Source organism: Hemitrygon akajei, unplaced genomic scaffold (assembly GCF_048418815.1).
Source record: "Hemitrygon akajei unplaced genomic scaffold, sHemAka1.3 Scf000092, whole genome shotgun sequence".
NCBI classification, from domain to species: Eukaryota; Metazoa; Chordata; class Chondrichthyes; order Myliobatiformes; family Dasyatidae; genus Hemitrygon; species Hemitrygon akajei.
In genome coordinates, this window is record NW_027331978.1 from 337,292 (window position 1) to 409,380 (window position 72,089).

A 72,089-nucleotide genomic window follows, 5' to 3' on the forward strand; every position below is an offset into this window, starting at 1 on the left:
TCTCATTTGATCCAACTTGCCATTCTCTGCCATGCACTTCCTTTCTTCTTTTAACCGGCGCCTCAATAATTCTTGCATATCAAGGTTCCTACGCTTGTTATCCTTGCCTTTCATTCTGCCAGGCACTTGCATAATGGTAGTCTCAAAATTTCGTTTTTGAAGGCATCACACCTTCCAAGTACACTTTCGCCACAAAGCAGCAGCCTGTCTCAATCCACACTTGCCAAATCCATTCTGACACCATCAAAATTGTGCTTTCTCCAATTCAGAATCCCAACCCACGGGTCAGGCCGAACCTTCTGTATATTTAGGTGCATATTACTGGCATCGTGGTCACCGGATGCAAAGTGTTGCTATGCACAAATTTCTGTCCCCTGCCCTACCTCATTCCTTCATAGCAGATTCCGTATTGCAAGCTTACTGTTGGGCTTCTGCGTACTGATGAAAGAAAAGTTCTTCGACACACTTGACAAACTCCATCCCACCTGGTCCATTTACAGTATGAGATTCCCAGTCATTATGTGGAAAGTTAAAATCACCAAGTGTAACAACCTTAAGTTTCTTGCAACAATATACGATCTCACAAATGTGTTCCTCTAAATCCCCGGGACTGTCGGGTTGTCTTTAATATCGCCCCATTACCGTGGCCATAACTTACTTATTTCTCATTTCCACACGGAATGCCTCATTAGTCGGGTTCTACAATTTGTCCTGACGGAGCACTGCCGTGACATTTTCTCTGACTGGTAACGCCACCCCTCCTTCATTAATCCTCCCCGCTCTGAAACGCCTTAAATAATTTGATCTCGAAATAGCTGTGCTGGGTGTGGAGTGTTTGAGCTGAAATTCGCCCTGCAGCGGACAGCCGCGTTGACAAAGAGGGTGGAGCCTGAACCTGGCTGGATCAATTCACAGCCTGGGATTGGCTGAATAAACCAGAGAAGCTCCGCCCAGCCAATTGGAAAAGGGAGATTTGCACGGAAATCCAGACAGAAACTTGCGACCGTGAGGGAACGTTCACACAGCCTCTGTAATTCTGTCTGTTTTTGCTGCATTTGTCCTAGTCCCCTCTCCTCCCGCTGACCGACCTGTACTAGGCTGGTGAGGAGGTGTGGGATCAGAACTGCGGACGGCTTCATTTACCCCGGATCATCTGGACCTGCCTATCTGTAACGAGCGACTAACGCATTCTAACCGAATCGCCCCGGGAGCAGCAGCACCGACTGAATTCTCGGTGCATGATCGGGTATCCAGGACCGCGCTAAACTCCGTCCGGTATCAACGTCAGAGGTAAATGTTGTCTCCGATTTTGCAGATCAGTGAGCGTTTACAGCGGGGCTCGGCTACTGTCGGGACTGTGAGGGAAAACAAGGGGAGACGGGAGTTCTGACAAGTTCAATGAACTAGTTATTGACCAAATGCATTAAAAGAAACGACGTCGTCACCTTCAGTCATACACATTTTCTAGGGCGGTTTGTACTGAGTCGGTGCGGATGAACCTTGCTCACGGATAATGACATCCAAAATGTCCCACAGGGCAGGGCCGGGTCCCTTCTTCGATTTCTCTCTCTCTCTCTCTCTCTCTCCTCACCCCCCCCCTCCCCCGCCTCTCTCTCTCTCTCTCTCTCTCTCTCTCTCTCTCTCTCTCTCTCTCTCTCTCTCTCTCTCTCTCTCTCTCTCTCACACACACACACACACACACACACACACACACACACACACACACACACACACACACACACACACTTTATTTTCTGTAACAGAATTAAATACAATATCAAGCCAACTTGGTGCAGTTTACGTGGAGTGTCGAACTGGCCTGTGTGGTTTCAGCAGAGAATCCGCCCTGCGGTCAGGCAGCAGCTTGACACAGAAAACCGCGCTGTGAGTCTCACTGAACAGCAACTCGGCCCCTCCCCCGCAGCTACTAACTGAAGTTCGTCTGATTGTCTGATATGAAATTGGAAGAAAACGACTTGAAAATATATCCTCACGGAGACTGAACATTCTTGGTGAATTAGGTGGGAATAATTCAGCTTCCGATATTTATTTCGATCTTTATTTCAAATTATTCTGTGTTTTGGATTAGTGATCAATAGCTCATTCGCTCCATTTTAACCCCCTTCTGTCGGCGATTGTATTTGTGATCCTGCAGTTTCCTGTCAGCGCCATTGAGATTTTCCACAGTTTATGACAAGATTAAAAACAGATCTCTAACCAGGGTTTACGTTTTCAAAGTAAGCATGTGAAAAACCTATTCGGACAACACGGTTTCCATTTCCAATACTTGTCATTTCAGATGTTTGAGACTGTTTGTTGTGGGTGTTTCGAAATGATCACGCTGACATCCTGTAGCAGCAAAGATTTTGATTCCTTTCAAGGCCACGGCAGACAGTAAACAGCGGGTGCGGGCCGGTGGTGGGAAAAGGTCGTGTGACCGGTTACAGAAAGAGGCAGGCGGCAGGCGGGATTGCGGAGCGAAAACCATGATTTTATTGCACGGGGTAGAAGGCTGGATGGGATGAGTGGCCGATTTCTGCCTGGTATATTTACAGTAAAGGTCTGACTCCAGAGTTATTGTAAAACAATTTAAAAAGTACGGACTATCACTCATGCAAATTACCTGTCTCTGAACCAAAAACAAACATTGCAGTAATTAAATCAACCAGAGTGCTAACAGAGCTTATAAGCAATAATGGACCCAGCACCGATCCCCGAGGAACCCCACTAGTCACTGGTCTCCAGTCAGAGGACCAAAACATTTTCTACCGCTTACTGGCTTTTCCCAGGAAGCCGATGCCGAAGTTATGTTACCAACGCTTCCTTAACGTTAAGCTACTGAACCTTCTTGACCAACCTCCGATGTGGGAATCTGCCGAATGACCTGGTATTTTTTCTAAATTATACTAATTATTTTTCATTCGGTGAATTACCTCTTCCTTTTCCCCCCGGAACAGGAAGTGTCACGTTGTTCCAGTCTAATAATTTATGAACAACATTTGTGATTATTCGCTCACAGTTGCACTCAGACCCCATTCTCTGGCTTACAGTGTGTTTGCAGAATTCACGTTTATATACCCTACTACTGCAGCCCTTTCGCCAGGAGAATTTTGATATAAAGGTAGAAATGATGCAAAGTGGGTGTGATTGTAAATCAGTGTCAGCAGGGAAATGATGCTACGAAAGGAGTGAACACCAGAGAGTCTGCAAGAGATGTTTGAGATTTGGAACAGTTCTCTAACCGGGTGTTACAACTGCAAAGCAAGCGTGCGAAGAGATGTTCAGGCAACATGATTTCCCTTTTATCAGAACTTGCCGTTTCCGATAAATGTTCGTTGTTCTCTCTTTGAGAGTGTGTTTATTGTGGGTGTTTCGAGCTGATCTCCTGAAAGTCCTGTAGAAGCAAAGACTCTGATTCTGTTCAAAGGCTCTATACACAGCAAACAGTTGGTGGGGGAGGGGGGTAGTGTGACCAGTTACAGAAAGCAGCCGGCGGCATTGCGGAACGAAAGCCATGAGTTCACTGCTTGGGGCAGAAGACTCGATGGGGTAGTGGCCAATTTACTCCTGCTATGTTTACAAGAAATGTTCTGACTACAGACTGATTGTAAACCAATTTAATGAGGTCGACCAAGCCTCAATAGTTTTCTTTACAATTCAAAAAGGGGAAAATAACTGTTTCGAGGATGATTGCACTGGCGTGGATGTTATGTAGCCTCTTCCCTGATGGACTGATGTGAGTGGGACAAACAGTCCCTGACCAGGGTGTGTGGGACCTTTAATGATATTATGGTACTTTTCCACCATCTTTCTGTGAATATGTGCTTGATGGCAGGTCGGTCTTGTTCGGGAGTCTGGATTTGCAATCGTGTGAGCAGAGTGGACAGCAATGGTCTCAGCACAAGGGTGAGGGTCACAGAGGTTGATGACGATGGGGAGACAGAACCAGCTGTGCACCCTGACTGTCTGTCGTCTGTTGGTTAGAAAGTCCAATACCCAGTTGCACAGAGGTGTCTTTGGACGGAGGCGTGGGAATTTGTTCACCAAGGTTTGTGTGACAACAGCGTTGAATGCCGAAATGAAATCCAGAAACAACATTTTGACCTAATTGTCTTTTTTTAGGTAAGTCAGGCCAAGGAGAATGAGAGATGCAATGCCATCTGCCACTTAGCGATTCAGTCGGTAAGCATACTGGTGAGTGACCAGTGAACAAGGATTGGAATTTTTGATATGTGCCACTATCAGCCGTTCAAAGCACTTAATGCTGATTGGCGACAACTCCACTGGGCAGTAGGTCACTTTGTCCCGAATATGTAGGGTTCCTTGGTACAGGGATAATGGTGGTTGATTTGAAGCACATGGGAACAGCAGCCTGGATGAGTGAAGTGTTGACGAAAGCTGTGAAGACATGAATGTGCATATGTACACTCTTTCTGCAAGCTCAGCCTGGATACTTTCTGGCCAGCGTCCTCATTAACTTTGCTGTTACCGACATTGGATGTTCAGCTCTGAGGGGAGTAGCTTTCCTGGCTGGCTTGTGTTGTGTGCTTCAAAGCATTGTTTGGAGTGCCAGGGAGGGGGGCGTCATTGGTACAGTCAAGCCTTACGTAGTCTATAAACCCTTGATGCCCAGCCACATACACCAGGATTCGTTTCTCAGGGTTAGCGAGTCCGAACCGAAGGGCACAGATACAATAGAGCAGACAGATCGAATAGACCTGCGAGTTAATCTCAATACACAGAGGCAGTGAGTACCTGGAGTGAGCTGTTCAGTGTTTGCATCATTGGTTATCTACCGCGGGTTCAGTATCCTCACCGTGTTTGGAAATTCACACTCACTGTCGCCTGTCTGTGAGCAGCTGTATGTTAAAAAAGAAACACTCAAGATGCTGGAGACCTGAAATCAAATCTAAAAAATGTTCAAAGCCATTTTGATACAGGGTGTTGGACCTGAAAAATCATCTTTCCACAGATGATCTTTATCCGTTGAATGTTCATTTCGTTTTCAGCTTTGTAGTACATTGCTTTGGAAGGGGTTAAGTCTCTTGGGCAGCGCAGTTGAGCGGAACTGGGAAAATTGGTTGAAAACTATTAGGTTGAATCTGTGTTGATGCCACCCAATGTGGAAAATGGGAAAGATGTGCTAAACTCTCGGTGTGGGCTGTGACCCAGTGTGGTTGGATCCCGGGATAGATAACGCTAATTTTTTAACCAGATAAAATTAATTCGGGGATCAAGTTTCCCAGGTTTATGAAATGATCAGTTAGTATTTCTGTTCTGTGCTCAGATATTTGATTCTATAGTTCCTTTGGAAGAAAAGCAGGGAATTGAATTTCCAATTCTGTCCCTCACAGGGTGAGCCTGTGATTAAACATGTTGTTTTGTGATTGCACCAGTAGAAATAGACCGGGGTTTCAGAATTCAATTCACATTTGGAAATTCCCCCTCACTGTCACCTGTCTATCTGCCAGTGGGAGTCAAAGAGAAACTCAAGATGCTGGAGATAGAACAGAACATGGAACAGTACATCGCAGGAACAGGCCCTTTGGCCACAATGGTGTGCCAAACCAGCTAAAAAAGAAATCAAGCCTCCACCCAAAAAATAACTAATCCATCCGATTTACACAATATCCATATCCTCTCGATCTTCCTCACACCCATGTGCCTATCTAAACGTGTCTTCAAAGACTCCGATGTATTGTCTTCCACCACCATAACAGCAGATCATTCCAGGCATTCACCACTCCCTCCCTGAGTAAAACAACTTACCCTCACATTCCCTTTGCATCTACTTCCTCACACCTTCAATGCATGTCCTCTGGTATTGGACATTTCTAACCAGCGAAGAGATACTCCCTGACTACTCTGTCAATGTCTTTCATAATCTTACAAACCTCTAACAGATTTCTCCTCAGTCTCTCCTGCTCCAAGGTAAACAACGCAGGATTTCCAGTAAAAACTGGGTAATATTTGCATCCATTCTGACGAAAGGTTAGGAAACCGAATTGTTAACTTGGTCCTCTCCTCACGGCAGTTCCTTACCTGCTGAGCATTTCCAGTGATTCCAGTTTCTCTTTATTACATTCACTCTGGAACATGTTAAATTTCCTGTGAATGGGGCAGTGCAGCTGCGCTCGCTTTGTGATTGTAGAACAGTAAAGAAATCGGAGCTTTTCCCTGTGAATTATCCTGGTACCAGTTGTCCTTTTAATCCTCGACATGTTTTCACTACAATTGTTGATAACAAGTTTCACAAAATAAGCCGGGGAATGAGATTTAGATAGATAGATAGATAGATAGATAGATACTTTATTCATCCCCATGGGGAAATTCAACATTTTTTCCAATGTCCCATACACTTGTTGTAGCAAAACTAATTACATACAATACTTAACTCAGTAAAAATATGATATGCATCTAAATCACTCTCTCAAAAAGCATTAATAATAGCTTTTAAAAAGTTCTTAAGTAGTTTACTTAAATACATTAAATACAATCAACCCCGGCACTTTAACATATCTTACTCCTGGCGGTTGAATTGTAAAGCCGAATGGCATTGGGGAGTATTGACCTCTTCATCCTGTCTGAGGAGCATTGCATCGATAGCAACCTGTCGCTGAAACGGCTTCTCTGTCTCTGGATGGTGCTATGTAGAGGATGTTCAGGGTTTTCCATAATCGACCGTAGCCTACTCAGCGCCCTTCGCTCAGCTACCGATGTTATACTCTCTAGTACTTTGCCCACGACAGAGCCCGCCTTCCTTACCAGCTTATTAAGACGTGAGGCGTCCCTCTTCTTAATGCTGCCTCCCCAACACGCCACCACAAAGAAGTGGGCGCTCTCCACAACTGACCTATAGAACATCTTCAGCATCTCACTACAGACATTGAATGACGCCAACCTTCTAAGGAAGTACGGTCGACTCTGTGCCTTCCTGCACAAGGCATCTGTGTTGGCAGTCCAGTCTAGCTTCTCGTCTAACTGTACTCCCAGATACTTGTAGGTCTTAACCTGCTCCACACATTCTCCATTAATGATCACTGGATCCATATGAGGCCTAGATCTCCTAAAGTCCACCACCATCTCCTTGGTCTTGGTGATATTGAGACGCAGGTAGTTTGAGTTGCACCATATCACAAAGTCCTGTATCAGTTTCCTATACTCCTCCTCCTGTCCATTCCTGACACACCCCACTATGGCCGTGTCGTCAGCGAACTTCTGCACATGGCAGGACTCCGAGTTATATTGGAAGTCTGATGTGTACTGGGTGAACAGGACCGGAGAGAGCACGGTCCCCTGTGGCGCTCCTGTGCTGCTGACCACCGTGTCAGACCTACAGTCTCCCAACTGCACATACTGAGGTCTATCTGTCAAGTAGTCCACTATCCAATCCACCATGTGAGAGTCTACTCCCATCTCCGTTAGTTTGTGCCTTAAGATCTTGGGCTGGATGGTGTTAAAGGCACTAGAGAAGTCCAGGAATGTAATCCTCACAGCACCACTGACCCCATCTAGGTGAGAGAGGGATTTGTGCAGCAAATACGTGATAGCATCCTCCACTCCCACCTTCTCCTTATACGCAAACTGAAGAGGATCCTGGGTGTGCCTGGTTTGTGGCCTCAGATTCTGCCTGTGGAGCATGTGATAGCCCTGGGCCTGAGTTCAGTAGAGTTCAGAGGGATGGTTGTTGTGGGGGAGGGTGTGGGAGTGATTATTTACACCAACTAAATAACAACAAGCCTGAATACAGTGGGAATGGAGAGGTGTATTGATTAGACGGAGTGTCTGGGATCTGAGAGTGCTGCCTCAGAATAAAGAAGCTTCAATTTAGATCTGAGATGAGAGCAATTACATTAGCCAAATGTCGGTTGATCTGTGGAATTTGATGCCACAGAGGGTGGTGGAGGCTATCGTTGGGTACATTCATGTTCTGAATCACTAAATAGGTTGAGTATTATAGCAGGGAAGCAAGAATACAGGGTTGGAAAAATAATCCTCCACGACTGATTATGGAACAGACTAGAATGACCGAATCACCGAATTCTGCTCCTATGTATTATGACTTGTATCTTATACCTAGACTGAGCCCCCGGTATGTGTATCCCATCACAAACAAGAGAAAATTGTCAGAAGCTGCGAAGCAACACACACAAAATGCTGGAGGAACTCAGCAGGCCAGGCAGCATCTGTGGAAGAGAGTCGAGTTGACGTACAGATGCTGCCTGGCCTGATGAGTTCCACCAGCATTTTGTGTGTGTTCCTTTGTATCCCTTGTTAGGTTTTGTAAAGTGTGAGGGACAGTTCCAGATTTCTTCACTCGGATCATTATTTATGTGTTCAAGATTTAAATTTCAGTTTAATGCTTGGTTCTCCTTTGTCTTGTTAACGTGCTTCATCATCTCTCTGGTTAAAGTTAGATCTGCAGTGAGAGATTTACTGGAAGAAAAGCCCACAACTGGAAGCAAACCACAACTGAAGATGAGGGAACATCAACAAGTGAACCAGCCCGAATGCTGAGAGCATCAACTTGAGAGAACCCTTAGTTTCCATTGATTCAGTCAGGAGAAAGTTTGGTGAGTCTCATTTACTCTAACACTGGTCCTTCAGACATTACATATCTGTACCAAGGAAGGTAGGAAATAGCTGGAGTGGGACTGAATAAATGTGGAAGTGCCAGTTATGTCAGTTGCAATCACTCCAGATTTGCTCATTGCTGTCAGCATCCCAGCTGTGTGAAGCCACACACATTCCCTCACATTGCTTGCTCATTTCAAACTCTTATTGGTTCTGCTGTTTCCTTGCTTGGCTGTGTTAGGTGGTAATCATCTCAAAATGCGTTGAGAATTTTCTCCCTTTATGAGACACTGCAGCACTTCCTGCTGTAGTGATTGCAGAAATGTGGAATCACTATGAACTACAGCAACATGTCATTGACTCCTCTGTCTATTGCAAGCTGCAATGATATACTTGCCCTCAGGTAATATCGCCGTGCAAGCCTCTGCTAAGAGCAAACCGTCTTGAAGCCAAATGTCCCAGCACCACATTTCATTCAGTCTAACTAGCAAATGCCAACCAATAATTTACATTTACATACCTGGCGCCATCAAGTAGTCTTCTTCCAATAAATTGTCTGAACCTGTGAACCTGTGATTAAACAGAACTAGATTTTGCAATGTTCCCTTTTGACCCGGTACCAAATCACGGGTGATACCTGTACTCGACATGAACGAATGCCCTTGCAGCCAGGACTGCTGGAGCTGCCGGAATCGGTTTAAATTCAGTCATTTTTGGATGGGAAGCAGCGTGTTGGGTCAGATGATGAAGGAGATGATATTAAGGTAGATGCAATGTTCAGAAAGACTGCGGAAGGATTGACTGTGGAAAGGGCATCGTGCAGTGAAAAGCAGCAACAGTTTACCCTCTCTTTCACCCATTTTTTTTTGCTGGAGTTAATCGGGGGAGTTGGGAACTCGTTCTACTCACTGACCAGTGAAAGTAAAGCCTTTGTTTCCATTCGAAGCCCAGTTTCTTCATAAAGAGTGGGTTTGAAGTGTTATTGAGATGAACATGGGGCAATGTGTAACGAAAGTTTAAATCAGATCAGCAGCAATTTTGGAGGGCCGAGTGGTCCACTTATGCATTTTGTGTGTTGATTGGAAAAGTTCTGACAGCTTAATTAGTGTAACACAATATAACATCAGCAAATTAATTATATTGTGGAACTGACAAGAAACATTACATTGATTAAGTATATACATGGAGATTTGTGTGTTAATGTTGTACCCCAACGGGTTGCGGATCGACCATGACTCATTCGGTGATCTGGCCAGCGTGGTACGGGACCGAGGGACGTGCTCCCCGTTCCCTGTTACTGACTCTACAGTCTCCCCATCTACCGCGCGCACCAGCCCACTGCTCATGCGTCTCGCGGAGCGCCGTCACGCTTGCGCTCCCGGGCTGACATTTAGACGATTTAAGCATGCTGTGCGTGCCCGGTATCTCGCGTGAAGTGATGTGAGATTTACTTATCCCTCACTGGTGACAGCAAATGCCAATTTAGCATACCAACCAACGGGAATATGGGTTTCGTCATTAAGGAGTTTCCTCCCTAGACCCCACCACACGTTTCCTAACCTGACTCCTGGGAAAGATACAAAAAGCTCGTTTTTTTAATGCTGCTCTTCCTCTCCAAGGAGTTGGCGGAGCTGCAATGGTGACAGTGGGAGTACAGTGGGTTTATCTCCTCTGAAGTGGCGAGGATGAAGAAGGCTTCAGTATATTTGTAGCGGACACCGGTAAAGTGTTAACCTGCAAGTGCGGTGTTGAGAGATTTTGAGAACAAGTCACGATCTTACTATCTGACACGGTGGGCTGGAGGGACCCAGTGGCTGCCTTTTGTTTGAGGTGTCTGGGTTTAAACAACGGAGTAAACAGACCCACCTTGGGCCAGCAGGCTGTCCCACTGGGTGTTGTGGGGGCGAAGGCTTGGAGCATGGTTGCTCCCTGTCTGCATTAGCGATTTATCTGAGGGACAAAATGCAACACTTACAAGTCTGTTATTGACTGAAAACATTTATATTTATTGTTACATTTTGTTTATGATACAATCATTGTCCAATTTATGTTCAAACTCAATAGTCAGTCATCCATACATGAAAGCCGATGAATACAGTGAAATAAAAGAGCGTTACTGCACAACATGGTGCCTTTTTGCAAACTGCCTATCCAAGATTCCACAAGGTCAGGTTCATTGTCTGAGTAGTATTATCTAGCCATCGTCATCTCTGTTGTCCTCTCCTTCCTTAACCTTCTGTTTTACCCAACATGGAATACTGTCTTCTCTTTATGTGGCCAATTCATCTGAGTTTCTCATAAGGCACAGCAGATGTCCAGGTATCCCCATTTCCTTAAGGATTTGCTGTAGTTTATTATGGTCCACACTGTTGAAGGCTTTAGAGTAGTCAATAAAACACAGATAAATACTTTTCTGGAAGTCTCTCGATTTCTCCATTATCCAGCGTGGGTTAGCAATTTGCTCACTGGTGCCTCTGCCTCGTCTAAAACCAGCTTGTACATCTGGCAGTTCGGGTTCCATATATTGCTGGAGTATTGCTTGCACGATCTTTAGAATTACCTTTCTAGCTTGTGAAAATGTTCGGTAATTTGAACAATCCTTTACATTTCCCTTCTTGGGTATGGGGATAAAAACGGATCTTAATCCAGTTTAAAGGTCATTGTTGTTTCTATTTTTTCCCCAGATCTGCTGGAAAATTGCATGCAACACATTTATAGCATCACCTTTTAGAGTTTTAAACCATTCAGCTGGACTCCTGTCACATCCTGCAGCCTTATTATTGGCTTCACTTTCCAGAATGTCTGGCTCTGTATCGATGAGGGAGTCATTGCAGGTGTCTTCGCTGTTGGATCTTTCTGCAATTCCTCTGTGTGTTCCTGGCAACTCCCTTTGATGTCCTTTGCTTCTGTAAGGTCCTTCCCTTCTTTGTCTTTTCCTACGCTCATTTTACATGAAATGTTCCTTTGATTTCCCTAACATTCAGCAAAAGATCTCTTGTGTTTCTTTTTCCAATTCTGTTGGCTTCTTCAGCTTCAGTGCATCGCTCCTTTAAGAAAGTTTCCTTATATTTCCTTGCTATCTTCTTGAACTTTGTGTTCAGTTGGAGGTCTTTGTTCCAATCTCCATTTACTCCCTGGAATGTAGGAGAGTGAGCAGTGACCTTACAAACATGGTTTAAATTATGAAGGGCAGAGTAACTGACTCACTCCTTTATTTGTGTAATTCAGGTCATTGCCAGCAGGTGGAGCTTTCTGCCACCCAGACGGTAGACAAGAAGACGACAATCAACCAACCTCAGTCAGACTCAGAATGGACACAGGTATGTTCACTGAGCTCTTTCTCATTAAAACTCTGTCCTTATGGTGCACGTGTAGTCAAATTATCAATAGTTCAGAGGGACAAACATGGGCGATAACGGGGCAGAGAGAAAGTACCATCAAACGGGGTCATTGTTCCAACTGGTAAAGTGAATTTGAGCACTGGAACAATTCACCAGCTCCAGTGCAGGGACCTAACAACGGGAATGGTCGAATCACTCCGCTCACCAGGCAAATCTTCACCTGAGTGAAAAGAGAAGCAGCTTCTGAATAAGGTGGGTGTGGGTGAAACTCAGAGGAATAAAACAGCAGGCAATGTAACAGTCCAGGGAACAGATAGAATTTCTGTGCACAATGAATGCTGGGACCGTTAATAAGACTGATGTACAGATGGGTTTTGCGATGGATGTGCATAGCTCCCTGAAAGTGGCAACACAATTGGTAGTGTGCTAACGGCGAGTTGAGGTGTGAGTATGTATTTTTTTAAAGTTGTGCTGTAACTGGATGAACGGTGCTTAAGAGACAATTTTAGTATTGTGCACAGATCTGGTAACCACATTACGAGAATGATGTGGAGGGTCTGGAGAGAGTGCGGACGAGTTTCAACACAAATACCAGAGGGAATAGGTTTAGGGTCAGAGGGTAAAGTTTTTAAAGGGGATTTAGGATGCATGTTTTCCACAGAGAGTGATTGGTGTCTGGAATGTGCTGCCGAGGGAGGGACTGGAAACAGATACTCAGCAGCGTCTGAGAGGCGTTTGAACTCATGAGTCAGCCGGGAATGGAGGGATATTCACCAGGTTCCTGAAGATGGGATTGGTTTAAATTGGCATCCTGTCCGCAGACGCAGAGTACACTCTACCATTTTATGTTCAATGACCAACTATAGATCTGAACTCCGCAATCTCCGCCTTCCTGGCAAAATGTGACGATCACCAGCTGTTCCAGTTGACGAGATTCTACATGGAGCGACTGGAACAGGCGATTGAGGAGGGTGTGGAGGGAGTCAGCTTCATGTTAATGGGCGAGGATCACTTCACTGGGCCAGAGTATCACGTAAGTGGAAGGAACATAGACTGAGTGTAGATTCTACTGAATCAATCACAGACCGACAGAACCGGTGTAACAACACCTCTGGGCTGTGAAAATCCTGTAATGTTTGTGGTCAACATCAAGAAAAGAGATTTCACCTGAGGAATCCCTGAACCTACATTCACTAATACCAGCCTCTCTCCAGTTTTCTGACCACGTTCATTTTTAGACAGGTTAGGATACAGACAATGATTGAGAGGTGAATTTAGTGATATGACACTTGACCGACATTGCAAGTGGACAGGGAACCTCTTTACACAACTCTGTTTGATAACACATCATGTTCCCAATGCTCGACCTTAATGGCTATTCACCAGTCTGTGTTCTTCTCATGACCCATGGGATTCCCACAAATCAAATATATAGTGACGTATTTCTCAGCTCATTTCTCGAGTCTACCTTCAACCCCACCGTCAGTTGAACAGGCAGTACTGAATATTGTCTCTCTTTTCAATTGCTGGCCCTCTTGCAATTGATCAATATCCCAGCATGCCTCATGGTTCTGTTACCTTCTGTTCCTTGTGACTGTTCCACTTGGAGTTTGTAATTACCACAGCATATACTGTTAACACTGGGAAATGCAACATTTGTATAACTGAAAATATTCCAAGAATCTACAGCTAACACAGAATTAGAAAGAAACTGCTTTCCAATGGTCCTTGTGCTCCGGGAGTGCATTCACCTAACGCCACCCAGATTGAATTTTAATGAAGAGCCACACACTATACCGAACACTACGTTCCACATGAGGCAGCTGACAATTTCAGTCCAAATTTCTTACTCAACATTCCCACCAGCTGGTTTTGGTCTGTCACACATGCACAATAGTCCTGAATTTGCTGTCTGCTCCTCACTGCCAGTTTCCAGGTGTCAGCTGACACTGGACCCCACATGAAGCCTGGCAGTGAAGTGTGAACCTGTTGTGGTTTACCAGGGATTACCCCAGGGAAAATCAACAGTAACCCTGTCATAGCTTGATCTACCCATAGTCATCAAACTCTACAGTACAGCAACAAGCTCTTCTGCCCATCTAGTCCACAACGACCTATTATCTGCTTAGTCCCATTGATCTGCACCCGGACTGGAGACGTCCATACCTCTCCCATTGAATGAACTTGTCCAAATTGATCTTGAATGTTCAAATCTAATGTACATCGACTAATTCCGATGGCAGCACGTTGCACTCTCAGCAAGCTCTGAGTGAACAAGTTCACCCTCATATTGCCTTTCACCTGTCATCGTTACCCCATGATCTCTAATTCCAGTCCCACCCAACCTCAGTAGTAAACGCCTTTTCACACTTACTCTATCTATACCTTACATAAGCTTGTATACCTCTGTCACATCTCTATTGGTCCTCCTACACTCTATTGAAATAACATCCTAGCCTATTCACACTTTCTCTATATCTCAGGTCCTCAAGTCCTGGCAACAATCTGTATTTTTTTCTGCACTCGTTCAATCTTATTGATATCCTTCTGAGAGGTAGGTGCACACATTGCTTCAAATTAGTCTCTGCCACATCAATTTCGACATAATATTCCAACTTCTGTATTCAATATTTTGATTTATGAAGGCCCATGTCTGAAAAGCTTTACAATGCCATCTACCTTCGACAACACTTTCAAGAAATTTTGGATCTGTATCACTTTGCAGGATCTCATCACACTTCCTACTCTTGTCATTGGTACCAGCATGGACGACGACCTCTGACAGCTCATCCTATCCTTAAGAAAGTTTCAGAGTCGATACGAGATATAAATGACCTTGGCAAGACACCATCCAAAATTTCTGTTCTTGTAAATAGAATCTCCAGTCTGTTCTCCTAACCATTGAATTCCCCATCAGTGCAGCTCAGCACTTCTCATCCCTTCTGTCACAAAGCCAAACTCAGAGCCAGAGGCATAATCACCGTGGCTTTCCTCTGCTAGGCCATACCCCAAAACAGAGAGCTGTATACCTGTTACAGAGGAGTTTCCTGCAGTGGCTGCCTGTTCCCTTCCCTCTCCTGACAGTCACCCAGTTCCCTGTGTCCTGCCCCTTGTGTATAGCTCCCTCCCTGTATAGCCTGTCAGTCAATCTCTCAGCCTCCGGAATGATCCTGAGTTCACCCATTTCCTCAGTCCAGCTCCATTTCCTCAACACAGTCTGTATTAAGATGCAGCTGGATGAAATTCCTGAAGGTGTAGTTATTGGGGACACTGAATGTCTCCCTGTCTTGCCGCACCCTGTAGGAACAGCATCCCACTATACTGCCTGGCTTTCCCACTATTCTAACAGTGAAACAGAGAAGGGAAATGTTACCCAAGATCTACCTAAGCCTCCGCCTCTCCTCACTGAACTCTCTCTGACACAAAGCATCAATAACCTACTCTATCTCTGGCTCACTCACACTATGTCTGCTCTGTTTAAACCTTGCCAAGTGGATAAGTACCCCCGCAATCTGTGGCATTCAGAAAGTCATCACTGGCCACGCTAACTTCTTTTAAATTCTTTTTCCTGCTACGAACAATTGCTGTCAGTGATCTGTGATGCACAGCATGTGCTGGGTCAGTCCATATTCAGGATAGATTTGAACCCATCCCTCCGCTCCTCAATATATTCCCCATTGTTCATTACAGAGTGTGACTGAGCTCGCGGAGAAGGGAAACCGAGCAGGCGCTTCCAAACTCCTCCTGGACCTGGTGATGGAGAGAGGCTCCGGGGCCCGGAGGGTGATGTGGGAATCCTTTGTGAAACTACATCACCATGTACCGAAGCTGAGCAGAATATTGGAGGAAATACGGGAACGTGGTAGGGTGAACAATACACTATGTGTTACCGAAGTAAATGCTGATGAATTTACAGTATTACACAGAACAGACTTCATGCAGGTTAATCTGTTTGAACAGGTGACGGCCAGTTCGCCTACATGGACACTGAGCAGGGTTTATCTGAAGTGCCCAGACATCTGAAAGGTAAGTGATGGACTGGAAAGCTCAAAGCCTTTATTTCACTCTTGAGAGTCTGAATACGTGTCTGTAGAGGCCTGTTTAGAGACTGTCAGAGTCTGGGAGACAGGTTTTTGTTGTTCTTTCATACTGAGAGTCTGAATAAGTCTCTTTTGAGGCCTGTTTAGAGACTGTCAGAGTCTGGGAGACAGGTTTTTGTTGTTATTTCACTCTGAGAGTCTGAATAAGTCTCTTTACAGGACTGTTTAGAAACCGTCAGAGTCTGGGAGACAGGTTTTTGTTGTTATTTCACACTGAGAGTCTGAATACGTCTCTTTAGAGGCCTGTTGAGAGACCGTCAGAGTCTGGGAGACAGGTTTTTGTTGTTATTTCACACTGAGAGTCTGAATACGTCTCTTTAGAGGCCTGTTTAGAGACTGTCAGAGTCTGGGAGACAGGTTTTGTTGTTATTTCACTCTGAGAGTCTGAATACGTCTCTTTAGAGGCCTGTTGAGAGACCGTCAGAGTCTGGGAGACAGGTTTTTGTTGTTATTTCACACTGAGAGTCTGAATACGTCTCTTTAGAGGCCTGTTTAGAGACCGTCAGAGTCTGGGAGACAGGTTTTTGTTGTTATTTCACACTGAGAGTCTGAACACGTGTCTTTAGAGGCCTGTTTACAGACCGTCAGATTCCGGGAGACAGGTTTTTGTTGTTATTTCACACTGAGAGTCTGAATACGTCTCTTTAGAGGCCTGTTTAGAGACTGTCAGAGTCTGGGAGACAGTTTTTGTTGTTATTTCTCTCTGAGAGTATGCATACGTCTCTTTAGAGGCCTGTTTAGAGACCGTCTGAGTCTGGGAGACAGGTTTTTGTTGTTATTTCACTCTGAGAGTCTGAATACGTCTCTTTACAGGACTGTTTAGAGACCGTCAGAGTCTGGGAGACAGGTTTTTGTTGTTATTTCACACTGAGAGTCTGAATACGTCTCTTTAGAGGCCTGTTGAGAGACCGTCAGAGTCTGGGAGACAGGTTTTTGTTGTTATTTCACACTGAGAGTCTGAATACGTCTCTTTAGAGGCCTGTTTAGAGACCGTCAGAGTCTGGGAGACAGGTTTTTGTTGTTATTTCACACTGAGAGTCTGAATACGTCTCTTTAGAGGCCTGTTTAGAGACTGTCAGAGTCTGGGAGACGGGTTTTTGTTGTTATTTTACACTGAGAGTCTGAATACGTCTCTTTAGAGGCCTGTTTAGAGACTGTCAGAGTCTGGGAGACAGGTTTTTGTTGTTATTTCACGCTGAGAGTCTGAATACCTGTCTTTAGAGGCCTGTTTAGAGACTGTCAGAGTCTGGGAGACAGGTTTTGTTGTTATTTCACTCTGAGAGTCTGAATACGTCTCTTTAGAGGCCTGTTGAGAGACCGTCAGAGTCTGGGAGACAGGTTTTTGTTGTTATTTCACACTGAGAGTCTGAATACGTCTCTTTAGAGGCCTGTTGAGAGACCGTCAGAGTCTGGGAGACAGGTTTTTGTTGTTATTTCACACTGAGAGTCTGAATACGTCTCTTTAGAGGCCTGTTGAGAGACCGTCAGAGTCTGGGAGACAGGTTTTTGTTGTTATTTCACACTGAGAGTCTGAATACGTCTCTTTAGAGGCCTGTTTAGAGACTGTCAGAGTCTGGGAGACAGGTTTTTGCTGTTATTTCACTCTGAGAGTCTGAATACGTCTCTTTAGAGGCCTGTTTAGAGACTGTCAGAGTCTGGGAGACAGGTTTTGTTGCTGTGGCTGGAGGACAGGAAGCAATTTGCATTTGTCACAAGACAAAACTGAAGCCAAACCATTCCAATTGGAACATCCAACTCCAGCAAGGGAAATCTCACACCTCCGATCCAAAGTGGAGCCGAGATTTTTTGTTATTCCTCCATAAGAACATGACATGGGAGCAGAATTAGGCCATTCAGCCCATCAGTCTGCTCCGCCATTCCATCATGGCTGAACCCAGATTCCACTCAACACCATACACCTGCCTTTTCGCCATATCCTTTGATGCCCTGACCGATCAGGAACTTCTGCCTTCATTACACCCATGGACTCGGCCTCCACTGCAGTCTGAGGCAGAGCCTTACAGACAGTCATTACTCTCTGGCTCAAAGAATCCTCCTTACCTGTTGTAAAGGATCGCCCCTCAATTTTGAGGGCCTGGCCCCTAGTTCTGGATGCACCTACCACAGGAAACATCCTTTCCACATCCACCCTATCTGGTCCTTTCAACATTCTGCAGGTTTAAAAGAGATTCCCTTGCATTCCTCAAAATTCCAGTGAGTACAGGCCCAAAGTTGCCAAAACACGCCTCACATGTAACCCCTTCATTCCCGGAATCATCCTCCTGAATCTCCTCGGGACTGTCTCTAATGACCACACATCTTTTCAGAGGCACGGGGCGCAAAGCTGTAGACAATACTCCTGTAGTGCAGCCTTTCTACAGTCTTGTAAAGGCTTGGCATTTATATTCGATTCTCTTTTTTGCCGCCTTTACCACAGACTCGACTTTTAAATTAATCTTCTGTGAGTTTTGCTCGAGGCTCTGAGGTCCCTCTGAAGTCGCTCTGCTCCTCTGATTCTTGGACCTTCTGCCCATTTAGATAATAGTCCGCTCCTTTCACCAAAATGCATTATCATACATTTCCAACACTGTATTCCATCTGCCACCTTTTTGCCCATTTTTCAAATTTGCCTCAGTCCTGTTGCAATCGCACTACCGACCCCTCCACCTATCTTCGTATCATCCGCAAACTTTGCCACAAATACATTCATTCCATCATCTAAATCACTGACTAAGAAATCTGAAAGTTATCGGTCCCAATACTGATCCCTGCGGAACACCACCAGTCACTGGCAGCCAACCAGAAAAGGCCCTTTTTATTCCCACTCGCTGCCTGCTGCCTGTCAGCCATTCCACTACACGTGCCAGTATCTTTCCTGTGACGCCATAGATTTTTACCTGGTTAAGGAGACTCATGTGCGGCAGCTTATCAAATGTCTTCTGAAAATCCAAGTAAATGGCATCCACTGACTCCTTTGTCCAGCCTGCTTCTTACTTCCACCGCGAAATCTAACAGAACCATTCCTAACTTATATTGTCATTAGTCTCCAAGTACCTCGAAACCTCAAACTTAATAAGAGACTCCAACTCTTTCCCAGTCGCTGAGGTTTGGCTAACTGGCCTATAATTTTACTTCTTTTGCCTTCCTCCCTTCGTAAAGACTAGAGTGACAATTGCAATCTTCCAGTCCTCCAGGACCATGCCAGAATAAAGTGATTCTTCAAAGATCATGACCAATCCATCTGACATCCCTTCAGCAACCTCTCTCAGATCTCTGGGATGCAGTCCATCTGGCCCAGGTGACTTTGCACCTTAAGAGCTTTCAGTATGCAGAGATGTTTTTCTTTTGTAATAGCAATGGCACTCATGCCTGTCACTCGCAGACCACTGCATGCTGCTAGTGTCTGGAACAGTGAAGATATATGCAGACTGCACATTATCCAGAGTTCCAACATGGACTCTCACCTCCCTTTTAATCTTTATATAACTGAAAATAAGTGTTTATTATCCTGCTTTATATTATTGGCTTTTCTGCCCTCATATTTCATCTTTTCCCTACTTATAGCTTTTTTAGTTGACTATTGTTATCTTGTATGCCCTTTCCTCGGCTTTTATGCAATCCTTAACTTCCTTTGTCACCCATGGTTGCCTACACGTGTCACTTGAGAACTTCTTCCTCCGTGGGCCGTATCCATCTTGCAATTTGAGACCTATTCCCAGAAGCTTCAGCCATCTCCGCTAGTATCCTTCTCCAATCTACCTGGGAAAGCTTCTCTCTCGTGCCTCTGTAATTCACTTTATTCCATTGCGACCATCTCCGCTAGTATCCTTCTCCAATCTACCTGGGAAAGCTTCTCTCTCGTGTCTCTGTAATTCACTTTATTCCATTGCGATCATCCCCGCTAGTATCCTTCTCCAATCTCCCTGGGAAAGCTTCTCTCTCGTGCCTCTGTAATTCGCTTTATTCCATTGCGATCATCCCCGCTAGTATCCTTCTCCAATCTACCTGGGAAAGCTTCTCTCTCGTACCTCTGTAATTCACTTTATTCCATTGCGACCATCTCCGCTAGTATCCTTCTCCAATCTACCTGGGAAAGCTTCTCTCTCCTGCCCCTGTAATTCACTTTATTCCATTGCGACCATCTCCGCTAGTATCCTTCTCCAATCTACCTGGGAAAGCTTCTCTCTCGTGCCTGTGTAATTCGCTTTATTCCATTGCGATCATCTCCGCTAGTATCCTTCTCCAATCTACCTGGGAAAATGTCTCTCTCGTGCCTCTGTAATTCGCTTTATTCCATTGCGATCATCTCCGCTAGTATCCTTCTCCAATCTACCTGGGAAAGCTTCTCTCTCGTGTCTCTGTAATTCACTTTATTCCATTGCGATCATCTCCGCTAGTATCCTTCTCCAATCTACCTGGGAAAGCTTCTCTCTCCTGCCCCTGTAATTCACTTTATTCCATTGCGATCATCTCCGCTAGTATCCTTCTCCAATCTACCTGGGAAAGCTTCTCTCTCGTGCCTCTGTAATTCGCTTTATTCCATTCCGATCATCTCCGCTAGTATCCTTCTCCAATCTACCTGGGAAAGCTTCTCTCTCGTGCCTCTGTAATTCGCTTTATTCCATTGCGATCATCTCCGCTAGTATCCTTCTCCAATCTACCTGGGAAAGCTTCTCTCTCGTGCCTCTGTAATTCGCTTTATTCCATTGCGATCATCTCCGCTAGTATCCTTCTCCAATCTACCTGGGAAAGCTTCTCTCTCGTGCCTCTGTAATTCGCTTTATTCCATTGCGATCATCTCCGCTGGTATCCTTCTCCAATCTACCTGAGAAAGCTTCTCTCTCGTGCCTCTGTAATTCGCTTTATTCCATTGCGATCATCTCCGCTAGTATCCTTCTCCAATCTACCTGGGAAAGCTTCTCTCTCGTGCCTCTGTAATTCGCTTTATTCCATTGCGACCATCTCCGCTAGTATCCTTCTCCAATCTACCTGGGAAAGCTTCTCTCTCGTGCCAATGTAATTCGCTTTATTCCATTCCGATCATCTCCGCTAGTATCCTTCTCCAATCTACCTGGGAATGCTTCTCTCTCGTGCCTCTGTAATTCGCTTTATTCCATTGCGACCATCTCCGCTAGTATCCTTCTCCAATCTACCTGGGAAAGCTTCTCTCTCGTGTCTCTGTAATTCACTTTATTCCATTGCGATCATCTCCGCAAGTATCCTTCTCCAATCTACCTGGGAAAGCTTCTCTCTCGTGCCTCTGTAATTTGCTTTATTCCATTGCGATCATCTCCGCTAGTATCCTTCTCCAATCTACCTGGGAAAGCTTCTCTCTCGTGCCTCTGTAATTCGCTTTATTCCATTGCGATCATCTCCGCTGGTATCCTTCTCCAATCTACCTGGGAATGCTTCTCTCTCGTGCCTCTGTAATTCGCTTTATTCCATTGCGACCATCTCCGCTAGTATCCTTCTCCAATCTACCTGGGAAAGCTTCTCTCTCGTGTCTCTGTAATTCACTTTATTCCATTGCGATCATCTCCGCAAGTATCCTTCTCCAATCTACCTGGGAAAGCTTCTCGCTGGTGTCTCTGTAATTCGCTTTATTCCATTGCAACCATCTCCGCTAGTATCCTTCTCCAATCTACCTGGGAAAGCTTCTCTCTCGTGCCTCTGTAATTCGCTTTATTCCATTGCGATCAACTCCGCTCGTATCCTTCTCCAATCTACCTGGGAAAGCTTCTCTCTCGTGCCTCTGTAATTCGCTTTATTCCATTCCGATCATCTCCGCTAGTATCCTTCTCCAATCTACCTGGGAAAGCTTCTCTCTCGTGCCTCTGTAATTCCCTTTATTCCATTGCGATCATATCCGCTAGTATCCTTCTCCAATCTACCTGGGAAAGCTTCTCTCTCGTGCCTCTGTAATTTGCTTTATTCCATTGCGATCATCTCCGCTAGTATCCTTCTCCAATCTACCTGGGAAATCTTCTCTCTCGTGCCTCTGTAATTCGCTTTATTCCATTGTGATACTGATACTGAAAATTATGCTTCTCCCTCTCAAACTGTATTATGAATTCACTCTTATTATGGTCACGACCTCTTAATGGCTCTTTTACATTAAGCTCCCTCATAAGATCAGGGCTATTACACAACACCCAATCAAAGACAGCCTTTCACTGAGTCGTCTCAAGCACAAGCTGCTCTAAAACACTATCTCGTGGGAATTCAATAAATTCCCTCTCTTGCGATCTGACTCCTGACGTTTGTTTGATTTTCTTATTCCCCGTGCACATTGAAGTCCTTCATTACAACTGCGTCATTGGCTTTAACACACGCCTTTTCCAACTCCCTTTGCAATCTCAACCCCACACATTCGCTATTTTCAGGCCAATATAGGATCACTATAAAGTTTTTTTTTTAACTCTTACAGTTTCCTGTCTCCACCCACAAAGCTTCATCATTCTCTAACCCTATGTCACCTCTTTCTACAGATGTGATTTCACCTCGAACCAGCACAGCCACACCACCACCGCCTATGCCTTCCTGCCTGTCCTATCAATAAGACGTTTATCCATTAATGTTAAGCTCCCAGCTATGGTCTTCTTTCAGCCACGACTCAGTGATGCCCAGAACATTATACCGACCAATCTCTAATTGCGCCAAAAGTTCATCCACCTTATTCTGAATGTTGCGTGCATTTAAGTGCAATGCGTTTAGTCCTGCATCTCCGCCCTTTTGAATGTTGTCTATGCAGTACAATTTAACACTTTGCTCTGTCTGTATTTGAACCCAGTCATTGGCTTGTCCTTCCTTACATTCATGTTAAACCCATCGTGTACTTGTAAAACTACTGGTTCCCACAGCTTTATCGTCTTAGTTCCAGTCCCCCTGCCATTTTAGGTTAAAACACTCCCAACAGCTCCAGTAAATCTGCCCGTAAGAATATTGGTCCTCATTGGATTCACGTGCAACCCGTGCCTTTTGTACAGGTCCTACCTACCCCGGAAGTGGTCCCAATTATCCAGAAATCTGAATTCCTGCCCCCTGCTCCAAATGCTCTGCCACACATTTCTCTGCCAACTCATTCTATTCCTATTGCCACTGTCGGGTGGCACAGGCAGCAATCCTGAGATCACTACTTTTGAGGTCCTGTTCCTCAGCTTTTTTCCTAACCCCCTGTGTTCAGTTTTCCAGACCTCCTCCCTTTTCTCTTCCTATGTCGTTGTTACCAATGTTTGCCATGACTTCTGACTGCTCAACCTCCCTTCTCAGGATATTGTGGACGCGTCCAGAAACATTTTGGACAATGGCACCTGAGAGGCAAAGTACCATCGGTGTCCACAGAATCGCCTACCTGCCCTCCTGACTTTAGAGTTCCCTATTACTGCTGCCATCCTCTTCAGCTTCCTGCTCTTCTGCACATCATCGGGGAATTGCGAGGGTTCATGTACCAGCTCCTCAGAGAATAAGAGACTGTAGACCAGTGTGGGGTGTGTCACATTGTGACTGGCTCAGCCTGGAAAAGCAAACTGAAATTTTGTTCCTTTTCTGTGGCTCAGTACTGACAGCTTCATCCTAAAGGAGTGTCAAGAACATGGGGTCCATTGTGAGAAAAGTAAAAGTCAGTAAAGCAAGTAAATGCCCCCCTCACCCACCGTTACCCTCTGCAGGGTTGCACAGTTCAGCAGAAGCTGAGCAGTGAAAGCAGTGAAACCACCCGCTCCACACAACACTCTCCTCTCCAGAATCACGTGTGCACTTGGTGCTCGCTGGAACACCGGGGAATCTGCAAACTACCAACAGAGGGGAGAGTGGAGCCTTTAACAGCGAATCTGAATCAGATCAGAAATGTTTCTGGGCGATCGTCCATTTTCAGACACTGTAATCTCTGATCACCCGATTTCACACAAACAGTGTCTTTCACAGGTATTTTTTTATTAAAGAAAATATGTCGTGAGCTCCATGTTCATCAGATCAGGCATTGACAACCTATTTCTGTCCGTCATAAGATGTTCGAAGGAAACACATGGAGACTCTGCGGACACAGACTGAAACACTGAGAGTGAACACGATCCTGATGAGGGAGAAGGTGAAGGTTTTCCAGCTGGTTGATCGATACGCTGAGCTCACGGTCATTTCTACTGTTCGAGATCGGAGACTGGTGGAACATGAGCTGCTGGCAAGAGGCAGAGACCACGAGGAGTGGAGAGAAAAAGATCTCCGTGGTAAGCTGGAAAAAATCCGGACTGATCAGTTATTCAAGAAGAGCTTTGTTAAAAAATTGGAAAGATATTTCTTTGGAAACAAATCCGGGATGTCCGCAGCAGTGGCCGGAGTCCCAGGGATCGGGAAAACAACAATGGTACAAAAGATTGTTTACGACTGGGCCACAGGGAAGATATACCAACAATTCCAGTTTGTCTTCAGTTTCAAATTCCGGGATTTAAACACCATTAACTGCAGAATAAACCTGAAAGAACTGATTCTGCATCATTACCCCTACTTTGGGAATATCCTGGGAGAGATCTGGAAACAGACAGAGGGACTGCTGTTCGTATTCGATGGATTGGATGAATTCAAGGACAAAATCATCTTTGTTGATGGTTGGAGAGACACAGAACCACAGTACACAGATCCTGAATTCAAGTGCAAGGTGTCTGACATTGTGTACAGTTTAATGCAGGGCAAGTTGCTCCCAGGGTGTTCAGTGCTGGTGACCACCCGTCCCACTGCGTTACATTTATTGGAAAAAGCAGACATCAGTGTCTGGGCTGAAATCCTGGGATTTGTTGGTGAGGAACGGAAGGAATATTTCATCAGGTATTTTGAAGATCAGACAGTGGCGGAAGCTGTTTTCAAACACATGGAGGAGAACGAGATCCTGTACACCATGAGCTACAACCCCTCCTACTGCTGTATCCTCGCTCTGGCACTGGGCCCCTTCTTCACACAAAGAGTCAGGGACCCGCAGCGAGTTCCCAAGACCATCACCCAACTGTACTCCTACTATATTTACAACATCCTGAAAAACCACGGCCGTGAGATTGAGAGCCCCCGTGATGTGTTACTCAGGGTTGGTCAGATGGCCTGCAGAGGAGTGTCCGAGAGGAAGATTGTGTTTACAGATGGAGATTTGATCAAGTTCAATCTGCAGCCTTCCCAGTTCCTATCTGGGTTCCTGATGGAGCTTTTGGAGAGAGAGGATTCTGCCCGGAGCGTGGTGTACACATTCCCACACCTCACCATCCAAGAGTTTGTAGCTGCAGTCGCACAATTCCTGAATCCACATCCCGGGGATATCCTGAAATTCCTCACTGAAGCCCACAATACGACAGATGGGCGATTTGAGGTATTTCTCCGTTTTGTTGCTGGTCTCTCCTCCCCAATGACAGCTCGGGGCCTGGAGGAGTTTCTGGGTCCATTTCCTCATGAAGCAACCTGCCGGGTGATTGACTGGGTGAAGGAGGAGGTTAAACACCAGAGTAGAAACACGGGGAGTGAAGCTGGTAAAAGGAGCCTCCTGAACACATTGCACTACCTGTTTGAGTCTCAGAATCGTGGACTGGTTCAGGCCGCACTGGGATCTGTGGAAACACTTTCATTCAGTGGAATTACTCTTACCCCAATTGACTGTGCGGTCCTGTCTCATGTCATCGGACTCTGTGATACAATAAAACACCTCGACCTGCAGGACTGCCACATTCAGTGTGAAGGAATCCAGCGGCTGGGACCCGGGCTGCACAAGTGCCAGGAGTTGAGGTAACTTGATTTATCTCTCACTCTGAACTGTCAAACTGTCTCATTGTGTTGTTTCAATGTAAAGGAATTTCAGTAAATTTGTAGTAAATCAGATTGTGAAGAATTGTGACAAATGCCCACGGGGATCAGTCAGTAATTCCCCAAGGACGGGAGGGTTCTGTGGTTCCTTGTGAAGGGATGTTGGAGACTTCATCAGATCAGTGAACAATGGCCATTGGTTTAATGGTAGTAAATCACAGGAATGGCCGTGTTTCTCGCTGCCTGTGACACATCCATTGACAATGTTCCTTCTCACTGTTACTGACACCTAGACCGACACTGACTGCAGCAGGTGGGTCAGAGATTCACACCCCCTTCCCGGTGAGGGACAAGAGACCGTCAGCAGACTGTCCCAGTGAGAAGGAAAGAAATACCATTGTGAGATTGTCCTCCCCTGCCCTTCCCCGTGTGTGACTTTGCTCACTTCCAGATACGCAAAGAGCGAGGGCGCATCTCCTCTGGGCCTCTGTTCAGACCCAACACACACGTACAAAAAATTTCTGCATCCTCTCGTCTTGTAGGATTATCGTTTACCCTTGGAATCCTCCTGTGGGACCTCTCATCCCAATCCCTCTTCCATTCTTTGGAATCTCGCCCCCATCCCCATTCCTCCTGTGGGCTCTCTAATACTCTTTTCTCATCCTCCTGTGGGATGACTTTTCCACACAACCCCCCCCCCCCCCCCCATTCTTGTGAGATCTCTCTTCCCCATCCCCCTTCCCTGTGTGGGATCTCTCCTCCCCATCCCTCTTCCTTCTGTGAGATCTCTCTTCCCCATCCCCCTTCCTCCTGTGGGATCTCTCTTCCCCATCCCCCTTCCTTCTATGGATTTCTCTTCCCCATTCCTTCCTGCTGTTGGAACTCTCTTCCGCATACCCTTTCCTCCTGTGGGATCTCTCTCTCCCATCGACTTCTTCCTGTCGGATCTCTCTTTGGCATGACCCATTGTCCTCTGGAATTTCTCTTCCCCAAACCTCTTCCCCCTGTGAGATTTCTCTTCCTAATCACACATCCTCCTGTGGGAACTCTCTTCCACATCCCTCTTCCTGCTGGCCTTCTCTCAACCCCATCCCCCTTCATCCTGTTTAATCTCTCTCTATATCCCCCTTCCTCCCATGGGATCTCTCTTCCCCATGCCTCATCCACCTGTGGGATCTCTCTTCCACACTCCCATGCCACCTGTGGGATCTCCCTTCCCCATCCCCTTCTTCCTGTGGGATCCCTTCCTCCTGTGGGTTCTCTCTTCCCCATCCCCCTTCCTCCTGTGGGATCTCGCTTCCCCATCCCCTTCCTCCTTTGGGATCCCTCTTCCTCATCCCCATCTCCCTTTCACCTGTGAGAACTCTCCTCCCCATAGAATCATAAAATCATAGAACACTACAGCACAGAAAACAAGCCATTTGGTCCTTCTAGTCTGTACCAAAACCTTATTCTGCTTGTCCCATTGACCTGCACCCAGTCCATAACCCTCCAGTCCTCTCCCATCCATGTATCTATCCAATTTATTCTTAAAGCTTAAGAGTGTCCACATTTTCCAAATCATATGGCAAGCTCGTTCCACACTCTCCCCACCCTCTGAGTGAAGAAGTTCCTCCTAATGCTCCCCCTAAACCTTTCCCCTTTCACGCTGAAGCCATGTCTTCTCATATTTATCTCTCCTAATCTATGTGGAAAGAGCCTATTCACATTTACCCTGTCTATACCCTCATAATTTTGTCAAACTCTATCAAATCTCCCCTCATTCTTCTACGCTCCAAGGAATAAAGTCCTAACCTGTTCAATCTTTCCTTGTAACTCAACTGCTGAAGACCCAGCAACATCCTAGTAAATCTTCTCTGCACTTTTCAAACTTACTGATATCCTTCCTATAGTTATGTGATCAGAACTGCACACAATACTCCAAATTTGGCCTCACCAATGTCTTATACAACCTCACCATAATATTCCAACTCCTATACGCAGTACTTTGATGGATGAATGCCAGGATGCCAAAAGCCTTCTTTACAACCCTGTCTACCTGTAACGCCACTTTCAGGGACTTGTGTATCTGAACCCCCAGATCCCTCTGTTCCTCCGCACTCTTCGGTGCCCTACCGTTATCGTGTATGTCGTACCTTGATTTGTCCTTCCAAAATGGAACACCTCACACTTGTCTGCATTAAATTCCATCTGCCATTTTCTGGCCCATTCTTCCAGTTGGTCCAGATCCCTCTGCAAGCTTTGAAAGCCTTCCTCGCTGTCCACAATGCCTCCAATCTTAGTGTCATCAGCAAACTTGCTGATCCAAGTAATCACATTATCATCTAGATCATTGATATAGACAACAAACAACAATGGTCCCAGCACAGATCCCTGAGACACACCACTAGTCACAGGCCTCCAGTCTGAGAAGCAATCATCCACTACCACTCTCTGTCTTCTCCCACATAGCCAATTCAAATCCAGTTTACAACCTCTCCATGGATACCTAGTGTCTGGACCTTTAGAACTAACCTCTTAAGTGGGACCTTGTCAAGGGCCTTACAAAAGTCAATGTAGACAACATCCACAGCCTTTCCTTCATATGCATTCTTGGTAACCTCCTCGAAAAACACTACAGGATTCATTAAACACGATCTACCACACACAAAGTCATGCTGACTATCTTTAATCAGCCCTTGGCTGTCCAAATCCTTGTATATCCGATCTCTCAGAACACCTTCCGATAATTTACCTACTACTGATGTCAGGCTCACTGGCCTGTAATTACCTGGTGTACTTTTGGAGCCTTTTTCAAACAACAGAACACCATGAACTACCCTCCAATCCTCCGGCACCGCACCTGTGGCTGAGGACATTTTAAATATTTCTGCCAGGGCCCCTGCAATTTCTACACTAGTCTCTCTCAAGATCCGAGAAAATATCATGTCAAGCCCGGAGATTTATCTATACCTTTATTCGCTGTAAGGCAGCAAGCAGCTCCTCCTCTTTAATCTCTATATGTTCCATGACACCACTGTTTGTTTGCCTTAATTCCATATCCGCTATGCCAGTTTCCTGAGTAAACACTGACGCAAAAACTGTTTCAGATCTCCCCCATCTCGTGAGGCTCCACACATAGACGACCACTCTGATCATCTAGGGGACCAATTTTATCCTTTACTATCCTTTTACTCTTAATTTACTTGAAGAAACCCTTCGGGTTTACCTTCACATTATCTGCCAAAGCAACCTTATGTCTCCTTTTTGCCTTCCTGATTTCCTTCTTTAGTATTCCCTTACATTTTTTATACTCTTCAAGTACCTCATTTGTCCCTTGTTGCCTATACCTGCTAAACATCTACTTAACCAGATCGCCAAAAAACCTTGAAAACCAAGGTTCACTCTGCCTGTTAACTTTGCCTTTAATCCGGGCAGGAACATGGAAACTCTGCACTCTCAAAATTTCACCCTTGAAGGCGTTCCACTTACTGAACAGATCCTTGCCTGTTCCCTTAACTGGTGGACCAGTCCTATCCTTATCCGTAATTATCTTGAAACTAATGACATTATGGTGACTGGACCCAAAATGTTTGCTTACATATACTTCTGTCACCTGACCTGTCTGGTTCCCTAATAGGGGATCAGGTACTGCACCCTCTCTCGTTGGTACCTCAATATATTGATTTAGAAAACTTTCCTAAACACATTTGAGAAACTCCACGCCATCTAACCCTTTCTCAGAGTGGGCGTCCCCGTCAATATGTGGAAAGTTAAAATCCCCTACTATTACAACTTTCTGTTTCTTACATCGGTCTGCTAACTCTACAGATTTGCTCCTCCAATTCTCTCTGCCTATTGGGCGGTCTATAATACAACCCTATTCGTGTGCTCACACCTTTCCTGTTCCTCAGCTCCACCAATATGGCCTCTATAGATGAGCCCTCCGGGCTGTCCCGTCTACGCACAGCTGTGATATTCTCCCTGACTGGTAATGCCACTTCTCCCCCTTTCATCCCTCCCCCCTATTACGTCTGAAACAATGGAAACCCAGAACATGAAGCTGCCAGTCCTGACCCTCCTGCAACCAAGTCTTACTAATAGCAATAATGTCGATATCATCGTGCCAATCCACGCCCTAAACTCATCTGCCTTACCTACAATACTCCTTGCATGGAAATAGATGCACCTGAGAACATTTCTATCATGTACACACCTTTGATATCTGTCTATACAAGCAGTCCTCGCATGACCCTTATCCTCCTCCATCTCACTATCTGCTCTAACACTCTGGTTCCCCTCCCACTGCAATCTAGTTTAAAACCTCCGGAGCAGAACTTGCTAACCTACCGGCAAGGATGTTAGTCCCCCTCCAGTTCAGGTGCAAACTGTCCAATTTGAACTGGTCCCACCTCCCCTGGAAGAAAGCCCAATTGTCCAGAAACATGAACCCCACCCTCATGCACCATCCCCTCAGCCACGTATTTAGCTGCATCATCTTCCTATTTCTAGCCTCACTAGCACGTGGCACGGGTAGCAATCCACCTGTGAGATCTCACTTTCCCATCCCCCTTTCATCCTCTGGGCTCTCTGTTCCCACTCCACATTCCTTCCAACTGTTGGATCTCTCCTCAGCATCCACCTTCCTCCTGTGTGATCTCTCATCCCCATCCCCCTTCCTTCCGTTGGATCTCCCTTCCCCATCCCCTTTCCTCCTGTGGGATCTCTCACTCCCATCCCCCTTCCTCCTGTGGGATCTTTCATTCCCATACCCCTTCCTCCTGCGGGCTCTCTGTTCCCTATACACCTTCCTCCTGTGGGATTTCTCATCACCAGCTCCCTTCCTCCTGATGAATCTCTCTTCCCCATCCCCATTCCTACAGTGGAATCTCTCTTACCCACACCCCATGCTCCTGTGGGATCTCTCTTCCGCATCCCCTTTCACCCTCTGGGGCCTCTGTTCCCATCCCACTTCCATCTGTGGGATCTCACTTCCCCATCAACTTCCTGCTGTTGGATCTCTCTTCTGCATCTCCCTGCCTCCTGTGGAATTTAACCTCCCCACCCCTTTCTTCCTGTGGGATCTCTCTTCCCCATCCCCCTTCCTCCTGTGGGATTTAAACTCTCCACCCCGCTTCCTCCTGTGGGATCTCTCTTCCCCGTCCCCCTTCCTCCTGTGGGATCTCTCTTCCCCGTCCCCCTTCCTCCTGTGGGAACTCTCTTCCCTATCCCCCTTCCTCCTGTGGGATCTCTCTTCCCCGTCCCCCTTCCTCCTGTGGGATCTCTATTCCCCATCCCCCTTCCTCCTGTGGGATCTCTATTCCCTGTCCCCCTTCCTCCTGTGGGATCTCTCTTCCCCATCCCCCTTCCTCCTGTGGGATCTCTCTTCCCCATCCACTTTCATCCTGTGGGATCTCTCATCACTATCCCCCTTCCTCCTGTGGGATCTGTCGTCACCACCCCCCTTCCTCCTGTGGGATCTCTCTTCTCCACCCTCTTTCCTCCTGTAGGATCTCTCTCTTCCCCATCCCTCTTCCTCCTCTGGCGTATCTTTTCCCAATCCCCCTTCCTCCTGTGGGATCTCTCTTCCCCATCCCGCTTCCTCATGTGGGATCTGTCGTCACCACCCCCCTTCCTCCAGAGGGATTGCTCTTTCCCATCCCACTTCCTCCTGTGGGATCTCTCTTCCATATTCGCCATCCTCCTATGGGATCTCTGTTCCACATTCCCCTTCCTCCTGTGGGATATCTCTTCCCCATCCCCCTTCCTCCTGTGGGGTCTCTCTTCCCCATGACCCTTACTCTGGTGGGATCACTTTTCCCCCTCCCCTTTCCTCCTGTGGGATCTCTCTTCCCCTTCCCACATCCTCCTGTGGGATATCCCTTCCCCATCTTCCTGCCTGAGTGAACTCTCCTCCCCACACCCCTTCATAGAATTATAAAATCAGAAAACACCAGCGCACAGAAAACAAACCATTCGGCCCTTCTGCACTGTGCCAAAACTTTATTCCGCTAGTCCCATTGACCTGCACCCAGTTCATAACCCTCCAGACCTCTCCCATCCATGCATCTACCCAATTTATTCTTAAAGCTTAAGAGTGAGTCCACATTTTCTACATCAGATGGCAGCTCATTCCACACTCTCACCACTCTCTCAGTGAAGAATTTCCCCCTAAACCTTTCCCCTTTCACTCTGAAGCCAAGTCCTCTTGTAATTTATCTCTCCTAATCTATGTGGAAAGAGCCCATTCGCATTTACCCTGTCTATACCCTCATAATTTTGTAAACCTCTATCAAATCTCCCCTCATTCTTCTATGCTCCAAGGAATAAAGTCCTAACCTGTTCAATCTTTCCTTGTAACTCAACTCCTGAAGACCAGGCAAAATCCTAGTAAATCTTCTCTGCACTCTTTCAATCTTACTGATATCCTTCCTATAGTTCAGTGACCAGAACTACACACAATACTCCATATTTGGCCTTACCAATATCCTATACAACCTCACCATAATATCCCAACTCCTATACTCAATACTTTGATTTATCAATGCCAGGATGCCAAAAGCCTTCTTTACAACCCTGTCTACCTGTGACACCACTTTCAGGGACTTATGTATCTAAAACCCAGATCCCTCTGTTCCTCCGCACTCCTTAGTGCCCTACCGTTTATTGTGTATGTCGTACCTTGATCTGTCCTTTCAAAATGCAACACCTCACACATGTCTGCATTAAAGTGGTGACTAGTGGTGTGCCTCAGGGATCTGTACTGGGTCCAATGTTGTTTGTCATATACATTAATGACCTGTATGATGGAATGGTAAATTGGATTAGTAAGTATGCAGATAATACGAAGATAGGTGCCGTTGTGGATAATGAAGGTTTTCAAAGCTTGTTGTTCAAAGATTTAGGCCAGTTAGAAGAGTGGGCTGAAAGATGGCAGATGGAGTTTAAAGTTGATATGTGTGAGGTGATACATTTTGGTAGGAATAATCCAAAAGGGACATATATGGTAAATGGTAGGGCACTGAGGAATGCAGCATAACAGAGTGATCTAGGAATAATGGTGCATAGTTCCCTGAAGGTGGAATCTCATGTGGATAGGGCGGTGGAGAAAGCTTTTGGTATGCTGGCCTTTATAAATCAGAGCATTGAGTATAGGTGTTGGGATGTAATGTTAAAATTGTACAAGGCATTGTTAAGGCCAAATTTGGAGTATTGTGTACAGTTCTGGTCACTGAATTATAGGAAAGTTGTCAACAAAATAGAGAGAGTACAGAGGAGATTTAAAGAATGTTACCTGGGTTTCAGCACCTAAGTTATAGGGAAAGATTGAACAAGTTAGGTCTTTATTCTTTGGAGTGTAGAAGATTGAGGGGGGAACTTGATAGAGGTATTTAAAATTATGATAGATAGAGTTGACGTGGATAGTCTTTTTCCATTCAGAGTAGGGGAGATTCGAACAAGAGGGAATGATTTGAGAGTGAAAGGGCAAAAGTTTAGGGGTAACACAAGGGAGAACTTCTTCACTCGGAGAGTGGTAGCTGTGTGGAACGAGATTCCAGTAGAAGTGGTAGAGACGGGTTCGATTTTGTCATTTAAAAAAAAATGGATAGGTATATGGACAGGAAAGGAATGGAATGGGGGGTTATGGGCTGAGTGCAGGTAGGTGGGGCTAGGTGAGAGTAGGCATTCGGCACAGACCAGAAAGGCAGCGATAGGTGTTTCCGTGCTGTAATTGTTATATGGTTATATGTCATACGTCATAAATTCCATCTGCCATTTTCTGGCCCATTTTTCCAGTTGGTCCAGATCCCTCTGCAAGCTTTGAAAGCCTTCCCTGCTGTCCACAACACCTCCATCTTAGTGTCATCAGCAAACCTGCTGATCCAATTAATCACATTATCATCTAGATCATTGATATAGACAACAAACAACAATGGTCCCAGCACAGATCCCTGAGGCATACCACTAGTCACAGGCCTCCAGTCTGAGAAGCAATCATCCACTACCACTCTCTGTCTTCTCCCACACAGCCAATTTCGAATCCAGTTTACAACCTCTCCATGGATACCTAGTGTCTGAACCTTTTGAACTAACTTATTACGTGGGACCTTGTCAAAGCCCTTACAAAAGTCCATGTAGACAACATCCACAGTCTTTCCTTCATATGCATTCTTGGTAACCTCCTCAAAAACACTACAAGATTCATTAAACATGATTTACCACATACAAAGCCATGTTGACTATCTTTTATCAGCCCTTGGCTGTCCAAATCCTTGTATATCCGATCTCTCAGAACAACTTCTGATAATTTACCTACTGCTGATGTCAGGCTTACTGGCCTGTAATTACCTGGTGTACTTTTGGAGCCTTTTTCAAACAATGGAACTACATGAGCTACCCTCCAATCCTCCGGCACCACACCTTGGCTAAGGACATTTTAAATATTTCTGCCAGGGCCCCTGCAATTTCTACACTAGTCTCTCTCAAGGTCCGAGGAAATATCATGTCAGGCCCGGGGGATTTATCTACCTTTATTCGCTGTAAGGCAGCAAGCATCTCCTCCTCTTTAATCTCTATATGTTCCATGACACTACTGTTTGTTTCCCTTAATTCCATATACGCTATGCCAGTTTCCTGAGTAAACACTGACGCAAAAAACTGTTTATGATCTCCCCCATCTCGTGAGGCTCCACACATAGACGACCACTCTGATCATCTAGGGGACCAATTTTATCCTTTACTATCCTTTTACTCTTAATTTACTTGAAGCTACATTTTAGTAGGAATAATCCAAATAGGACATACATGGTAAATTATAGGGCATTGAAGATTGCAGTAGAACAGAGTGATCCAGGAATAATGGCGCATAGTTCCCAGAAGGTGGAATCTCATGTGGATAGGGTGGTGAAGAAAACTTTTGGTATGCTGGCCTTTGTAAATCAGAGCATTGAGTATAGGAGTTGAGATGTAATGTTAAAATTGTACAAGGCATTGGTAAGGCCGAATTTGGAGTACAGTGTACAGTTCTGGTCACTGAATTATAGGAAAGATATCAACAAAATAGAGAGAGTATAGAAAAGATTTAATAGAATGTTACCTGGGTTTCAGCACCTAAGTTACAGGGAAAGATTGAACAAGTTAGGTCTTTATTCTTTGGAGCGTAGAAGGTTGAGTGGGGACTTGATAGAGGTATTTAAACTTATCAGGGGGATAGATAGAGTTGATGTGGATAGGCTATTTCCATTGAGAATAGGGGAGATTCAAACAAGAGGACATGAGTTGAGAGTTAGGGGGCAAACGTTTAAGGGTAACACAAGGGGGAATTTCTTTACTCAGAGAGTGGTAGCTGTGTGGAACGAGCTTCCAGTAGAAGTGGTAGAGGCAGGTTCAGTATTGTCATCTAAAGTAAAATTGGATAGGTATATGGACAGGAAAGGAATGGAGGGTTATGGGCTGAGTGCAGGTCAGTGGGACTAGGTGAGAGAAAGTGTTCGGCACGGACTAGAAGGGCCGAAATGGCCTGTTTCTGTGCTGTAATTGCTATATGGTTATGTAGTTATTAGTCCTGCCCCTCCTGCAACCAAGTCTTACTAATAGCAATAATGTCGAAATCATAATGTGCCAATCCACGACCTAAACTCATCTGCCTTACGTACAATGCTCCTTGCATTGAAATAGATGCAACTGAGAACATTTCAATCACGTACAAACCATTGATATCTGTCTATACAAGCAGTTCTCGCATGACCCTTATCCTCCTCCACCTCACTATCTGCTCTAACACTCTGGTTCCCCTCCCACTGCAATCTAGTTTAAAACCCCTGGAGCAGAACTTGCTAACCTACCGGCAAGGATGTTAGTCCCCTCCAGTTCAGGTGCAAACAGTCCAATTCAAACTGGTCGCTCCTCCCCTGGAAGAAAGCCCAATTGTCCAAAAACATGAACCCCTCCCTCATGCACCATCTCCTTAGCCACGTATTTAGCTGCATTATCTTACTATTTCTAGCCTCACTAGCACGTGGCATTGTTAGCAATCCACATGTGAGATCTCCCTTCCCCATCCCCCTTCCTCCTGTGGGATATCCCTTCCCTATCCGGCATCCTCCTGTGGGATCTTTCCCCCAACCCCTTCCTCCTGTGGGATCTCTCTTCCCCATCCCCCTTCCTCCTCTGGGATCTCTCTTGCCCATCCCCCTTCCTCCTGTGGGATCTCTCTTCCCTATCCCCCTTCCTCCTGTGGTATCTCTCTTCCCCATTCCCCTTCCTCCTGTGGGATCTCTCTTCCCCATCCCCCTTCCTCCTGTGGTATCTCTCCTCTCCATCCCCCTTCCTCCTGTGGGATCTCTCTTCCCCATCCCTTTAGCTCGGGTGGGTCTATTTCACTGTGTCCCATTGACATTTCTGCATTTCGGTCAGGAACACTTTTCTCTCCATCAGGGAATGGGACAGAATATGTGGAGTTTACAGGGTCACACCGACAGACGAAATTACTGACATTCGGCGAATACCCTGGAGCTGGGCAGTGAGGGACATTGACAGTGATGGGAACTCCGATCAGTGATTTACTGAAGAGTTTAATGTTTCCTGAAATATCCGACTACGAAATTCCCCCAGACCCACGGTTTGAATCACTTTGTTCATCAATCTGTCTGTTTGTGTTTAGACTTGGGCGGAATGAACTGGGAGATTCAGGAGTGAAACTGGTGTCTGCGGCACTGAGGAACCCGGAGTGTAAAATACAGAAACTGTGGTAAGTAACAGACTGTGGGAGATTGTGTTAACAGTCACTGGGTGTCGGACACTGAACATTAACACGATCAGTAGAAACAAACAAACATAGAAAACATACAGGATGATACAGACCCTTTGGCCCACAACGCTGTGCTTAACTTGTTTCTACCTTAGAATTACCTTGGTTTTACCCATAGCCCTCTATATTTCTAAGCTCCATGTAGCCATCCTGGAGTTTAAAGACCCTATCGTTTCCACCTCCACCACCGCTGCCAGCAGCCCATTCCACGCACTCACCACTCTCTGTGTAAAAACCTTACCCCTGACCTCTCCTCTGTACCTTCTTCCAAGCACCTTAAAACTATGCCCTCTCGTGCTAGCCATTTCAGCCCTGGGGAAAAGCTTCTGACTATCCACACGATCAATGCCTCTCATTATCTTGTACACCTCTATCAAATCTCCTCTCATCCTCCGTCACTCCAAGAGAAAAGGCCGAGTTCACGCAACCTATTCTCATAAGACAATCCAGACAAAATCCTTGTAAATCTCCTCTGCACCCTTTCTCTGGTTTCCATATCCTTCCTATAGTGAGGCGACCAGAATTGAGCACAGTACTCCAAGTAGGGTCTGACCAGGGTCCTATATAGCTGCAACATATAACCATATAACAATTACAGCATAGAAACAGGCCTTCTCGGCCCTTGTAGTCCGTGCCTAATGCTTACTCTCACCTAGTCCCACCAACCTGCACTCAGCCCATAACCCTCCATTCCTTTCCTGTCCATATACCTATCCAATTTTACTTTAAATGACAATACCGAACCTGCCTCTACCACTTCTACTGGAAGCTCATTCCACACAGCCACCACTCTCTGATAAAGAAATTCCCCCTTGTGTTACCCATAAACTTTTGCCCCCTAACTCTCAACTCATGTCCTCTTGTTTGAATCTCCCCTACTCTCAATGGAAAAAGCCTATCCACATCAACGCGATCTATCCCCCTCATAATCTCTCAACTCTTAAACATTAACTCTCGACTCTTAAACTCAATCCCACGACTGATGAAGGCCAATACACCGTACGCCTTCTTAACTACAGAGTCAACCTGCATAGCTGCTTTGAGTGTCCTATGTACTCGGACCCCAAGATCCCTCTGATCCTCCACACTACCAAGTCTTACCATTAATACTATATTCTGCCATCATATTTGACCTACCAAAGTGAACCACTTCACACTTATTTGGGTTGAACTCCATCTGCCACTTCTCAGCCCAGTTTTGCATCCTATCAATGTCCCATTGTAACCTCTGACAGCCCCCCACACTATCCACAGCACCCCCAACCTTTGTGTCATCATCAAATTTACTAACCCATCCCTCCACTTACTCATCCAGGTCATTTATAAAAATCACAAAGACTTGGGGTCCCAGAACAGATCTCTGAGGCACTCCGCTGGTCACCGGCCTCCATGCAGAATATGACCCGTCTACAACCACTCTTTGCCTTCTGTGGGCAAGCCAGTTCTGGATCCACAAAGCAATGTCCCCTTGGATCCCATGCCTCCTTACTTTCTCAATAGGCCTTGCATGGGGTACCTTATCAAATGCCTTGCTGAAATCAATATACACTGCATCTTCTTCATTCCTTTATCAATGTGTTTAGTCACACCCTCAACAAAATCATTCAGACTCGTAAGGCACAACCTGCCTTTGACAAAGCCATGCTGACTATTCCTAATCATATTTTACCTCTCCAGATGTTCATAAACCCTACCTCTCAGGATCTTCTCCATCAACTTACCTACCACTGAAGTAAGACTCACTAGCCTATAATTTCATGAGCTATCCCTACTCCCTTTCTTGAATAAGTGAACAACATTCGCAACCCTCCAATCCTCCGGAACCTCTCCCGTCCTCCGTGATGATGCAAAGATCATTGCCAGAGTCTCAGCAATACCCTCCCTCGCTTCCAACAGTAGCCTGGTGTACATCTCTTCTGGTCCCGGTGACTTATCCAACTTGATGCTTTCCCAAAGCTCCACCACATCCTCTTTCTTAATATCTACATTCTCAAGCTTTTCAGTCCACTGCAAATCATCCCTACAATCACCAAGATCTTTTCCGTCACGAATACTGAAGTGAATGATTCATTAAATACTTCCTCTATTTCCTCCGGTTCCATACGTACTTTTCCATTGTCACACTTGTTTGGTCCTATCCTCTCACATCTTATCCTCTTGCTCTTCACATACTTGCAGAATGCTTTGGGGTTTTCCTTAATCCTGTCCGCCAAGGCCTTCTCATGGCCCCTTCTAGCTCTCCTGATTTCATTCTTAAGCTCCTTCCTGCTCACCTTATAATCTTCCAGATTCATATCATTACATCATTTTTTGAATCTTTCGTAAGCTCTTCTTTTCTTCTTGACTTGATTTACAACAGCCTTTTTACACCACGGATCTTGTACCCTACCATCCTTTCCATGTCTCATTGGAACGTACCTACTCAGAACCTCACGTAAATACCCCTTGAACATTTTCTACATTTCTTCGGTACTTTTCCCTGTGAACATCTGTTTCCAATTTATGCATGCAAGTTCCAGCCTGATAGCCTCATAGTTCCCCTTCCTCATATTAAAGGTTTCCGTAACTTACCTGATCCTATCCCTCTCTAATGCTATGGTAAAAGAGACAGAATTGTGATCACTATCTCCAAAATGCTCTCCCACTGAGAGACCTGACACCAGGCCAGGTTAATTTCCCAATAGCAGATTAAGTACAGCCTCCCCTCTTGTAGGCTTATCTACTTATTGCATCACAAAACCTTCCTGAACAGACCTAACAAACTCCGCCCCATCTAAACCCCTCACTCTAGGGAGATGCCAATCAATATTTGGGAGATTAAAATCTCACACTTCAACAACCTGTTATTATTACTCCTTTCCAGAATCTGTCTCCCTATCTGCTCCTCGATGTCCCTGTTACTGTTGTGTGGTCTATACAAAACACCCAGTAGAGTTATTGACCCCTTCCTGTTCCTAACTTCCACCCACAGAGACGCCGCAGACAACCCCTCCATGACGTCCTCCTTTTCTGTAGCCGTGACACTATCTCTGATCAACTGTACCACGCCCCCACCTCTTTTGCCTCCCTCCCTGTCCTTTCTGAAACATCTAAAGCCTGGCACTTGAAGTAGCCACTCCTGCCCCTGAGCCATCCTAGTCTCTCTAATGACCACAACATCATAGCTCCGAGAGCTGATCCACACTCGAAGCTCATCCGCTTTATTCATCATACTCCTTGCATTAAAATAGACACATCTCAAATGATTGGACTGAATGTGTCCCTTCTCTTTCTCCTGCCTATCCTCCCTTTTGCATTTTCTCCAAATTTTCTCTATTTGTGAGCCAACCTTCCTCTCCTCCGTCATATCAGTTCATTTCCCACCCCCAGCAATTCTATTTAAACTCTCCGCAACAGCCTTAGCAAACCTTCCTGCCAGGATATTGGTCCCCCGGGATTCAAATGCAACCCGTCCTTTCTGTGCAGGTCATACCTGCCCCAAAAGAGGTCCCAGTGATCCATTAATCTGAATCCCTTCCTCCTGCTCCAATCCCTCAGCCACACGTTTATTCTTAACCTCATCCTATTCCTATTCTCAGTTTTGTTGCACAGGCAGTAATCCCGAGATTACTACCTGTGCGTTCCTGTTTCTCAACTTACATCCTAACTCCCTGTAGTCTGTTTTCAGGACCTCTTCCCTTTTCCTACCTATGTCATTGGTACCAATATGTACCACGACCTCTGGCTGTTCTCACTCCCACTGCAGGCTATCTTGGACGTGATCTGAAAATCACAGACCCTGGCACCTGGGAGGCAAACTACCGTCATTCATGTGTTTCATTCCTGCAGCCAAAGAATCGCCTGTCTGACCCGCTAACTACAGAATCCCCGATCTCTACTGCCATCCTCTTCCTTTCCCTGCCCTTCTGAACCACAGGGCCAGACTCTGTTCCACAGGCACGGCCACTGTTTCTTCCCCCCCAACCCCCTCCTTAGGCCATCCCTCCCTCCAGCAGCACTTGATCAGGAGTACATTGTCAAGGGGTACAGCCACAGGGGTGCTCTCTAGTACCTGTTCTTGCCGTTCCCTCTCCTGACTGTCACCCACTTCTTCAGTGTCCCGTGGCCCCGGTGTGCCCACCTGCCTGTAACTCCTCTCGATCACCTCCTCGCTCTCCCTGACCAGACGAAGGTCATCGAGCTGCATCTCCAGTTCCCTAACTCGGTCCCTAAGGAGCTGCAGCTCGACACACCGGGTGCAGATGTTGCCGTCCAGGAGGCTGGGAGTCTCCAGGATCTCCCACATCTGACACCGAGCACAGAAAACCAGCCTCACACACATACTCTCTGTCTGTATTGTAAACAGATAACCTACCTCGCCTCGACCCTTTATCGCCGAAGCCCCGTTGAGCCAAAGCCTTCCTACTCTGTCTCCCGCTCCTCTGACGCTCGCTCTGTAAATCTGTCTTCCTTTTAAACTCTTCTCGCTGTTCTCACTGGCCGACTTGCACAGTCGAGCTGAAGAAAAACAAATCAGTAATTGTGTTACTGATAAACACTGGGGATTTGTACCGTCCCCTGTCTCTCTGTGTCCTTCACCCTCACTTACTCTCATTTCCAGGCTGGGGACTGTCGGTCTCACAGATTCTGGTGCCGAGGATCTCGTCTCTGCTCTCAGTACAAACCCATCACTGACGGAGCTGAGCCTGAGTGGTAATAAATTGGGAGATTCAGGAGTGAAACTGGTGTCTGCGGCTCTGAGGAACCCGGAGTGTAAAATACAGAAACTGGAGTAAGTACCAGATTGTGGGAGATTGTGTTTACAGTCACTGGGTGTCTGACACTTAACATTAACGTGATCAGTAATTATGTTACTGATAAACACTGGGGATTTGTACCGTCTCCTGTCTCTCTGTGTCCTTCACCCTCACTCTCTCTCAACTCCAGGCTGTTCAATGTCGGTCTCACAGATTCTGGTGCCGAGGATCTCGTCTCCGCTCTCAGTACAAACCCATCACTGACGGAGCTGGACCTGGGATCAAACTCGCTGAGAGACCGATCTGTCCCTGCTCTCCGCCGGCTCATACTGACCCTCCCGAGTCTGGAGTGGATCCGGTGAGTGTTTGTGTTAATGTTCAATGTGATAAAATATCAGCGGATCGGCGGGTTTTCTGGTGATATTTGACTGTGAGTGTTGTTGAAACATTAACCCCAGACCCCTGTTACTGACACTGTTGTGTAATCTGTTTATTTCATCTTCATTCTCCCATCTGTTTCAGGCTGCGGTGGAATCGGTTCAGTGAGACCGGGAGGAAGGAACTGAGATCTCTGCAGGAACTCAGACCCGGACTGAGAGTGACCGTGTGAACATCCCCGCCCGCGGGATGGGGACATTTTGGCCGATTCCCCGCCCTCCCCTTATCTCCCGCCCATACCTTTAAAGGCTGTGTGCCCGGGGTGATTCCCAACGGTTTTAAAGGAACCGGCTCGGGTCTCGCGCTGTGTGTCGCTTGCAGCGGTCCCGCAGTGACGTGTTTCCTCCTGTTGTCCGGCGGGGCAGCTTCCGCCGGATGTGCGTGTTCCAGACTCCTACGTGACAACCCGGAGAATTACCCAGACAGGAAGAGCCCGGGGTCCGGGGCTCAGTCTGGGACACCGGTGTCCCAGGGTGTGATTATCCCGGGAGAGAATCCTTTTGCTCCCTTTGCTGAGGACGGTGCATTCGGCAGCCTGACTGATATAATGATGTTAAATTGACAAATCCCTCGGCAGTGACCCTGGATCTGCAGCGATCCCAGACACGGCCCTGAAGTGTGATTTTATAATCATCGGTTCCCCGATGCAGAGTGATGGTGAGAAACGGGACTGATTATTCAACCGGTCACTCATTGTCGCCGGTCAGTTAATTGTGTGTGACTGTGAGTGAGTCGGGAGCAGCTTATTTATTCCCGCACGTCAGCAGCTCACACATTGTTTAATTTACATTTGTAAATTTACTCACACCCAGGACCTGACACAGAGTGAATCTCCCTCAACACTGTCCCATCACACACTCCCGGGGTCAGACACAGAGTGAATCTCCCTCCACACCGTCCCATCACACTCTCCCGGGGTCAGACACAGAGTGAATCTCCCTCCACACCATCCCATCACACATTTGCAATGCCAAACACACAGTGAAGCTCCGTCTGCACCATTCCATCACTCAATTAATTCCACCCTGCAAAATCTCATTTCAGGGAAGCAGGCACCATCAATTTGCGGGAGACTCCCGGAACTCCCGGGAGAGGTGGGATGTCCGACGCTTCACTTGAAATGGCCGCTGGGGAGGGAGTGGCGGCTTTGGTAGAAGTGAGCACAAGAGAGGAAGGGACGCGCTGATTTAAAATGGGCGAATCCTTGGTTAATGTGGCCGCCAGGGATGGAGTGAGACACTGACTTACAATGGCCACTGTCACACACAGAATCTATGGCGAAGGAACATGCGCTGCCTATGGATACAATCCTGGGATCGGGTGTGTTATTGATTGTAATAACAGTATTTTAATTTGTGTTTTATATCGTCTTGCATATTGTATATATGTTTAAATTCTGATAATTTTGTCATTGAATAACTAATGTATATATCTCAGATATTCACACATACACATATACATGTGGGTTTTGGAGAGGAGGGGTGAGGGGTTTGGGAGGAAGAGGAGTGACGGGACGAGGAGTGGACTGATGAGACGGTGAGCGTGGCGAAGGGGACGCTATAGGGGACGGAAAGAGGAGGGGCGAAAGTTCCTGTCACAAACTGGTGGCCGACATGGAGAAGATAAAGACGGGGTGAGGAGGAGTGAAACGACAGGAAGAGAGCGGGAGTGATGGGACAGGCAGGGAGGGGTGTGATGGGACGGGAGGGAGTAGTCTGATTGGACAGGATGGGGGTGTGTGGGGGAGTGACGTTTTCAATAGTGGGGGATGAATGGGTGGTGACATTTCCTTCGCAAATAAGACAAGCTGCAAAAAAGTTGGGCGTGAGCGGGGGTCGGGGACGCGGTCAGGGCTGATGGGTCGGGGAGTTCATTGTCTCAACGAGGGAGAGGGGAGCGACTCACTCAACGGACGGGGGAGAAGGGATTGGGTGGGGGAGAGAAATTTCCCATCGGAAAATGTTCACCAAAATGTGGTGGATGGCGGGAGAAAGGGCAAGGGCCAGAGAGGGGAAAGGGTGTCAGGAGTGACGGGGTGAGTAGAGGAGTGACTCAGTGGGTAACAGAGAGAGAGAAAGAGGGCGATGAAGAGAGGTGAAGATTGGCATCGCAAAATGGCAGCCCCAACCAGCATACGATGCAGAGCATCGAGATGGCGGGGAGAGGAGAGCCAGGGGAGGGAGGGAAGGGGTTTGCGAGTGATGGGACGGGAAGGAGGGTGACAAGATGGTGAGTGTGAGGGAGTAACGCACTTCGTGGTGGAGGAAGTGGGAAGGAGGGTCTGACACTGTCACAAAATGGCTGTCAGCAGAAGGTTAAATGGAGAGTCAGGAGATCGGGCACCGAGGGAAAGGAGAGGAGGGATGAGGAGTTGAGATTGAATAAACAGGGAGGGAAGTGAGTGGAAGGTGAGGAAAAGGGTGTCCCCATTCTACAATGGTGGGAGAGCGATTGTCAATGGTAACCATCACAAAATGGCCGCCAGCCAGGGTAAGATGGGCGGTGATAGAGGGGAGAGCGAGGGGACAGAGAGCGGAGTGTTTCAGGAGTGACGGGAGCCGAGGGTGGCTCGTAACAAGGGAGCAAGAACTGGGGGGTTCCCACGGGGGAGGAATGTGACTACGGGAAGAGACAAGCACAGTTACCCTCCTCTCCCCTCCTCAATCTCGAAAGTCCTGCTTTGATTTTTCTTTCGGGCTGAGCCTCAGATCGCTCGGCCCGGATCCCTGAGGCTGTCCCGTGGAGTAGTGGGACGTGTCGTCACTGGGGCCCGTCAAAGGCAGGAGTGGGCGCCGGCTTGCCGGAGAAGATGGAGGCGAGGTCTGGCGGTGCGGGCTGGTTGGCGTGGATCACCACCATTTTCTGGGGGAGAGGGAGGGGTCAGATTGAGGAGGGAAGGGGAGAAAGAGGTGAGCAGTGGAGATGAGACCCACTACCCACTCAGCCTCTCTCTCCCTCAGTCTCCTCTCTACATCTCTTCCCCCACCTCTCTCTTTCCACCCTATCCTCCTCTCTCCACCCCTCTCCCCACGCTATCCTCCTCTCTCTGCACCCTATCCCCACCCTATCCTCCTCTCTCCACACCCTATCCCTCTCGCCTCCCTATCCTCCTCTCCGCACCCTATCCTCTCCCCACCTATCCTCCTCTCTCCACCCCTCTCCCCACCCTATCCTCCTCACTCCACCCCTCTCCGCACCATATCCCCCTCTCCCCACCTTATCCTCCTCTCTCCACCCCTCTCCCTACCCTTTTATTGCTTTTCTGCCCCATCTCTCTGAACTGTCTAGTCCATCAGCAATAACAGGAACGATTCTCTAATTCCCTATAAAGTATGAAATTATAAGTATTATCTCGGATAAATTCTCCCGAGGAAAAGAAAGTGATGTGCGAGTTTGAACAATCGTTGTCAGACAAAAAATACAGATATTGGCAATAAATGATTCTGTTTTCGGGTAGCAGGCAATCACATGTGCGATACCGCACAGAATGAAACCCGTCTGTTACGATATAGACTGTATCGATTAGATCGGGACTGGGCGTTTTATTCTTTTCTGGCGTTCCCGGCGATGTGAACTTAGGCGATGTGGGGAATTTTGAGGACAGAATATTTTTTTTTTCTCTCCTGGCATTCCCGGCGATATGGAGAATTACATGAACGTTTTTTTTTTCCCTGTCCTTCCGGGCGAGATGAAATTGGGTTATTTGCAGAATTATGAGGATGCCAGGATGATTTAGTGCCATTTACCCCGTGCTCTCAGTGACAATGGGGAGGTTCCACTTTCTCCTCAGTGCCCAGATACAGTGACTCTGCGCCCACAATTTTCAATTATTACGAATCAAAATTACAAATTACAGCGATTCGCTAATGTCTATAATGTCTGATGGTGGTGGCCCTGCATCCAGAGCAACCATCCCTTGTACCCGATGGTTGACCCTCCATCTATTGTAGGGGTGACTAGAACCCGTCCATCCCAGTAGCACGGAAACTCCATTCATTATTCCCGGTGGTAGTGAAGCCTCAGTCATTGACCCGTGTGGTGTTGAACCTCCATTCATTGTTCCCGGTGGTAGTGAAGCCTCAGTCATTGACCCGTGTGGTGTTGAACCTCCATTCATTGTTCCCGGTGGTAGTGAAGCCTCAGCCACTGACCCGTGTGGTGTTGAACCTCCATTCATTGTTCCCGGTGGTAGTGAATCCTCAGCCATTGACCCGTGTGGTGTTGTCCCTCCATTCATTGTTCCCGGTGGTAGTGAAGCCTCAGCCATTGACCCGTGTGGTGTTGACCCTCCATTCATTGTTCCCGGTGGTAGTGAAGTCTCAGCCATTGACCCGTGTGGTGTTGAACCTCCATTCATTGTTCCCGGTGGTAGTGAAGCCTCAGCCATTGACCCGTGTGGTGTTGAACCTCCATTCATTGTTCCCGGTGTTAGTGAAGCCTCAGCCATTGACCCGTGTGATGTTGAACCTCCATTCATTGTTCCCGGTGGTAGTGAAGCCTCAGCCATTGACCCGTGTGGTGTTGAACCTCCATTCATTGTTCCCGGTGGTAGTGAAGCCTCAGACATTGACCCGGGTGGTGTTGACCCTCTATCCAATGTTCCTTGTGTTAGTGACCCGCAATCCATTGATCACGCCGTGCTGACCAACCGTCAACTGTACCCGCTGGGGAGGACCCAACGTCTTTGATCCCTGGGGAGGGGTGGAGTGACCGGACATCTATTGCTGCCGATGAAATTTACTCCTCCATCCATTGAACACGGTGGGGTAACGAGCCATCCTTGTCTCCCGGTTGCGTATCCCTAGCTCCATTGTTCTTGGAGGATTTGACCCGTCATCAACTGTTCCCGGTGGACGTAACTCTCCATTCACTCTTCGCTATGGATGACACGCTTGTTACTGATTGAGACTTGTCTTTGTTCATTTCATCTGATATCATCTCATAACGCCTGTCGCCATTGAGACGATGTCCGCAGGATCGACCGTCACTAACACTGAGCCCAATATACATCACTTTTCCTGCCGTCTGACTCTGTTACTTTGGTCGAAAGAGCAGCTTACAGCCTTAAAATAAATTGTCAAACATACCAATAATGGTATTAATCCTACTATGGTCACCACTGTTTCGTTGAAACGTCGCCCCGTCTGCTCAGACGCCTCCCATTTCCGCAGGTTCCAGCGCTAGACTCTGACTGCTCAGACAACGCAGATAATAAAACATACATCCAACCAAAAGGGGAAATCACAAATGAGCTATCAGTCGCTCGATATTACTGGTTTACTAGCTACTCTCTATATAGAAATGTGACATGATGCATCTCGCAACTGATCACAACTCAGAAAGGCATAAAGGATGCGGTAATCGTGCGAAAGGATGTAAAGAATAAACTGTAGTAGATTCCTTAATTCTAAATCATGTCCGGCGGAAAATCAGAAAACTTTTCTGTTGATATATTGACTCCCATAAAGCATTTGACTTGTCCTGCACTCATGGTGAATAGACGCTTTTAAAATATATAAACTGCACCCATTTCTTGTGAAATTTCTTCAACATGTGATGAGCATTAGAGTAGTGTAATTACTGTATCTAACAAAGAAAATAGAACAACTACCGTTATCAAAATAAACCGAGGTGTTTTTCCCCCCGGGGCAAATGTGTAAATTCACTAAGGATCTGTCAAATTATGCATCCATAATCTAATTTACTGAATCGGACAAAAATGGACATCAATTCAGAAACAATGAAATCGATTATACTTTTACACCCCTTCTATACATGTTTGATTTGAAATTATTTGCCCCTTCAGCAGTGAAGCGAAAAGAATTAATTAAAATAGCAGAACTATTTTCGAAAGTTATAAATATGAATTTTGGACTTTATGAGTGTCCAGCATTTAACATAAAGGAAGTTGCAACAGAGCTAATAGATATAAGACAGAGCAGCGGGATAAAATCAACCGATGGAAGAATATGACATGTAAGTATCTGGCATATCAACAATCAAATGAAAATAGATCATAGATTTATAAAGGAAAACCTTTTGAAAGAATTTACTTGAAGGCTTCAGAAAATCTTTTAAACGCAGCTCAACAGTAAACATACAACAAAGGCAATATACGTTCACTGCACCCATGTTAACGCATTCTTCTGTCATAATAACTTGATCTGCTACCGATCTGGAAATTAAAAAAAGTAAAGTTTCAAACGGCAAATTTTAGATGAAAATATATATTCGAATTCGCTTAGATTAACAGTATCTATTATAGAAGGAGGACGAGGAATAACAGACATTAAACATTTACTGAAGACACATCTAGTCAGATAAAACTTCCGACAATATATTTTCATTAACGAAAACAGTATTCAGCATTCGACGCGAGCACAGGCAATTCTGATAAGAAGTTCAAACCACTGAACTGAAAGGAGAGCATAATTCAGAAGAAAAGAAGTAATTATGTCCATTGAAGAAAAAGTTATCTAATAGAAGAGCATGTCCCACGATGGAAGACTCCTATGATCTGAGCAGACTAGATTTGCACAGGGAACCGTTGGACGCCTAGCTAACAGTTGGAGACCTCCCAGAAACAAAGGGGCTCTTGTGGCAATGCAGGACCAAGTGGTTAACACACACACACACACACACACACACACACACACACACACACACACACACACACACACACACACACACACACACACACACACACACACACACACACACACACACACACACACACACACACACACACACATCAAACATACGTATAAAAGACCAACACATTCAAGATGATAAACTAAAACATTCAGAGATAAAGAGAGAGAGCGAGAAAGAATGATTTAATGATAATATTCACTGTTATTCAAATTCAAAATAAACCGTGCGTCAGTCAAGGTTTTTCCGTTCGCGACTGCAAATCAGGTTGTCAACTTCCGAAAATTATAGTCTGTCTGGTAGGACGAGCTTGACTTGACCTTCAAGTCAAGTAACATGATAGCCTCATGATCTTGTGCAGCGCTTCCAACGTTGTGGGGTGCAGTGCGCTTGATGTTAATCTTTATCCAGTCTAGAATAATTCGCTTTTTACATCATTCTGCTGCATGTCAACGGCACCAATTTCGAGCTGAGAATTTGATCTGAGCTGATTGCCCTCTCACTGTACTCAGCCAGATCCCGTCAACCTTCACTTATGTTTTCTAGTCCATGCCCGCCTAGCAATTTATCATCAATGGAGACAAAAATTGGGAGCCCAGGCAAGTGATTGCAATCTGCCAATTCACCGGGTAATGGATCACAAAATCCAGTCTGCCTTTAAAAATGCCCTTGATATGTTCTATGATGGGTAAACCCACTTCGTAACCATCTCAGATCACATACATCTTAGGCCAGAAGACCATAAGACATAGGAGCAGAATTAGGCCATTTGTTCATCGACTCTTCTCTACCATTTAATGAAGATTGAGAACAAAGAAGTTCCAACACCTTCTGAAATCAATTGGATCAAGGTCGCAATGTACAACACAGCAGCAGGTGGGAGACAGGCGGACAGACAGCTAGGCAACCATACAGACTGACGGATAGACATGTAGATACGCTGCCCACAGGAACTGTAACCGGCAAGGGCAGTGGACGTAAACAAAGAAAAATTCCTTGTTCTGCCATGTGGTCGCAGGAATGGAGGCTTCCATTTTGAGACTGTGCTTGCGGTCTCCATTTGATGAATTGGTTGCTGATCAGAGCAGCGCAACTAAACGTGGACATCATGCGGTTTTTAAATGTGTGCTGATGATCTTCTAAACCTGAGACCTCCTTCAGATAAACCACTGTTGCATAGCAGGGTAATGGAAGGAGAATCATGAGATCTGGTCACCTGGATCAGGTGTTTCCTTAGCTTCCAGTCTGGACTGAACCAGGCCTGAGTTGAGGTCCAGGTAACAATAACTTACCTGGACCTCAAGTATGGGGGAAAGAGCCATGTGACAATAAAGTTTGCACCCTTGGGTCAGATCCAGTGAGAAGCTGACAATGGTCAGTCAGATTAGATTGTGTCAATGGAAGCAGAACATAACAGATTGATCTGACAAGCAAAAAGATCAGAATCGAAGATGTCAGGTGTACTGGCAGCGACCACTCCGTGGAGAGAACAACCACCGTAGAAGTGGTTGACCGCCATTCGGAAAGGGGTGTCTGGCTCCTTTTACCGTTCTCTCTCTCTCTCTCTCTCTCTCTCTCTCTCTCTCTCTCTCTCTCTCTCTCTCTCTCTCTCTCTCTCTCTCTCTCTCTCTCTCTCTCTCCCCCCCCCCTCCTCTCTCTCTCTCTCCTCTCCCCCCTCCCTGGTCTGGAGAAATGAATGGTTTCAATACTGAACACGTGCATGCAGCTAATATATTTAAACATCTGGGTGAAGCAACTCTTTTTCCTCCGCCTCAAGGAGACAATGGTAGATTTGTCGTGGATCTCTGAAGTGTTCTGTCTTCGACAGCTTCCCCATTGACCCCCTCTGAATCGGCTCCAATCTGATCACAGTCTATACTGTTATATTTAGGAGGCTCTGATTCAGACTAATATGAAATATTATTGTATCATCACTTTCCGTCAGTAAAAGCGGACCGTATAGAAAATAACATTATGAATCCGCATCCCCACTTGCACTAATGTTGAACTTCCGGTTCCTTGTACGTCTCCATATCAGCCGTCTCGAGAATCCCGTCACTCATTGCCCATCCCGGCTCTTCCACGGAAGGTCGTCACCACGTACTTTAAAATTAACCCCTACCTGCCCTTCACTTTCCACCTAATGAATGTAACCCGATAACCGGCATCCCATTGGCCTATCGCTGCAGCCAGTATCTGGATTCAGTGAAAGCTCATCTTTAGAGCCATTCAGTCTGGACCATTCAATATATAAGTACGTCGAGATAGCACGTCAGGAAAATTAAGAGAATATGCAATGTTGTGTGATATTTACAGTGACAGTGCAGTTCAGGTTGTCAAATAAGTCAATACGATTACCTACCTCACTGTCAACAACGCTACCAATTCAGTGCATCTGCAAAACAATTGTCATTGTTGGTACAAGCGTAATGAATGCAGATGCGCTGTGGGTTTAAGCATTTGCACCAATCCGAGGGTCATGTGCACGGTCATTGAATTATTTTGCTTCATACCGGTGCGAATCCTGACGGGAGATGGTTTACTATGTGAGGGGCTTCATCAATCTGATGCACATACAAAATGTTGTAGGAAATCAGCAGCTCGGGCAGAATCGACCGAAATGAATAAAGAGTCGGAGTTTCGGGCCGCGACCCAGCTTTGGGGTGGAATGAAAGGGAGAGTATTTCAGAATAAGGAGGTTGCGAGGAGGGGGAACAGAACAAACTGTAAGGTGATGGGTGAAGAAAGGTGCGTAGGTTGTGGGACGGACGAAATAACTGGCGGCGGGTGATAACTTAAAAAGGCATAGGGCTGGTAAAGAAGGAATCTGATAGGAGAGGGGAGTGAGCGGATTGGATCATCAGGGAAGGGAAAGAGGGGCAGTGGTGTCGACAGGCAAACGAGGAGAAGAGACAGAGATAACAGTGAGCAAGCAGATAAGGTGAAAGGGAACAGTATATACCGCAACATAAAGATATCCATGTCCTTACCATAAGCTTAGAGGTTACCAAGACGGAATGTACGGTGTTAATTCTCCAGCCTAAGACTGGCTTCATAGTGGCAGAAGAGGAAGCCATGGAGAGATATTGCGGACCAGGACTGAGGATATTAGTTGCAATGGTTGGCCGCTTGTAAATTCCGCTTTTTCCCGATGGAGCTGCGGTGCTCGCCAGGATGTTAATTAATATGAAGAAGGATCCTTGGCCAAGAAGGTGGACTGTTTATTCGTTTCATGGATAATGCTTGGATTGACCAGTTCTTCCGGCATTTTGCGTCTATTGCAATTAATTTGATTCAGGGTGTTCATGTGTTAAAAAACTTCATAAACCTGGGTGACATTTTCGTTTAAGGCTTTTTTTTTACTGCGTTACGCAAAAGTACTAACAAATATTACTTTATATGTATATTTATATTCCGAGACAATAAGCAGTACGGTGACGTTACAACATTGGTTTATGGTGATAAAGTTTACGGATGCTAGAAACGGACAGTAACAATCATGAAACCGAGCGGTGATCCTGAGAGACTTTCACAACATCAGTCACTGACTTCTCCAATCGTCATTTCGTCGTCTTTGAGATTTTGCAAATTCGTGTCAAGTTATCCGTACCTCACCACGATTGGGATTTTGCTTGAATTATATCATGTTTATTTTTACCCCAGCTGTTGGAAGACACGTCAGCCTTGTGTAGTATTGAATATTCAGTGTTGTGGAGCGAGTATAAATGAAAGATCGTGGAGATTCATCAGCTCAGAGTTTCTTCAGCGGGATCGCGGTCAGCTGGAAGACAGACTGACTTTCGGTCAACATGTCTGAAGCATTTTACCGTGTGAGAAAGATATATTACAAGATCATTGCTGTTATCGGTGCTCCTGGTAAGAATTTCGGCCAACTAACATTGGTCTTTGGACTCGATCGGTTACCGGCAGCGTTGTGATGCCGGTGTATCAGTGAGTGCGGTGCAGACATTGTAACATTGCAGTTTAATCTGTGGACTCTGGGCAAAATAATCCGGCAGGTAAAAAACATGTAGTGTGATCGTTCGGGGAGATGGATTCATTTTGCGGATTCATCTCACACAGGTTTGATTTATCAATGCAAACCAGCTGTTAAGATAAGCTCCGATACTCAAGCTCGATCACCAGCCTTACGGATTCTTTAGTGCTTTTCGGTATCAATTTGAAGACGTTTCTCGTGTTTTAAGAAATTGCTGCAAGTTTGAAACGAACGCGGGAAGCGAATCACTGCTGAGATTCAAGAGCGAGCGGAGGACGTTGCTTCTCAGTTAGACTCCGAACCATCGGGAGTTTCGAAAAATAACACTCCATGGGCGATTTAGAGAACCAGGGTTTGTTCCCACACCTTATTTTGCGTGAAGTGAAGAAGGAGTTAAGAGCTAAACCAGCGATGTCCGATAGTGCTCAAAGATGCGATACAGCGCTCTGAAACAATAAGCATCGAAGCATTTAGAATAATGCTGCTGCAATTTGAAACGATTGCTAAAGGAGGCAGATGTTTGAAGTACCTAGAACACAGCAGATGTTTGAAGTACCTAGAACACATTTCCGTTGGAAATTGGATGCTCTAAGCACTAGCTTGCAGAATACCTGAAACTGCCAGCAGGTTAAGCAAAAATTGTAATACCTAAAATTGAACTTTCTGATGTGATTGCTTGACGTTGTGAGAATCATCCCTGGAGAAGGGTACTTAGAGAAATTAAAAGAAGCGAGTCCAGCAGTCCTGTCTGGGCGGTTGACAGCCAGGAGATGTGGAGGAAACGAAGGAAAAAGGAATTTGCTTAGAGCTTTGTACGCGGTTACAAGGCAAGGGAGCGATGCCGTGCTGTATGGGGAAAGTGTCCGGATATCGGGGACGGGATCGCGGCAATCGCCACACTAAAAAAAAGTTGCCGAGCTTCGTTGCTTTACATATCAACCGAAAAACTGATGCTGAGACTCGCGCTTTACACTTCGACACCTCAAGAAGTGAGTTGTCTGCAAAGTTTGTTTGTTCTCAGTTTCCGGTTTATTTCTGCCGTGAGACGCTGGGAGCTTCTCATTCACTCATTCTTTTTGATGTTCCTTCAGTGAATATACTGGCGATTGTGATCCTGTCCCGGGGAAAGTGCGGCCTCTCCACCTGCACCACTCGATACCTGGTGTCCTTGGCAACGGCGGATCTACTAACCATCGTCTTTGAGGTCGTATTGTGGCGGGTCAGTTACTATTACTTCCCCGGGACTTTCCTGGACATCACCCCCGTGTGCAGTGTGATCTCTGTATTGAGAGAGGCGACTACAGAGTGTTCTGTCTGGTTCACCGTCAGCTTTACGTTTGACCGGTTTGTCGCCATCCGTTGTCAGAAGCGGAAAACAAAGTATTGCACCGGGAAAACTGCGGCTGTGGTTCTCACAACAACCGGCGTTCTGTTCTGCTTTAAAAATGTGCCCACTTTCTTTATGTATCAACCTGTGAAAGTGGTTGACAATATACCCTGGGACTGTATCACAAAATCGGCCTACTATACGGATCCCGGGTGGATGGCATATAACTGGGTTTTTGCCATTCTGACGCCTTTACTCCCGTTCGTGTTAATACTACTGTTCAACGCTCTGACTGTCAGATATATTTTAGTGAGGAGTCGCGTCCGTAAGGGGCTGAGGGGTCAGAGTAAGACGGAGAACGGCAGTGACCCGGAGATGGAGAGCAGGAGGAGGTCTGTGATCTTACTTCTCACCATCTCCGGGAGCTTCATCATCCTGGGGTCGGTGAATGTTGCCGAGTTCCTTTATTACATCATTGCCGGACCGCATCAAACTAAATACAGCGATTTGGAATACATACTTGATCACGTTGGGGAGATGCTGATGATATTAAATTGCTGCACGAACACGTTTATTTATGGGGTGACTCAGTCCAAGTTCAGAGAGAAGTTCATCAGCGCAGCGAAATATCCGCTCACGTCAATTCTTCAACAAATTAATAAACAAAATATCTGAGTGCTTCCCAGTTTCCTTCGTAATATTTTTGAACTTGACATTACAGAACTGTCCGGTCGGAGAACTTGGCAGCGAGGAGAATAAAACTGGTTTACAACCCAAGATAGACTCGACCTGGGAACAGAGTCTTCGGCACACGCAGCCCCCGACATCCCCCTCCTACCAGTAACTAATTCTGGCCCACCCTTCTGTTCACCGTATTCCGGATATCGGCACACACAGCCCCCGACATCCCCCTCCTACCAATGACTAATTCTGGCCTACCCTTCTGTTCACGTATTCCGGATATCGGCACACACAGCCCCCGACATCCACCTCCTACCAATGACTAATTCTGGCCTACCCTTCTGTTCACGTATTCCGGATATCGGCACCGCTGCACACCTGTGGATAAATAATTCCGCACTGCAGTGCAAATGTTGATCGGTCCAGTGACCTAGAAAGCTGTTCCTCCTGGGTCACGCAGACGAAGCGGACCAGCTTGCCGAAATACCCCCGTCACTGGAAAACGGGCAGAATTTACACTGAGCACCCCGAAGGTCAGATCGGGTGTGGTCCATGCTCGGACTGAGCAGGCGGCCCCGCAACGAGATTTAGCTGATTGTGTTCAACATGGTACGTGCCTGAATACGTTATGAGCTGAGAGCCTAACTTCAGTTACCGAGTTCATCTGTGTCAGTGCTCTGGTATAAAATATATGATGCTTACTTCCACGCGCTAAGTCTTAATAAGATCCAATTGTCATCTGCAAAAGGTCTGTTTCTAAAGGTACAAGCGTGCATGACATTGTGAGGAAGGCGCCAATCTTCCTCAGTTCCCAAGGTGGTAGTTAGGAGAAAGCAAAAATAAAAAAGTGAACGCGACATAGTAAAAGCCGACGATAGGCACTTCAGTAAGGATTCGGGCGAAGGCCCGGTGCTTGATTCAGACATGAGATAAGCAATGAAATTATTGGATATAGGAGTAGAATTTTGAAATTTGTTCCATCAAGCTCTCCGCCTTTCTTTCTTGTGTGCTCTGTGCGAAACATCTCAATCTATCCTCAACCCCAGACACCTTTCTTCTTCCAAAAACTTCAACAATCAATAACTGTTGATTAAGTACGCCCAATGACTTGTCTTCTAAACCCTCTGTGGTATCAAATTCGCGTCCTCTTCAAATCAGTACCAACATTGCATTTGACCTCGTTCATCTGACTTAACCTGTACATTAGCCTTCAGGGATTTCAGAACAAGGACTCAGAAGTTCATGAACAGTTTTTAATTTGGGTATATTCTTCCCCGTTAGAAACGTCTCCACACATTCATATTTCATTTCAAAATGCATAACCTATACCTTCATAAACTGTATTGTATCTGTCAGATCTTTGCGCACTCTGTCAAACTGACCCCCAGCCGGCAACTCTTCTGGTCTCTGGAAGTAGATGTGCTCACTTGAATCCCATCCGCCAGCGAACTCTCCACTGCTGATAGACTCATCTATCACCAGTTCCCCGTCTTATCTTTGTCTCCCTAATATAATGACGCAACATTAGCTATCTCCCGGCCATTCAATATATTACTTTTGATCAAGAGCGTACAAAGATCCCTGCCAAGGGCACAACAATCTCTGTTCTTGTTTCCCATAATACCCTGGGTTAAAGACGACCAGGACCTGAGTACATTAATGAAGAACTCCAACACTATATCTTCCGATGTGAATATGCCCCAGTCCCATCCAGTCAACTTAGATACTATGTCCGTCTCACGAGTAAATGTAGATGTGGTGTATTCAGTTAACACTTTGATCGTTTCCTGTGGTTATGCGCATAGATCACCTTTGCACGAGTTTGTAAGTCTGTCGGGATCAAAGGATGTTATGAAGGGGAGGATGTATTGACACGGGGTAGGGGTTGTGGGACAGGTGGCAGGAAAGGAAAATCATGGGGGAGAGTAGGGGTGGCCTGGGCGCCGGCACACCCGGCCCTGAGACACCAGTCAAGGACATTTGATTCTATATAGTGTGTTTATTGATCATTGCAGAATGTCAATTTCGTGCATCATGCACTCTCCCTATCCTCTCCCTATCCCCTTTCCCATCCATGAATTCCATCTCTCTAGCCCCATTCCCACTCAAGTCTACAACCCGAGACACATATTAGATTCAAGTTCATCATCACTAACATATGTCTTGAATATCGATGTTTTTTTTTGCTTCCGTAGCAGTGGAGTGCAAACATAAAATCGCTATAATACTGTCACAGGCACCCCAGCTATACAGACATATATACCTCTACACATCCCTTAGACTTTTGCACGGTACCTTTAGATCAATGAATTGGATTTCTCTTTTCTTATTAATAATAGGAATGCTTCATGCCACCTTATGACCTGTTCATGTATTGACATGATCCCTACAATGCACAGGGACTGGCTTGATTCAGGCTGCCTGTACTTTGACATATCTACTCATGTTTCTTTGCCATACCCTTAATGCCCATTGGCAGACGAGCTGCCCTAATTGTCCCAGCATTGTTCATTTCTCAAACTTCATCATTGTACACTCAATGGATTCTTAAAAACTTCAGTCTTGTTCGGCGTCGTTTACTTATGTTACATTTGAGAGTTTTTTTCTTATGGCACCGAATTGAGGGTTCGCATTATCTAATCTTTGAATCGAATGTCTGTTTTATTTTTCCTCTCTAACAATCTGTAAACGAGTAGAGTGGTGGGCACTGGTCACAAACGAGTTCGACACATAGGCCACTTGAACAGACTTATTCCCCCTCAAGCGATCCACTGCAACCATTTGACATTCACCATCTTCAGCGTACTTTCAAAAAGTATCTGCAGACACAATGAAGACATTTTACCCAGTGTAATCCGTTAACACTTCGGCAGTCAAAGAAAGACAAATTCATGAAGTATTACACCCTATTATTTTTAGTATACATTCGCTGAATCCCTTTCATCTAGTTCCTGTTCACCATTTGGTGTCCTAGTCTGTGATCGCCGCGTTGTGATCACCCCTTTCGGATTTATAAGTTTTTTTCACAAAAGACATCGCTGATTGTTTTCTCGTTTCTGATACTGGGTACTTCGTATGAACTACGTTTTTTTCCTCCCGTGTGTTGCCTGAGTTATGAAACATACAGTAGGTTGTTTCAGGGCTACTATATCATGTGTAGTTCTGATGGTCACAGTACGCCACAGATGTGATTGCACTCCATGTATGTGTAGAAGTGGGACATGGGTGGATATTAGGTGGGACGGAATATTTCACCTATGAGGAGCGTTTGAAAAGGCGGGGGTTTATTTCTGGGACGTGGGACAATCTTGTTCCGACCAGAGTGGAGTCAAAGCGCAGTGGGCTTTGGTTTATTGTGAAGCTCGGGGGCAAGAAAGTTTTTTCACCCCGTTGCTGACTGCCATTCGGAATTACCGTAGTTCGGGAAGGGGGAGAAGCTGACGAACGCTTAGAAGCAGAGAGGACTACGACTTGCGTTGGCAAATGGGAGATAAAAATGAAGGTTTAGATTTCCTGATTATTTTCCCCTGGACGTCCCGTTCTGAGGGAGACCTGACTGAAGTTTACAAAATCAGGAACGCAAATTACTGCCGGCCGCCAGAATAAATTTCTCGCAATTTTTGGTTTACCAATGATAGAACCACACCATTTAATCTCTTCAGCGCGTCGGATGATTGCATTTCTCACATTAATGGCTAAAAGATCGATTTTGCTGAAATGGAAGATTAATCCTCCCACCACATTTCATTGGTTCTCTCAGACTATGTTATGTTTAAATCTAGAGAAAAATAAGAAGTGTTATGTACGACCCTTCCATTAAATTTGATCAGGCTTGTAGGCCTTTTATTCAACATTTTCATATGATGTGATTTGACCTCTTTCCAAACCTATTCTTCTGTTAAAATATGCAGGAAGGTTCGGAGCTGGTGACACTAATGGTACTGTTTTTTCCCCCGATACTATAAACAGCCTATGTTCTTTTCTTAGCTTTTTTTTCTGCTATGTTAGTATTAGTTAGTTCAGTTTTTTTCTTTTTGGGGATATATATATGTATATACATATTTGTTTTTTCTTCTTTTTTTAGTCTTTCTGGATATGTTAATCCTATTTTTGTGAACTCTACATCTGTATTTGAACATCTTTGGGAGGTTCATTAACTTTGTACTATGAATATATAACTATATATGTTATCTTTTAACAATGTAATCCCAACAACTGTGTGGCAATACTATGTATATCCATTATTTTGATATTAATAAAAAGTTTGAAAAAGAAATAGAAATTTATCGGTTTCGGAACGACAGATTGTCGAGGACACGGACATTGGATGAGAGGGGATACGTTTGAAAGAAGCACGTTGGGCAAATTAATGAGACCGGATGTGACTGCGGCATTCGGTTGCTTTTCGGATCATGTCGAACAGCGCGGATTGGTTACATTTGGCGTCAAGGTAGATACCGATATCATGGGCCGGACATTTCTTTGCTGCACTGTCCTACATTCTGAAAGAGTCAGAACAGGTGATGTCTGTAGTCCTCTTACGGAAGGATAATATTATTGAGTCTTCCACTGCATTAACGGCAAAGGAAGATACACACCAACGCATTTTCACTGTCGGGAGGCTCATGAACGAGCGGACTCGGTTTTATTAAGGGACAGTCATTTAAAACAGTGAAGGTAGATTGTATTAATGACTGACTGCACGGATCCCTGCAATACTGTACCGAGGAGAGCTGTGGAGGCTGGCGTATCGGAAAGATAGAAGCATACACTGCACAAATATAGTGTTTGGGCAGATGGAATGAGGAAAATGATTGGAAACTGGAGCAGAGAAAGAAATGTATCCGGGTTAAATCAGCCACGATTATATTGAACAGCGGGGCAGCCACGCAGGGCCATAGAAACCACACAGTCCGGTGCCCTGAGAAGAGAACGGAGAATTAAAGTGACAAATTCACAGAGCTCACTACGTCAGGCTGTCCGTGTTGCCGTCAGAGAAAACAAAACAAGGAGATAGAACTTCATTTCACCGCCGAAAAGGGCAGAGTAGCAAACAGATCGCGGCGGAGATTCGGAGAGCACCCGATGCTCCCATCCTGTCGATGGTATGAAACATGGAGACAACCCTTTCTAGCCAGGCAGCGATTTTGTCCACTATCAGCACACCATTTGTCTGTCGCCCTCCCCTATCCGGATTCTCCTACAGCCTGCGGACACATGTGTCCACCTATTCATACTGACCATGTCTCCACCATCGTTCCATCCAGTTGGAGAGGCCTGACTGTGAATGCCCACTGTATTTCTCTTCATAGAAGCCGTTTGATCAGATAAATTCTTCCAGCATTTTCTGGCTCCATGAATCAGCCCCACCGAGGTGATATAAATCTCCATCCTTCCCTCCCCTCCCCAGGGCGCCTTCGGTTTCAGATCCCCACCAACCCATAAGCATAGTGTATCTCCCCAACACTGGCCTCTCTCTCCTACTGTCTGTCTCCCTCTCCACACCCGCCGGGTGTCGCTCTACTGCAGACCCTCTCCGCCATTCTCTTTCTCTGTAACAAAAATATTAAAATATACAATAAAACAGCAGCAAATTCAAGACGATAAAGCACAAAATGCGAAAATAAACCAGAAATTCTCCAACGCATTACAGGATTTTGCAACAGTTTAATTCATTCTTATTACTTACACAGGTAAACTCAAGTGGCGAGCTTAATTCACCAACATTCTTGCGTTACAATGCAAACGCATGGAAGATACTTTACATCGGTAAAAGTACAACCATGATCCATTTTCTGAGTCAGAGCCCCGCAATTACATTACGACCGATCCATTACCAGAGATAGGACAATACATGATACTCGTCCGGATATAATATCAAAGAATCAACAAGCAAGGACAACTTAATTGATGTAGCCATTCCAATCACCCATAACATACAGAAATCAGGAAGGGAAATAACAGAAATATGCTGACGTGAAAGAGGAAATTGAAAGCCTATGGTACACGAACAGGGTGAACATTGTCGCAAACGTAATATCTAAAAGTGGTTTCATCGCAACAGAATTAATAAATTAGACCTACCCGGCAATATTTACGCAAATCTTCAGAAAGCTGCAATCGTAACCATCATCAGAACAGTCCTAAAGTTCACAGCAATTGAGAGATGAGTGTACTTGTCCATGTCCATGCCTCAAATGTTGCCAGCTTTAGGTGAGACGAGAAATATTATTAAACACGCGATTGTACTGGAATGAACGCAGAGGAGATTCAAAACGCAATTTGCTCGGATGAAAATTGTCAGAAGTTAGGAAGGGAGATGACATTTATTTTTTGCAGCAGAGTAGGAATTGGGTATCCCATAGAAATTTCACACAATTCTGACCAGACCTCCCGAGTTCTCCACTCGTTAGTATTTCCTTTCAACAGTTTTAGCTATTGCGAAGGACAAGTGAAAGGTTTATTGTAAGTTCGTGTAGACTATGGAATTCATTTTCCATTTAACTCTTATGCAATATAGTAAATTAACGAATGAGCTGCATTGTTGTCGATTTGGCGTTGAATATCCTCAGATCCTGGCCCGTTCTGTTATAATCGAAATATATGTCGAGGTGACGGGAGCGGGAATATAGTGAAAACATATTTTAAAAAATTAAGGTAGGATTAGTTCAGTAATTAGTAGGAAGTGGAGGTCACAGGCTCTCGGTGCCTTAGGTTATTTGTTACCCCACTGTGTCTGTCAGGCCTAAACTAGGTTCATTCTCGCCGTTGCCACATCATCCAATCGGTGTCAGGTCTTTAATATCAAAAAGGAAAACACCGCTAAGCCCCCCGAGAAGAACTTAGAGATTCTGTTTATTAATTCGCTGAATAATTGATATCAGCGGATATTTCGCTGCGCTGATGAACTGATCCCTAAACTTCGACTGAGTTACCCCATAAATAAACGTGTTTGTGCAGCAACTTAATAACACCAGCATGTATCCGGAGTGTTGAAATATGAACTCCGAAGCGTTATAATTATTTTGATTCAACCCAGAAATAGTGTAATAAAGGAATTCGGCAACATTCACCGACCACAGGATGATGAAGCTCCCGGAGATGGTGAGAAGTAAGATCACAGACCTCCTCCTGCTCTCCATCTCCGGGTCACTGCGGTTCTCCAACTTTCGCTGACCCTTCAGCACCTTACGGACGCGACTAGACACTAAGATGTGTCTGACTGTCAGAGCGTTGAACAGGAATATTAACAAGAACGGGAGAAATGGCGTTAGAACTGTAGAAAACCATTCATATCCCACCCATCGGGGATCCGTATAGTAGCCCGGCTTTCGAATGCAGTCCCAGGGCATATTGTCAATCACTTTCGCAGGATGATATGTAAAGAAGTCGGGCACGTTTTTGAAAAAGAACAGAACGCTAATTGTTGTCAGAACCACAGCCGCAGTTTTCCCGGTGCAATATTTTGCTTTCCACTTCTGACAACAGATGGCGACAAACCGATCAAAGGTGAAAGTGACGGTGAACCAGACAGAACAGTCCATGGCTGCAAATCCCAGGACAGCGATCACACTGCACACGGGGGTGATGTCCAGGAATGTCCCGGGGAAGTAGTAATAACTGATCCGCCACAGTATGACGTCAAAGATGATGGTTAGTAGATCCGCCGTTGCCATGGCCACCAGGTAGCGAGTGGTGCAGGTGGAGAGGCCGCACTTTCCCCGGGACAGGACCGGAATGGCCACTAAATTCACTTGGGGGAATAGCAAAAATATTAGTTAATTACTATCTCGCCGTTTCGTGGGTGACACGACAGATACAAGCTCGGAATTATCAAATGTCAGACTTTGTGTGTAGTTCATTACTGTGCGTTTACGATGTGTAAAGCGGGAGTCGAACATGGCTGGATCGGTGCATGTTGTGTTAATGGGTGCGGTATTCGCCACTGGCAGAGGAGCACAGTTGGGAAGGAGGCTTGCTAACTGATTGCGGGGGTCGCTTTGAACAAATCAATATAAACCTTCCCCCATTATGTTTCAGGCTGATGCGTACAGCCTGGATACCCCTGCACATTTCTCGGTGATTGTCATTGCCGTGATCCCGTCACCTAGGTTTTGCCACTCTCCTCAGAGAGCGAAGCAACGCTGCTCCGCATCTGAAAAGCAAATTTATTTCCCCCGTTCACATGGTGTAGCTTCCTCCTGTTTGTCACCCGCCCGTAGGGCAACTACTCTGGTCGGGACTTTCCCACAACTATGTCAAGGTATCCGACAAGAAAGGTCCAATTTTCGATATTCAAAGATTTTTCCAGACCGGCTGAATGTTTCAGTTATCCTGCATGTTAGTGCCTAAACCATTCAATTTCCAAAGGAGACACTTCAAAACAACAGCCTCTTTAGGAGTTACTCCAAACTAGTGCAGCGTTATTTTAAATCCTTCGAAGATCAGAGCGGAGAATCGCATGAACATTACCCCGCCTGACCTCCAACGGACACCGCTGGGTTACCTCTTAATTCCCTCTTCCCCTCACAGATAATCAGGCGTGGAATCAAACCCTGGTACACTGAGACACACACACACAGACCCTTATTTGAATTCTGGACACTCCCGATGATTCGGAATCTAATTCACAAGTGATATCTGCCACTGGTCCCTCGATCTCACTGGGTTTTCGCTTCCCTTCAAACTTGCAGCAATATCCTAAAACACGGCGCAATACCTTTAAATTTGAATTTCAAGCACGTTGTATTACAGATACAGGATAAGGCGAGGTAACCCGTAAATGTGCCGAGCGCGCTGGATTACCGAAATTTGCTTTGACAGCGGATTTGCCTTGATACATCAAAATTGCCTGCCATGAATCCACAAAATAAATCCATTTCCCAGAACATCTAGTCTACATCTGTTTCAACCGCCGGCTGATTTTGACAAGAGACCACGGATTGAACTGCAGCGGAACTTCTAAACGGACACAGATTTTTGTCACAATGTCTGCACCGCACTCACTGATACACCGGTAGCTGAACGCTGATGGTAACTGAACGAGTTCCAAGAACGCGCACACAGAACAGCAAATGCTCGTTTGGTTATGCTCTTACCTGGAACACCGATAACGGCAATGATCATGTACCACGTCTTTCTCACACTGTAAAACGTTTCAAGCATGCTGTGTGAGATTCAGCCCGTCTTCCAGCTGCAAGCGATCTCGCTGAAGAAACTCTGAGCTGATGAATCTCCACGGCCGTTTATTTATACCCGCTCCAGCACACTGAATATTCAATACTACAAAGGCTGACGTGTCTTTCAACAACCGGTGTAAAAATAAACATGATGTCATTCAATTAAAATTCAATTGTGATGAGGTATGGATAGCTTGACACGAAATTACAAAATCTTAAAGACAAAGAAATGCCAATTCGAGAAGTTAGTGAATGTTGTTGCAAAACACTCTCAGATCAGATTCTCCTCTGTTTCAGGATTATTATTGTTGATTTCGCCCATTCCTAAACTCCATAGACTTTATCATCATAGACCAATTGGGCTGCTTTGTTTCACTCTGGGAATTGGCTCGGTTGTAGATCTTGCACCAGAAATGTATAAAAGAACAGGTTGTTTGTACTTTGTAATAAATAGGTCGTAAAATAGATAGTAATATTGTGGAGTCTTCAAGTAATATCGCAATCAGTCTTAAGAAGATACGGAACGCATGCAAACGGTTAATTAAATGACGGTTCGTCCAGCCACACAGCCCCATCCACTAAAGGGGAATTTCGCCGTGGACAAGCTATTTCTACATCTATCCCCATTCCCAGTCCGAGATGTCAATCAATGGCCGCCTCTTATATTCCGCCAAGGTAACCTCCAATGATGAGGCATGAGCATGGATATCTCTATCTTCCGGTAGTTTTCCTCACCCTTTTTCCTCTTCATTATTTTCCTAATCTGGACTCTAAACCTTATCCTCATCTGCCTATGATCTCCCCCTGGAGCCCCTCCTCTCTCCTCCCATGATTTACTCTCCTTTCCTGTCAGATAGCTTCTTCTCCAACCCTTTGTATTTTCCACTTATTTTGTCCCACCGCCTCACCCAGCAGCCGTCAACTGTCTCCTTCTAGCATGTCCTTCGTCCCCTCGCCCAACCTTCTTATTCTGGCACCCTCCAGATGCCTTACGAGCCCTGTTGAAGGGTCGTGGCCCGAAACGTCGACTGATCATTTATTTCCATAGATGCTGCCTACCTGATATTGATACACATGCAGTTCGTCACAGCGGCTGAATAAATCTCCATGTCCTCGTTTCTCTTTCACTGCCCCGCAATGTCTATGTTGGAAATTGACACACCTGCACCCTTGACACAGACCGTAGGGCGAGAGTTAGCAGGATTCACTTTCTACTAGATAAGTTATAATAGTCTATGTTTCTGTTTCACTCTTTAGAACAAATTCTGCAGGTGCTGTAAATCTGAGCAACACACACCAAATGCTTCAGGAACTCTGCAGACCGGCGAACATCTGTGGACAAAAAAATGTACAGTCAACATTTCGGACGGAGACACTTCTGTTCAAAAAACAAGATCAGGGGTAGATTGAAAAGGTGGAGGAGAGGAGAGAGAATCACGAGGTGATACGTGAAACCGGTTGCGGGTGGGGAAGGGGGCAGGGGGAAATATGGAGAATACAGGACAAAATAACACAAAATAACCATCACAAACGTGCTTTAAATGACAACCAAATTTGACGAGATAAATGCAGAAAATGCCAAGAGAAACAATCGAAGAGATTACAGGATCATGCGGCAGTGTAACTTCTATAGACACATTCATATGGTAAACATCTTTTATCAAAATCCTACTTGATAATACAACCTCTTGATCCAGTTTTAGCTTCAGAGTACCACACATTATATTACGACCAATCTGTAATTACAGACAGGATGATCCATAGTAAAACGTCCAGAAATACTGTAATAATACAGGATCAAAAAGCAGGAGCAACTGACGTGAAAGTTGTAGCCGTTCCAAACGTACATAACATACGGAAATTAGTAAGCGACAAACACCAGAAACATGCTGCATGAAGAGGAATTTGAAATGCTGTGGACTATGAACAGGGTGTACATTGATCCAATAGCAACGTCCACAACTGGTATCATCCAACCTTCAACTCACAATAGCATTCAACAATTCGGCCCACACTGCAATATTTCTGTAAATCTCCGGAAAGGCGCAAGAGTCTCCACCAACTGAGTAGTCTGAAAGTTCCCGGCAATTGAGAAATTACTGTGCTTGGCTTTCCCTGTCCCTCATGTTTCACACGCTTGAGCCGAGGAAAAAGATAAATATAATATTAATATGCGTACCCACGGCGGATAACGGAATGGTCTGCCGATATGAAGGACAGGTGGGAAATAAGATATCACTTTGGCTTTGGTCGGCATTCATTCTCAAGTTAAAGGACATCTAAAGACAAAGTATGGCTGTAGGGAACAACCCTTCACTTCAGAAATGGGAAAATGTCTACTGAATAGATCATAAGACCATAAGATAGGAACAAAATTGGGCAACTTGGCCCATCAATGGCGCTCCGTCATTTCATAATTACTGATCCATCTCTTGCCTACCCTCCCACCCACCCCCACTCCCGTATTCCTTCATGCCCCGACCAATGGATAATCTGTCACACTTGATCTTAAATATTCATGAAGACGGCATCCACAACTGCCTGTGGCAATGAATTCCACAGATTCACCACTCTCTGGCTAAAAAAATTCCTCCTCATCTCCGTTCTAAAAGGACATCCCTCTATTCTGAGGTTGTTTTCTCTGCTCTTATACTCTCCCACCAAAGGAAACATCCTCTTCACATCCACCAACGTCTTTTAACTTTCGATAGGTTTCATTGAGTTCACCCTTCATCCTTCTTAACTCCCGTCAATACAGCCCCAGAGCCACCAACCGCTCTTCATAAGACAAGCCGATAAGTACTGCAATCATTCTCGTAACTGTCCTTTGAATCCTCTCCAGTTTCAGAGCATCCTTTCTAAAATAAGTGCCCTAAAAGTGCTCACAGCAGTCAAAGTGAGCTCTCACACTTGCTTTATAAAATCTCAACATCACACACTTGCTTTTAATTTTTAGTCCACTTGAGCAAAGTGAGCATCGCACTTTAACTTTAACTTTATAATTTATTGTCACCAAACAATTGATACTAGAGCGTACAATCATCACAGTGATATTTGTTTCTGCGCTTCGCGCTCCCTGAAGTACAAATCGAAATAAATATAATAACAAATTTAAATTATAAATCATAATTAGAAAATAGAAAAGGGAAAGTAAGGTAGTGCAAGTCAGGTCCGGATATTTGGAAGGTACGGCCCAGATCCGGGTGAGGATCTGTTTGGCAGTCTTATCACCGTTGGAAAGAAGCTGTTCCCAAATCTGGCCGTACGAATCTTCATGCTCCTGAACCTTCTCCCAGAGGGAAGAGGGACAAAAAGTGTGTTGGCTGCGTGGGTCATGTCCTTGATTATCCTGGCAGCACTACTCCGACAGCGTGCGGTGTAAAGTGAGTCCAAGGATGGAAGACTGGTTTGTGTGATGTGCTGGACTATGTTCACTATCTTCAGCAGCTTCTTCCGGTCTTGGACAGGACAACTTCCATACCCGGTTGTGATGCACCCTAGAAGAATGCTTTCTACGGTGCATCTATAAAAAATAGTGAGGGTTTTAGGGGACAGGCCAAATTTCTTCAACTTTCTCAGGAAGTAAAGGCGCCGGTGGGCCTTCTTGGCAGTGGACTCTGCTTGGCTAGACCAAGTCATGTCTTTTGTGATATTCACCCCGAGTAACTTGAAGCTTTTGACCTGTTCCACCTGCGCACCACCGATGTAGATATGGTTGTGTAGTTGGCTTCCTCAGCACAGGCTCCACCTGCAAAACATCTCTAGGGAATCCTGCACAAGACCCCCAAATCACTTTGCATCTGTGTTTTCTTTTCTGTATTTTCTCTCCGTTTAGAAAATAGTTAACTCTTTAATTTCTTCTACCGAAGTACATGACCATACGGCACCCGACACTGTAATGAATAGAGCATTAGAAAAGCGGCACAGGGGTTTGCCAGGACATGGCTGGAACTGGCGCCGGGCGTGACAGTCGGCGAACAGATAGGTCTGCGCTGCTGAATGGGCGGCCTGTCACTGGGACACCCGAGAATGATACACCCTGCCTTCAATGTAGGCCACGAACACTGCAGAATACAACTGCAGCTGTTGTTTCTCAGACAAGTAGTACACTGACAACTGAGAACACACGAGTCGTTCAGAAAAGGTAGACACAATTGAAGTGGGCATTTTAAATGTGTTTGGTTGTTTGCCTTTTCCGTCGTTTCATTTCAAGTACACACATTTATAATCTCCATTCATTACTGAGTAACGATACTTGAGACTGACATGACAGTACACAGGGCAAACTTCATCAACAGTGTACAGCGCAATCTCCCTTTATACAAGTAAATGCACAAGGAATAGCAGATCCGCGAATAGTGAAAATTAAAAAAAAACACTATAATATAATCCCTATAGACATGTTAAACCAGAAACAACATGAAATTGCACAAGAGCTGGAAAGAAACCAACTTAAAGAGCACAACAATGCTATACAAAAAACATTGAAGATGCCAACCCAACCCGCGAAGAGCTGATGCAAATAGACTCACTTCAACAACGGTTGCACAACGTTCTGTTAATTGCAACGTCACCGGTGTGGAGACTCCGCAGAATGCTAATGGCCAAGCTGAGAGAGCAGACAAAATTATCCTAACTGTTATCGGCACCCAATAACGTACTACACAGTACTGACATCCTGAACCTCTGACAGAGGAGGATGAAGATTAATAGGCATAAATCTTTACAATTCAGTCATCTAAAACTTCGAATAATATATTTTCAACAACGAAATCGGATTCAGCACTGCGCGGGACTATGCGCATTTCTGATAAAAAGTACACGTCACTAAATTTAAATGGAAGCACAACCCAAGAAAATGACATATAATTCCACCTGAGTAAAATCTAACCAGTGGAAAAGCAAGACCCCCCCATGGAAGACATCCCACGATCTGAGCGGTCTGGATGTCGGTCTGGCAGAAGCGAACGCTTTCCTCAGAGTTGTAGCCCCGTCCATGAAACAGAGAGGCTCCTTGTTGCAATCCCGGCCCAGCAGGTAAACTCAAAAACATTATCAAATATAAGTAAAAAAGACCAATACGTGCAAGATGGTAAATGCATAAAATGCCAAAAGAAACCAAAAACAACTCGACACATTACAGATCCTGCACCACTTTAACTCAATCTGATTATTTACACAGACATAATCAAAGGACGAACAGCAAATTATTGGGACGGACAACAAAACTTTGGTTTAAAATATAAACTCATAAAAGGCGCACAGCCTTGCTATAAATACAAGCGTGATCATGGTTTACTGTCAGAGTCCGACAAATTATTTTAGAAATGATCCGGTATTACAGATAGGCTAATCTATACTTTTAGTCGGTATATAACATTACAGTATAAACAAGCAAAAACAACGTACTTTAGAAATATAGCCATTCTAAACACGTAAAACATACAGAAATCACTAAGTGAAAAATACCGAAGACATGGGAAATTTAAAGAAAATATTGAAGAATATGGAACGGGAAGAGGGCATACATTTTCCTAATAATAATATCTACAGCAATCACCACACAATAGAATTAAAAACTATGCCAACACCGCAATAATTATGTAAATCTTCAGCAAGCCAAGAGTAAACACCACTAGAATAATCCAACAGTTCCTAACAGTTGAGATGTGAGTGTGCCTTCCGATGCCCGCACCGCAGGTTTTGAACTAAGAGATAACAAAAAAAAAACAATAAATGTTAATGACACCGAACAAAAAGTTCTTGAAAGTTAGTCCGTAGATTCTCGGAACAATTCAGAGATGGGGTGAGGGACGTTGACTGAAGATATCTTCTGTACTTCACAGCATGATGATCGAAAGCGGTATTACTGTTCCTTAACAGTTGGGAGGATCCTAAGGCTCCTGTACCTTCTTCCTGATGGTTGATAGGGGTAATCACTGTCTCTGACCTGTTGGCGAGGGTCCTAAGACTCCTGTACCTTCTTCCTGATGGTTGATAGGGGTAATCACTATCCCTGACCTGTTGGCGAGGGTCCTGAGACTCCTGTACTATCTTCGTGATGGGGGTGCAGCTAGCAGAGTGCATTGCATTGATGGAGTGGTTTCTTAATGATGGACGCTGCTTTCCTGCGACAGCGCTCCGTGTAGATTTGTTCAAAGGTGGGGAACGCTTTACCTACAATGCACTGCACCATATCCACTATTGATGTAGGATGTTATGTTCAAAAGCGTCAGTGTGATACTTCGAGTCAGTGCACTATGTAGCACACATCTATGGAAGTTTCACAAAGTTTCAGGTATTCTTCGATAACCTTTGAGGAAATGGAGGCACTGCTGTTCCTCCCCTAAATTGCATTTACCTGCTGGACTCAGAACAGATCCTCCTAAATGATAATAGGACATTAAATCTGATGTCCCTCTCCACCTCTGATCCTCCGAAGAATACGAACTCATGGATCTCCGGTTTCCTGTTCCTGAAGTCACTAATCAGCCCCACCTTCTTGCTGACAATGAGTGAGGAGTTGTGGCACTACTCGGACAGATTATCAATCTTTCTCCTATACACTGATTTATCAAGGCCTGTGATTCGTTAAACGGCAGTGGTGTATACAGTAGAATTAAACATAGCATTGAAGCTGTGCTTCGCCTCAGTCATCAATATAACGTAGGTAGAGCAGGGAGAAGCACACAACCCTGCGGCACACCTGTGATTCGTTAAACGGCAGTGGTGTATACAGTAGAATTAAACATAGCATTGAAGCTGTGCTTCGCCTCAGTCATCAATATAACGTAGGTAGAGCAGGGACAAGCACACAACCCTGCGGCACACCTGTGATTCGCTAAACGGCAGTGGTGTATACAGTAGAATTAAACATAGCATTGAAGCTGTGCTTCGCCTCAGTCATCAATATAACGTAGGTAGAGCAGGGACAAGCACACAACCCTGCGGCACACCTGTGATTCGCTAAACGGCAGTGGTGTATACAGTAGAATTAAACATAGCATTGAAGCTGTGCTTCGCCGCAGGCATCAATATAACGTAGGTAGAGCAGGGCGAAGCACACAACCCTGCGGCACACCTGTGATTCGTTAAACGGCAGTGGTGTATACAGTAGAATTAAACATAGCATTGAAGCTGTGCTTCGCCTCAGTCATCAAAATAACGTAGGTAGAGCAGGGCGAAGCACACAACCCTGCGGGACACCTGTGATTCGTTAAACGGCAGTGGTGTATACAGTAGAATTAAACATAGCATTGAAGCTGCGCTTCGCCTCAGTCATCAATATAACGTAGGTAGAGCAGGGCGAAGCACACAACCCTGCGGCACACCTGTGATTCGTTAAACGGCAGTGGTGTATACAGTAGAATTAAATATAGCATTGAAGCTGCGCTTCGCCTCAGTCATCAATATAACGTAGGTAGAGCAGGGAGAAGCACACAACCCTGCGGGACACCTGTGTCGATGCAGTTTGTGGAAGAGATGATTTAGCGAATCTGAGCTGACCGGGGACAGCAGAATAGGAACTCGAAGATCCAATTGCACAAGGAGGTATTAAGGATAAGGTCCTGAATCTTATTGACTAGATCTGTGGGATGACAGCATTGGATGCCGAGCTGTAGTCGATGAAGAACATCCTGATGTATGCGTCTTCGCTGTCCCGATGTTCCAGGGTTGGGTGAAGAGCCAATGAAATTGCGTCTGCTGCGGACCAGTTGCGACCGCAGGTAAACTGGAGAAGTCGCTTCTCCTGCAGGAGTTGATATACTTCATCACCGATCTCTCAAAACTTTTCAGCCCTGTGGATGTAAGAGCTGCTGGACGATAGTCCCTGAGGCGGATGACTACTTTCTCTTTAAGCGCCGGTACAATTAAAGCCTGCTTGAACCAGGTAGTTGCTTCAGATTGCCTAAGCGAGACGTTAAAGATATCGGGGAAAACCCCAGACCGCTGATCAGCTCAGGTCATTAGTACTCAGTCTGGGTCCGATGCTCACCGCCCGTTCACCCTTCTGAACGATGCTGTCATGTCGGCCATGAGACAGGAATCACAGGGTCATCGGGGGCTTTGGGAGTTCCGGAAGGTTCCTGCATGTCTTGACGGTCAAAGAGAGCTTACAGGCCATTGGAACCACCTGCAGGCAATGCCTTGTTTACACCTGAGTCGCTTGTCTTCACTGTGTAAGAAGTGACAGCATGCAACCCCTGCCACAGCTGCCGAGCATTGGTCAGTGATTCAGGTTCGGCCCTCAGCATATTGCGGAACTCATGGGTCAGCCAGCGATTCCTACTGGAGAAGACTCTGACTGTCTTCACTGTGTAAGAAGTGACAGCATGCAACCCCTGCCACAGCTGTCGAGCATTGGTCAGTGATTCAGGTTGGGCCCTCAGCAGATGGCGGAACTCATGGGTCAGCCAGCGATTCCTACTGGAGAAGCCTCTGACTGACTTAATGGGGAAACGCTCGTCTAGGACTGTTTTTATAAAGTCCGTGACAACAACG

The 72,089-nt window shown here is 45.6% G+C and overlaps 1 protein-coding gene across 1 annotated transcript; it reads left to right on the forward strand.

Annotated features, from left to right (window-relative positions):
• The first annotated feature begins 3,836 nt into the window (after window positions 1–3,836).
• Window positions 3,837–43,136, forward strand: LOC140722892 (NACHT, LRR and PYD domains-containing protein 3-like). Its single transcript, XM_073037525.1, has 11 exons — window positions 3,837–4,194; window positions 8,414–8,573; window positions 11,803–11,894; window positions 12,782–12,948; window positions 15,606–15,777; window positions 15,876–15,941; window positions 24,022–25,771; window positions 36,432–36,518; window positions 41,179–41,349; window positions 41,505–41,672; window positions 41,837–43,136. Exons 3-11 carry the CDS (start codon window positions 11,885–11,887, stop codon window positions 41,922–41,924), a joined length of 2,679 nt encoding a protein of 892 aa, XP_072893626.1. The 5' UTR covers window positions 3,837–4,194; window positions 8,414–8,573; window positions 11,803–11,884; the 3' UTR covers window positions 41,925–43,136.
• The last annotated feature ends 28,953 nt before the right edge of the window (window positions 43,137–72,089 follow it).

Coding starts and splice junctions, on each gene's coding strand:
- LOC140722892 (XM_073037525.1), top strand. Junction 15,942..24,021: donor AGTGCCCAGACATCTGAAAG/GTAAGTGATGGA, acceptor GTCCGTCATAAG/ATGTTCGAAGGAAACACATG. Junction 36,519..41,178: donor TGTAAAATACAGAAACTGTG/GTAAGTAACAGA, acceptor TCTCATTTCCAG/GCTGGGGACTGTCGGTCTCA.